Here is a 68884-nt window from a genome sequence, read left to right on the forward strand (position 1 = left end):
ATATGTATATATATATATATATATATATATATATATATATATATATCACATATAAATACCACATATCTGATACAGCCTTCAAGTCTCCATTGAAAATGGAGATAATACCCCCAAACACAGCAGCTCAATGCAGGAAAGGCCAAGATGTTAAGGCTTCCAACCTACGAAGTCCACACACCCATTCACTCCTCAAGCCCCCACCCCAGGCCATGCTTATGTCAGGACAGAATGACTCAGACCTGGCAGGGATCAGGATACAGCTATCTAGACTCTCAGCTCAGGGTTGTGTCCAGAAACCTCAACCAATCACGGGCCGGAGGTACGGGGGGAAGAGGACCTTGTCTGGATGAGGAAGCTGGGCTCTGGAGCTGGCCTGGCTGGGCTTCCCAGGGCTCCTCCATCCCCATCTCACTCATCATATAGGTCAGCTATCTGAAGCAGAAGGGACTGGGCAGGTCCATGGACTGGGCATGGACAACTTTGTTGACTCCTTCTGTAGCCTGGGCCAATACCCCCTCATCAAGACCCTGCAGCTGGAGCTAAGTGAGTAAGGGGCCAGGGACCAGAATTCAGGGAGAGGATATGAACCCTCTTCCCTCAACTGCAGGTACTGGCTCCTTCTGAGGAAGTGACTTTGCCCCATACTATGATTTCCCAAACTTCTTGCACCCCCACCCCCTCCATGAGCTGAGGAAGTGGTTAAAATGATTCTCTTTTCATGCTCTTCTTCTGTAGCAATGCCTGCTCAGGGTGTTGGTAACAAGGGCTTCCCTCCAGGGGCCCTCAGACTGGGAACAGCAACTTGCTTCTATCTCCTCAAGAAGCAAGCCTGCACTCATCCTATAGTGTGAGACTCCCACGGGCCCTATTATATGGTTGGGCTTTGCAGATGGTAGATGGTCCAGCTACTATAGCTCTGCACGATGGCTGTTCCAGCAAAGCTGCCCAAGGAGCCCGGTGTCCAGCTCCTCCTGTAAATACTGCATCTGGAGTTGAGTCCCCAAGGCCCCTTCAACCCTAGCCTCCATACCAGAGCCTGGGAGCCCTCCACAGCCCGTCTCCCCAGCTCTCCTTAGGGCCTGCAGTCTGGATCCTACAAGCCTCTCTGTGGTCTGTGCATATCCAAGCTCTCTGCTCTCAGACCTGAGCTCCTTTCTGTCTATTGCAGGCGTCCTCAAACTTTTTAAACAGGGTCCAGTTCATTGTCCCTCAGACCGTTGGAGGGCCGGACTATAGTTTAAAAAAACTATGAACAAATTCCTATGCACACTGCACATATCTTATTTTGAAGTAAAAAAACAAAACGGCAAAAACACCCGCATGTGGCCCGCGGGCCGTAGTTTGAGGATGCCTGGTCTATTGCGTCTAGGTTGCCTCTTCCACGCAAAATGGATCTTCAGTTTGCACGCCACTGCCCCCAGATGTGATTATTTACAGAGGCTTTCTAAGAACATTGCTAGTTCAAGAACTGTCCTTGCCCTAGCCGTAACCCTAACTCTAAACCTTATCCTAACCCCCTAATCTTCTAACCCTAAACCCCTAATCCTAACCCTAAAACCCTAAACCCGTGGTCGGCAAACTGTGGCTCGCAAGCCACATGCGGCTTTTTGGCCCCTTGAATGTGGCTCTTCCACAAAATACCATGGCCTGAGCGAGTCTATTTTGAAGAAGTGGCGTTAGAAGTTTAAGTTTAAAAAATTTGGCTCACAAAAGAAATTTCAATCGTTGTACTGTTGATATTGGGCTCTGTTGACTAATGAGTTTGCCGACCACTGCCCTAAACCATAGCCCAAACCCCAAACCCTAATCCTAACCCTAACCCTCTCACCCTTACCCTTATCCATTAACCCTTACCCTAACCCAGAACCCAGACCCTGGACTCAAACCCTAACCTCCAACCTTAACCCTAACTCCTAACACCCTATCCCCAAACCCTAAACCTCAAACCCTTAAACCCCTAAACTTCTAACATCCTAAACATAAAACATGTTACCATTTATAACATCATGATATTAAATGAAGTATAAGAGAAACTGATGCAATCAAGAGACAGTAAACACAGAATGTATGAGGTGTAACACAGCATACTGGGGTATTTTTGTTGTCGTTTTCTGTTTTGAATTTCCTCTTTATTACAAGACTACTTTTTAAATATATTTTATTAATTTTTTACAGAGAGGAAGGGAGAGGGATAGAGAGTTAGAAACATCGATGAGAGAGAAACATTGATCAGCTGCCTCCTGCACACCCCTACTGGGGATGTGCCCACAACCAAGGTATATGCCCTTGACCGGAATCGAACCTGGGATCCTTCAGTCTGCAGGCCGATGCTCTATCCACTGAGCCAAACCAGTTAGGGCTACAAGATTACTTTTTAAAAAATCAGCATATTACAAATTTAAATGCACTTATTATGTGTATTTCCCTTTACCCTAAATTACAGCTAAGGTAAAAAAAATTATTCTAGAAATATCTTTATTTCCTTTTTCAAATTTATCTTTATTGTTGAGAGTATTACAGATGTCCCCCATTTTCCCCTATTGCCCCCTCCATCCTAGGCCTTCACCACACTATTATCTGTGTCCATGGGGTGTGTATATATGCATATGTTATTTGTTTAACCTCTTCCCATCCCCCCACCCCTCTTCCCTCTGAGATATGTCAGTCTGTGCCATGCTTCCATGCCTCTGGATCTATTTTGTTCATTAGACTCCACATATCAGTGAGATCTGTGATACTAGTATTTCTCTGACTTGCTTATTTTGCTTAGCATAATAGTCTCCAGGTTTACAGGATGTATGAGGCATAACACAGCATACTGCTTTACAGCAAACTTTTTTCTTCATAAGTAGAAAGAGTACACTCTAAACTAATGATAAAATTATAGTATAGTAAATACATGAACCAGCAACATGATCATTTATTATTATCAAGAATTTTGTATTGTACATAATGTATCTGCTATACTTTTATATAACTGTCAACAACGTCGATATGTTTACACCAATATTACCACCAACACGTAATGCATTGTGCTACAACCAAGATGTCACTAGGTTTTCACTAGACAGCCATAATGTTACTAGGCAACAGAAATTGTTCAGTTCCATTATAATCTTACAAGAGGCCTGGTGCACGAAATTCATGCGTGGGGGGGGGGCGGGGGCTCAGCCCGGCCTGCAACAACGAAAGCGTTCCACGCCTGGCCTGGCCAGAGGCCCTCCGTGGCCAGGCACAGAATGCTTGCCTCGTTGACAGAGTGACAACACAAGCATTCCCCACCCCCCAGCCACTCCATGCCCGCTGCCCAGAGGCCCTCCGCGGCTGGGGTGGAACACTTGCCTCGTCACTGCAGCAACAAAGCAAGCATTCCGCCAGGCCGCTTATGCTGCCCGCTCTCAGTGGCCACCCCCCCTCCCCCCACTGGGACTGGGGCACTCCAGCGGGCTGAGAGGGCTGGGCGCCACCATCTTGTGGCTATGGGCGCCGCCATCTTTGTGATGGAGTGATGGTCAATTTGCATATTCCCTCTTTATTAGATAGGATGGGACCACCATATACATAATCTGTCATTGATCAAAATGTCATTATGTACTCTGTGACTATACATATAGGTGAATGGAATTGAACTGAGAGCCCAGAAGTAAACACCCATTTATAGTCATTTAATGTTGGACAAAGGCAGAAAACATTAAATTGGGTAAAGAAGGGTCTTTTCAATAAATGGTGCTAGGCAACTGACTTTTCACATACAAAGGAATGAAATTGGACCTTTACCTCAAACCACATATAAAAATTAACTCAAATAGCCGAAACTGGTTTGGCTCAGTGGATAGAGCGTTGGCCTGGGGACTGAAAGGTCCCAGGTTCAATTCCGGTCAAGGGCATGTACCTTGGTTGCGGGCACATCCCCGGTAGGGGGTGTGCAGGAGGCAGCTAGTCGATGTTTCTCTCTCATCGATGTTTCTAGCTCTCTGTCCCTCTCCCTTCCTCTCTGTGAAAACATCAATAAAATATATTTTTTTAAAAAAATAAATAAAAAATAAAAATTAACTCAAATAGATAAAAGGCTTAAATGTAGGAGGTTAAATTATAAACTATCAAAGAAAACCTGGGATGAATCTTCATGATCTTGGATTTAGCTATGGTTTCTTAGATCTGACACTAAAGCACAAGCAATGAAAGAAAAAATACATACATGAGCTTTCCTCTAGATTAAAAACTTTCATGCATCAAAAGACTATCCAGAAAATGAAAAGACAGCCTACAGAATGGAAAAAAATATTTGTCCATTATATATCTGATAAGTCTATTCTCCAGAATACAGAAAGAACTTTTACAACTCATTAACAAAAAGACAACTAAGTTTTTTTAATGGACTTTAAGATACCCTTCTCCAGAGAAAACATACAAATAGTCAATAGCACACAAAAATATATTAAACATCATTAATCATGATGCAAATACAAATTAAAACCACACACACTAGCCCTGACCACTGTTGCTCAATGGTTAGAGTGTAGGCCCTTGGGCCAAAGGATTGTAGGTCCGATCCCTGGCCCCTGTTGGGGTATGTGTGGAAGGCAACCAGTCAGTGTATCTCTCTCATATCAAAGTTTCTCTTTCTCTCTCTCTCCCGCCCTCCCTTCCACTCTCTCTAAAAATCAATGGAAAGGGGAGGATTAACAGAAAAAAAAAAACGCACACACACTGGAATGGTTATAATGGAGAAAACCCAGACTTCTGCTGAACTTCTGCCCATCCCCTTCATCAAGTCTCCCAGTGTTTCAATGACATTTCCAAGGTCTTAAGAGCAGAACACTACCCAAAGATTCATATCACAAAGAAGCAGCAATGTGATTTGCAAATATCTCTAATACATTACATCTAAGGTCAAAAGATATTTTGCAAATAAAGATGTTAAGATGTTTAAAATGGATGGAGGGAGGAGGAAGGGACGGAGGTGGACACAGATGGGGGTTGGACACAATTTTACATGTCTATGTCACAAGAACATCTTCCTGTCAGTGAATCACCTTATATTTGGTACTTGTACTGAACTTTCATTATCTTCCAAATAAAATCAAAGTAGAAAAGCAAGTAAATATCCCCTAAAGAAATTCTCTAAGGTTATAAAACATATTCCGAAGGTTAACTACTAAAGGGAACTTGGAGAAACAGTGTCATTGTCATGAGCAGCCACACACTGCCCTCTTATGGCCAAATGAGAAATGGTACCAGTGCTGTTCTCATGGTTCTATCCCTAATAGAAGTCAACACCAAACTGAGACATCTTCCCCAGGCTTGCTGTTAGATCAAAATAAATTTTGTTAAGATTTAATACCTGGGGGGAGGAGGGGGTGAATTCCAGTAGAAGTCATTATCTTGGCATTTCTCACTGTGAGAAAAAGTAGTCCAGTTCCCAAGTACAATATTTTCAGGGAGTAATTATGGAGCACCTGAGTCAGGCCCTGTTCCAGGACAGAAAATAGGAAAAGTATGGAAATAACTTGTCTACATCACAGCTCTGTATGTCTGATTTTTTTAAAAAAATAATAATTATATAGCCCTAGCTTGTTTGGCTCAGTGGATAGAGCGTCAGCCTGTGGACTGAAGGGTCCAGAGTTCAATCCCGGTCAAGGGCACATGCCCAGGTTGCAGGCTCAACCCCCAGTAGAGCACATACAGGAGGCAGCCAATGATTCTTCCTCATCATTGATGTTCCTATCTCTCTCTCACTCTCCCTTCCTCTCTGAAATCAATAAAAGATATTTTTAATTATAATTATAATTACTACTTCAACTTCATTAGTTGTTGGTCTGTTCAGGTTTTCTGATTCTTCCTGATTCAGTTTTGGAAGATTGCATGTTTCTAGGAATTTGTCTATTTTACCCAGTTGTCCTATTTGTTGGCATGTAGTTGTCTGTAATATTTTCTTACAATCCTTTGTATTGCTGTGGTGTCAGTTGTTACTTTACCTCTTTTGTTTCCTATTTTATTTATTTGGTCTTTCTTTGTTTCTTGATGAGGCTGGCTAGCAGTTCATCAATCTTATTTTATCTTTTCAAAGAACCAGTTAACAATATTGTATTGTATTCTTTAAGAAGAGGAAGAAGAAGAAAAAGGTAAAGATAAAAATTATAAACAACAAATACATATCTATCAACAAGTGAATCTAAAAATCAAGTGAATAAAAAATCTGATGAACAGAAAAAACTGGTGAATATAATAGAATCAGGGGCATAGAAAGGGAGTGGACTGACAATTCTTGGGGGGAAAGGGGTGTGGGGGTGTGGGAAGAGACTGGATAAAAATCGTACACCTATGGATGAGGACAGTGAGGGGAAGGTAAGGGCAGAGGGTGGGGGGAACCGGGTGGAGGGGATCTATAGGGGGAAAAAAGAGGAACAATTGTAATAATCTGAACAATACTTATTAAATAAGTAAATATCATGAATTGCCATTAAAATAAGTGAACATGGATGTTTATAGCAGCTTTATTCATAATTGTCAAAACTTGGAAGTAACTCCATTAGATGAGTGGATAAACTGTGGTTCATCCAGATAATGGAATATTATTCAGTGGTAAAAATAAATGAGCTATTTGGCCATGAAAAGACATGGAGGAACCTTAAATACATATTATTAAATGAAAGAAGTCACTTTGAAAAGTCTCTATATTGTATGTTTCCAACTATATAATATTCTGGAAAAGGCAATACTATAGAGACAGTAAAAAGATTGGTTATCAGGGGTTGTGGGAGGAGGGATGAATAGGCAGAACAGAGGATTTTTTAGGGCAGTAACACTACTCTGTATGATACTACAGAATGATGGACGCATTTCATTATGTATTTGTTTAAATCCATAGAATGTACAACATCAAGAGTGAACCCCAGTAAAATCTAAGCCATCTCACATAGCAATATGTTTATGGATATATCTCCTAGGGCAAAGGAAACTAAGGAGAAACTAAACAATGGGACTACATCAAAATAAAAAGCTTCCGCACAACAAAAGAAACCACAATCAGATTGAAAAGGGAACCCACCAGATGGGAGAACATATTTGCCAATGATATATTTGATAAGGAGTTAATAACCAAAATATATAAAATACTCATACAATTCAACAAAAAGAAGACAAACAATCCAATTTAAAAATGGGCAGAAGACCTGAATAGACATTTCTCCAAAAAGGACATACAAATAAATGGCCAAGAGATACATAAAAAAATGCTCAAAGTCACTAAACATCAGAGAAATGCAAATTAAGACCATGGATATCACCTCACACCTGTCAGAATGGCTATCATCAAAAAATCAACTGACAAGTGCTGGCAAGAATGTGGAGAAAAGGGAACACTATTTCACTGCTGGTGGGATGTAGACTAGTGCAGCCACTATGGAAAACAGTATAGAGTTTCCTAAAAAAATTAAAAATGGAACTTCTATTTGACCCAGCGATCCCACTTCTGGGAATATAACCTAAAAACCCCAAAACTCCAATCAGAAAGAACATATATGTTCATAACAGTGTTATTTACAACTAGAGGCCTGTTGCACGAAGATTCATGCAATAGGCCTTCCTTCCCCTGGCTGCTGGCACCAGTTTTCCTCCGGCACCCGGGACCCAGGCCTTCGCTCTGGCCACCGCCTTCCGTCTTCGCTCCAGCCAGAGCCTTCAGTCTTCACTCCAGCCGGAGCTTTCAGTCTTCTCCGCTCCAGAGCACTGCTCCTGTAGCTCCCTCCGCCCCCCGCCCTCCCCCTCATAGCAGGCGTCCCACCCCATGTGCCTGCGTATGCAAATTAACCCACCATCTTTGTTGGGTTAATTTGCATGCTCACTCCTGATTGGCTGGTGGGCGTCGCAGAGGTATGGTCAATTTGCATATTTCTCTTTTATTAGTGTAGATAGCTAAGATTTGTAAACAATCCAAGTGCCCATCAGTAGATGAGTGGATAAAAAAAGCCGTGTGACATTTACACTATGGAATACTATGCAGCTGTAAAAAAGAGGGATCTCTTACCCTTTGAGACAGCATGAAGGGACCTGGAAAATATTATGCTAAGTGAAATAATCCAAACAGAGAAAAACAAGTATTATATGATCTCACTTATTTGTGGAATCTAATGAACAAAAGGAATTGACCAACAAAATAAGACCCAAAGCAGGAAGGCATGGAACAGATCAAAATACCTCAATGTGGATTGGGGGAACAAGAAGAGATAAACCAAATAACTTATATACTTACATGCATAGCCCATGGATACAGGCAATAGGGTGGTAAATACTGGGGGTGGGTAGGGGCTTGGAGGAGGGGGGAAAGGAGAAGAAAATGGAAGATATCTGTAATACTAGCAACAATAAAAAAGTATATTTTTTTAGAAAAAAAAGAGAGAAAAAGTATATATTTTTTTTAAAGTGTGAACCCTAAATTGGGGGGCGGAGTGTAGAAAAAGGTAAAGGAGGGTAAGAGGTGACAGAAGTAGACTTGACTTTGGGTAGTGAACACACAATACAGATGATGTGTTATAGAATGGTACACTTGAAACCTATATAAATTTTATTAACCAATGTCACCCCAATAAATTAAAAAAAATGTTTAAAAAGTGTGACATTGAGTGCTCGCTTCAGCAGCACATACACTAAAATTGGAATGATACAGAGAAGATTAGCATGGCCCCTGAGCAAGGATGACACACAAATTTGTGAAGCATTCCATATTTTTTAAAAAAATAAATTTAAATTAAATTTTAAAATGTGACATTGGGTGATTATGATGCCTCAATGCAGGTTGACCAATTGTAACAATGTACCACTCCAGTAGGGAATGTGATAATATGGAAGGCTATAAATGTGATATTATAGGAAATAGGTGTACTTTTCTCTCAATCTTGCTTGGAGGTAAAACTGCTCTAATAAAATAAAAAGTTTTTTTAATTTTTTCCAGTTTTATTGAGATATAATTGGCATACATCACTGTGTAAGTTTAAGGCATATGCATAATGGTTTAACTTACATAGATTGTAAAATGATTACTACATGTTTTTAGCCTCCATCATCTCATATAGATACAATAAAAAAGTGAAAGCAAAAAAGAAAATGTCCTTGTGATGAGAACTCAGAATTTACTCTCTTAATAAGTGTCATATGTATCATACAACAATCCTATCTAATAAAAGAGTAATATGCAAATTAACCATCACTCTGCTACATCCACAAGCCATGCCTACAAGCCACGCCCACAAGCCAATCAGGAGCAAATATGCAAATAAACCAACCAAGATGGCTACGGCCGCAGAGAGCAGGAGGGAGGCTTGGGTTTCCCCGGCAATGGAGGAAGCCAAGCTTTCCGCCTGCCCTTGCTGGCCTAGGCCTCCACTCAAGGCTACAAAGTTTCAATGATAGAAGATACATAAATACAAACAGAAATGGCAGCAGCCATGGAGCTGGAAAGAGCAGGAGGCTAGGGTTGCCCCCCGGCAATGGAGGAAGCCAAGCTTTCCACACACCCTGGCTGGCCCAGGCCTCCGCTTAAGGCTACAAAGTTCCAATTATAGAAGATACATAAATCCCAACAGAAATGGCTGCTGCCAGCCATGGAGCAAGCAGAAGGCTTGGCTCCGCTCCAGGCTACAAAGTTTCAATAGTAGAAGATAAATAAACCCCAGATACCAGGGCCTCCACTTGGGTTGCCAGGGGACGTGGCTGGCCTGCAAACCACCACAGGCCCCTCGCCCAGGCCGCCCCACACCCCAAGGGAACCCCCACCCTGATCCGGGATATCCTTCAGGGCAAACCAGCCAGCCCTCACCCATGCATTAGGCCTCTATCCTATCTAATAAAAGAGTAATATGCAGATTGACCATCACTCCAACACACAAGATGGCTGCTCCCATGTGGTCAAAGATCCTGCCCCCATGTGGACACAAGATGGCCACCATAAGATGGCCAGCAGGGGAGGGCAGTTGGGAGAGACCAGGCCTGCAAGGGAGGGCAGTTGGGTGTGACCAAGCCGGCAGAGAAGGGAAGTTGGGGGCAAACAGGCCTGCAGGGAAGGGCAGTTGGGAGGGACCCAGGGCTGCAGGGAAGAGCAGTTGGGGGAACCAGGCCTGCAGGGGAGGGCAGTTAGGGGCAAACAGGCTGGCAGGGGAACAGTTAGGCATCAATCAGGCTGATAGGGGAGTGGTTAGGGGGTGATCAGGCTGGCAGGCAAAGCGGTTAGAAGCAATCAGGAAGGAAGGCAGGCGAGCAGTTGGGAGCCAGCAGTCCTGGAGCAGCCAGACAGCCCTCGAGGGGTCCCAGATTGGAGAGGGTGCAGGATGGGCTGAGGGACACTCCCCTCCCCCCCCCCCCCCGTGCACAAATTTCATGCACTGGGCCTCTAGTGTTAACTATAATCATGCTATTAGATGCCTAGTACTTATTAACCTTGTAACTGGTTGTTTGTACCTCTTGACCACCTTTCTCCAATTCCCTCTACCCCTATCATCCCCAAGGATGTCGTTTTTTAAGTTAAGCTGCCATAAAATGATATTTTTTAAGTATAAGAGAAGAAAAATGTGCTTCTGTAATTTGGAACTGCATTGAAGATTAGAATGGAGAAAATAATTACAGTAAAGCAGAAATTTACATGTCGTTTCTCCAAAATTCTTTGATGATCTTTGAAGAGGCCACAAGGAGCCCAGACAAGGAAGAACTGACTGAGGCTAAGTTGTTCGGTGTTCATATAGAAAAAGAAAAAGAGACTCGTTTTTAAAATAAGACTGCTTCAGAATTCAAAATGTCATCAGAAAAGGTCAGTCGAATTAAATAGGACATTCTCAATTTCTCTCCTAAATATGTAACTAGTTGGATTCCAATTTTGATTTCACAACTTCAAATTGCCTCTATGCTTTAAAACCATTCTTCCGAGGTTTCCTTTATGGGACAGAAATAAACGTCATCGTTATTTTATTAAATATAGAATATTATCTGTCTTTATTGCATTTAAGTTCTCCTTTTACACAGTCTTACATTTATGTATCTTAAGAATATGCCACCACGTAGCCTAGAGATTTAAATATCCAACAAAAACCCTGACCGGTTTGACTCAGTGGATAGAGCATCAGCCTGCAGACTGAAGGGTCCCAGGTTCGATTCCGGTCAAGGGCATGTACCTTGGTTGCAGGCACATCCCCAGTGGGGGGTGTGCAGGAGGCAGCTGATCGATGTTTCTCTCTCATCAATGTTTCTAACTCTCTATCCCTCTCCCTTCCTCTGTAAAAAATCAATAAAAATATATTTTAAAAATATATATATATCCAACAAAAAGTTTAAAAAGTAGGTCAAATAAATTGCTGGATCAGAGGACACAAAGAAACACTCTAAAAATAATTCTACTTTTTTCTCCCATGTATTGTTTAATTAATCCTACTATAATTACTAATTGTCACTGTTAAGTAGTTCTATTGTGGTTTTGTTCAAATGATAGCGAGAAAGTAAATAAACACCAATTTTTCATATTTTTAAAGTAGTAACTTTGTGTGTGTGTGTGTGTTATTACATGACGGCTCCTGTCCAGCGTGGCGGTGTCCTGCGCTAGCTCTCCAACCCGCCCCCACAGCCCTGCCAGCACCCCAATAGACAAACCTCCCGGCCCCAGGTGACCTACCTAGGCCCCACCCCTCACAAGCCCCGCCCTCATAACAAACCCCGCCTCCCCGGCGCGTCCAGGACCCGGGGAGATCCCTGGCGGCCCCGCCTCCGCAATATCCAGGCTTCTCCCGGGCTGGTTACCCAGCCTGCCCGCTATCGGTGCAGTCTCCGGGGAGGGCCGGCCGCTTCCACTTTCGGTGGTCCCGTTGGCGCCAGCCCTCCCAGCCTCGTCTTTTCCGGTCTCAGTCAGGCGTGGCAGGGCCGGCAGGCGCCCCAGCCCTTTCCTATCCTCTCTGTCATGGCGGCGCCCTGCCTCTCCTTCCGGCCAAGCCTGTCATGGCGGCACCCCGAATTAGCCACTTCTGGGCCTAGCCCCTTCGGTTGTTCTGGCTCTTAGTACTTCCGGCTGCCATGGCGGCGCCCAGGGTTCACCGGAAGTAAAACTTCGAAAGCGAGGCGGGCCTCTGCCCGGAAGCGAGCGCGGCGCTAGGGAAGATGGCGGCGGCGGCGGGCAACGCGCTGCCTAGTGGGGCCCGGTCTTGCGTGGCTCGGCCCGGCGGACAGCCCAGGCCCATGCCGCAGCCGCGCACGCTCCTTGCCGCCGGGCCAGCGCTCATAGCGAGCGGCGACGAACTGGTCGCCGCCGTATGGCCGTACCGGCGGCTGGCGCTCCCGCGGCGCCTCACGGTGCTGCCGTTCGCCGGGCTGCTGTACCCGGCCTGGCTGGGCGCCGCGGCCGCCGGCTGCTGGGGCTGGGGCAGCAGCTGGGCGCAGATCCCCGAGGCCGCGCTGCTCGTACTTGCTGCTATCTGCCTCGCGCACGCGCTCACTGTCCTCTCGGGGCATTGGTCCGTGCACGCTCACTGCGCGCTCACCTGCACCCCGGTAAGTGCGCGGGCAGGAGCCCGACCTCCACCATGGCGGGTCGCAGCCGGCGTTCATGCCGATCCCCCTCCGGCCCGGGCCTCCCATCTGCTGGGCCTGGGTCCCCAGCGGCGCCCTAGACTCCTTCGCACTGGCATAATTTGGGGGGCCGTTACTGATTTGCTGTGCGACCCTAGCACAGGTACTTCCTTTCTTTGGAATTCCTCCCCGGTGTTGTCATTTAGATTCCATAAGGTAGTACCTGGAAAAAGCATAGCGCAGGGCCCAACATAGGTCGCTGTTTGATAGTTCCCATCCTAGCGAGTACTCGGTTGTTTCTCCCGGAAACAGTCCTATCTTCCTCCCACCGTGGTTTTGTTGTCAAAATGTGAGACGAGACCTGCCAGGTGGGTTCTTCTGTGTGTGAGGCTTGGTTTGGAAACTGAACATCAGCCCTGCTGTCCAGTGCCCAGAGGCCTCCGGTACTGCCACCAAAACCAGCTTGAAATACAGTTAATAGCAGCGCTTAAAAGAGCTATTGGTGACCAAGTGACTTCAACTGTTTGGGGTCCCTTTCCGTCCGTCTGCAAGGTGAGGGTGTGACCCGTAGCCCCAATATGGGGATGAGGGAGAGCTGCCCTGGGCCAGCAGTTGATGTCCCCGGGCCTGCCTCGGATGACCCCCCCGGGTTTGGAGCAATGGGTGAGTGAAGAGGTCGGCCTCCAGCCAGCCTCCACTCTGACCACAGGCGTGTGTCTGCTGAAAGAAGAGGGGAAGGGAGCTGCAGAAAGAGGCAGGAGCCCCATCTTTGACTTGGAATGTGAGCTGAATCCTCTTTCTCCTCTGAGAGTGGCACCTCCCTTACCCCACAAGCCTTATACCAGGGGAGGGGCTCGAGCTTTGGGGCTTGGTAGAGTTGAGTCAGTACCATGGAAGACCCCAGCAAGGGACAGAAAAATGGAGGGGGGGTTACCGGGAGTTTGACACACACATCCGAACTTCCAGCTGCCTTTTGGCCTGTGGCTTAAAAGTGTGACAGCCTCCTTTGGAGAACAGGGCGGAGCTAAACAGCTATGGGATTAGGACAGTAAGATCTGGGTTTGCATCAGAGATCACAGACACCAGTGCTTCTGCTCTCTGGGTTTCAGTTTCCCCTTCTGTAAAGTGAGAACCGTAACACCTCCCTCGGGATGCCATGGTGAGAAGCATGGTGTCTGCAAAGCCCCTGGTGTGGGGCCTGCGCGCGTGGCACTTGGTACTTTTCTTCCATGGCGTTACCAGGGTGCAGAGATGATGTGTTGTTCTTGTCTGCCTGCTTCCATTGCCCAGGAGCTCTCTGAGGGGAGGGCTTGTTTTTCACAGTCACTGCTGTGACACCCTCCCTCCCTCACCCACGGGCACAGCAGCAGTGGGATGGATGCAGCTCATGCTGAAGGAGTGCTAACTGAGCTCCATTTGGTGCTTCCCTGTCTTCAGTGCTGAGGAAACAGCAGTGAACAAAACCCATTGCCTTCATAGGGTTCGTGGGGGAGACTTGTACTCAGCAGTCAGTGCCCAAGAGGGAAAATAGAAATGAGATAGGAACATAGTGATAGAACTTCACATGGGCACCCAAGTGTGGCCTCCTGAGAAGATAACGTGTGAGCAAAGGTCTGAAAGCTGTGTGACCACGTGTCCTGGACAGAGAACAGCACACACCAGCAAGCTCCTTGGTTGAATCAAGGACGAGCCTCCAATCTCATTGCTCCTCCTTGCTGGAGGACACAGCAAGAATCGTGATGGGGCCCTAGCCGGTTTGGCTCAGTAGATAGAGCGTCAGCCTGTGGACCGAAGGGTCCCCAGTTCGATTCTGATCAAGGGCACGTACATAGGTTGCAGGCTCCTCCCCAGCTCGGGCCCTGGTTGGGGTGTGTGTAGGAGGCAACCAATCGATGTGTTTCTCTCACATCGACATTTCTCTCCGTCTTTCCTTCTGTCTTCCACTCTTTCTAAAAATTAATGGGAAAATACCGTCCAGTGAGGATTTAAAAAAAGAATAGTAATGGAGCCCAGCCAGTGTTGCTCAGCGGTTGAGTGTTGACTTATGAACCAGGAGTTCATGGTACAATTCACGGTCAGGACACATGCCCAGGTTGCAGGCTCGATCCCCAGTGGGGGGCATGCAGGAGGCAGCCAGATCAATGACTCTCATCATTGATGTTTCTGTCTCGCTCTCTCCATTCCTTTCTGAAATCAATTTAAAGGGTTGTTTGTTTTTTTTAAAGAATATTAATGGGGTGGAGGGCGGAAGCCAAGCAACATTAGAACGGTGAGCTGTGACAGGGCTTGGTTCACATGGATTGAGGGTGCACCTCTTGCCGGACAGTATTCTCCCCACAGTGGTTGAGAAGGACTCAGCAGCATCACTTTGCCTCTCACAGGAGTACGATCCCAGCAAAGCGACCTTCGTGAAGGTGGTCCCGACCCCCAACAATGGCTCCACTGAGCTCGTGGCCCTGCACCGAGATGAGGTAGGGACCACCTGCCAACCTGCTCAGTGCAGGTCTTGGGTGAGGTTCCCAGGCACTGGCATCCCGGGTCAGGGGCCTCTGCCACAGACCGCCTTCTCCCACAGGGTGAAGACGGGCAGGAGGTGCTGTCCTTCGAATTCCAGAAGATCAAGTATTCCTATGACGCCCAGGAGAAGAAGCGCTTCCTGCCCGTGGCCTTCCCTGTGGGAAACTCCTTCTCTTACTACCAGAGCAGCAGAGGGTTTCAGGAGGACTCAGACATCCGCGCAGCGGAGAAGAAGTTTGGGAGTAACAAGTGAGTCCTGACATCCCCATGTGTCCCTCCTGCTGACAGGACTGGGCCTCTGCCTGTGGTCATGGGCCTTGCCCCGCCCCAGCTGGTGGCCTGTTTCTGCCCCTTTGAAGTCCTGGGGTGGGGTGCCTGGGATGTAGGAGTCCACCTTTTCAACAAAGCATCCCAGGTGAAAGCGGCCCCCTCTGAGAAACGTGCTCTGTTCTAAGTCTCCCCTGAACTTGTTTGCTGACAGGAACCTCCTGGTGGGTTCTCGGGGAAGAGCCCTCCTGGGGAGCCTGGCCTTGGGATATAAGAGTTGGCTATTCATCCTTGTCTTGTTTTTATAATTCCCCAATTCATTTTAAATTCTTTCTTTTAAAAAGATGGGAGAGAGAAATATAAACATTGATGATGAGAGAAAATCCTTGATCGGCTGCCTCCTACACACCACCTACTGGGGATCGAGCCTGCAACCTGGGCATGTGCCCTGACCAGGAATTGAACCTTGACTTCCTGGTTCATAAGTCGATGCACAATCACTGAGCCACACCTGCTGGGCTTAAATTCTTTCTTTAAATGTATTTTCTTGCCTGTCTCCTCAGGTCCTGGCACTTAAAGAATGGTGGTAAAAAAGAAGTCAGTGATCAGGATAGCTCTTACTTGTTCCAGGTAGACTAGCGGGTGCTCTGTACACACTTTAATCTTCACCAAAACTGCCAGTGCTGACCCATTCCTGGGAGAGGGCAAAGCTGAACTTCAGAGCCCCTCAGAACCTCTCGGGAATTCTTTCTGGGCTGATTGTTTACCACAGCTATCAGTCCAATAGGAAGATTTATAAGAAATATTTGCCGAAACCGGTTTGGCTCAGTGGATAGAGCGTCGGCCTGCGGACTGAAGGGTCCCAGGTTCGGTTCCGGTCAAGGGCATGTATCTTGGTTGCGGGCACATCCCCAGTGGGGGGTGTGCAGGAGGCAGCTGGTCGATGTTTCTCTCTCATCGATGTTTCTAACTCTCTCTCCCTTTCTGTAAAAAATCAATAAAATGTATTTAAAATATATATATATATATTTACTTGTCCTCACTCCCCACCCCCCAGGTCCAAGCTCCCTTAAAGGCAGCAGATACAATACAGAGTGATTTTTAGTTTATTTCTATCACTGTGGGGCCACTGTGGTCTCTTATCATATTCCACATTCAGGAGCCCACTACATACCATGCTGCACACCCTTAGCGCCCCCCTTTGTCACATTTCTGAGGCTTTTATTCAGGGAGTTTTGGGGAAATCTGGCTCCAGACCTCCTCTCTCCACAGTGGGACGAGCTCAGGCCCCAGGGGCTCAGAGGCATCTGGCTGCCAGGCCTCCTCTGTGCACCTTCAGCTTCAGGGCTCCTGTCCCAGTCAGAGGTTCCTTCTCCACTTTGTCTGCCGCCCAGATGGTGGGTTCTCATCTCACCAGCCCCCACTCGGATGGGGGTGCTGCATGAAGAGCTTGTTGCCAATTCAGAAGCTTCGTCTGAGCTCTGCAGAGCAGCGGGCTGGGGTTGTCAGCATGCTGCCCCGGTGAGGGAGGAGAGCCATCGTTGAATGGAGAGTCCTATCGGCTAGAAGGTTGCCCGGGCTTCTCATTTCCTGAGGAGGCCTGCAGTGCCTCCGGGTAGAGGTGTCAGGGAGGGGCCTCCGAGGCCTCCCACCGTGAACAGGGCCTGGGGTCTGTTTTCTTGCAGGGCTGAGATGGTGGTGCCTGACTTCTCAGAGCTGTTCAAGGAGAGAGCCACAGCACCTTTCTTTGTGTTCCAGGTAAAACAGCAGCTCCAGCGCGCCTTCCTACCCCATCCTTCAGGGCTTACCCAGCCAGCATGACCTGTGTCCAGTTCAAACCCGAAAACTCCCTTGTCCTAATGGGTCAGAGTCCAGGGGTGGAATGGCCCTCGGGGTGGGTCCAGTCCTCAGCAGGCATCCTCATTACGTTTCTGGGCAGGTGTTCTGCGTGGGGCTCTGGTGCCTGGATGAGTACTGGTACTACAGCGTCTTCACGCTCTCCATGCTGGTGGCCTTCGAGGCCTCCCTGGTGCAGCAGCAGATGCGCAACATGTCCGAGATCCGGAAGATGGGCAACAAGCCCCACACAATCCAGGTGTGGCCAGCAGGGTCCCAGAGGTCTTGGCGGGCCCAGTGCAGGTGTGTTCCCAGAGCTGACCGTGCCCCACCCCACTCAGGTCTACCGAAGCCGCAAGTGGAGGCCCATTGCCAGCGACGACATTGTTCCCGGGGACATTGTCTCCATTGGTGAGGCCCAGTTCTGCTCTTTCCTGGTGGCTTCTTAGCCGTGGCTTCTGCCTGACCCTCTGGTGCTGCCCCACAGGTCGCTCGCCACAGGATAACCTGGTGCCGTGTGATGTGCTGCTGCTTCGGGGCCGCTGCATCGTGGACGAGGCCATGCTCACAGGGGAGTCAGTGCCACAGATGAAGGTGTGGGGAAGGGGAGACCTCAGTCCACTCAGGTGCACTGTGGGCCATTCTTGAAGGGGCCACCATCCAGGAGAGGGCCAGGATCTTGTCCAGGCGCCCACGGAGGAGGGATGGAAACCTGGCCAGGAGGCTGGAGGAGGCAGAGTGGGTGCGGCATCTGGGCAGAGCTGCTAATCTCAGTGCCCTGGACAAAGGGAAATGGGGTGGCGGTGGAGAGAGGAGATGAGAGTCCCAGAGCGTTGGGACATCTAGGTGCCCTGAGATAGCAGACCGAGGTGGACTGAGAAGTGGGGAGTGTGTGATTTCTGGGAGAGGCCAGGTGCAGGGTCACAGGGAGTCGACGAACGTGCAGCTGGAGAAAAGGTGAGATTTGCTGGGCCAGGTGGGGAGCAGGTGGGCTCCGCCAGCCCCAGGGCTCAGCTCTCCAGAGACGGGGTGGAGAGGGAGGCCGAGGTGGGACTGACCACTGGCTTCACTGTCCTCCCTCTTCCCCAGGAGCCCATTGAAGACCTCAGCCCCGACCGGGTGCTGGACCTGCAGGCCGACTCCCGGCTCCACGTCATCTTCGGGGGCACCAAGGTGGTGCAGCACATCCCCCCACAGAAGGCCACAACAGGCCTGAAGCGTAGGTGCCTTGGGGGTTTTGGGGGTGTCCTGGCCCCCCCTCCCTACCCCCTCCATGTCTGCTTGGCTGTGAGGGAGTCCAGACAAAGAGACTCAGTGACCCTGCCTCTGCTTGTTTCCCAGCGGTCGACAGTGGGTGCGTGGCCTTCGTCCTAAGGACTGGATTTAACACGTCTCAGGTGGGGCATCTTGCCTGACGGGCGGGTGGGCTCCATGGCCGATGAACACTCAAGATGGCAGTCCTTTTAGACCCCAGGACATGCACCCCACAGGCCCACTCTGCCAGCGGGTCCTAGGCCAGAGGCCATGCGGAGCAAGCCCAAGATCAGGCTCGCTCTCCCCTGCCGAGGGCCTGGTGGGAAATAGCAGACTGGCTGTTGCCACATGTTTTGGGGTCATGAACACTTGAGCCCATAAACTCATTAAAACAGCAAGAAGACTGCCTGATAGAGATAATGGCCAGACCTCCTTCCAGTAACTCCTGCGCTGTCTAGACCACTTTCTTCCCCCCACCTTCAGGCCTTGGTCACTGGTCTCCTTAGCTCTTAGCCAAGTTACAGCTGCCCATGTAGCCATGTGGTCCCTAGACCGTCTGTGTGGTGGGTTGCAGGACTCACTGGTGGGCCTGGGGCTGCTGCTCTCTGTCAGCTAAGGGAGGATCTGACCCTGATGCCCTCAAGCAGGGAGGCTACCACCCCCACCCCCCAGAAAGGCCTCTGACTCCGTTCTTCCAGGGCAAGCTGCTGCGCACGATCCTCTTTGGGGTCAAGAGAGTGACTGCGAACAACCTGGAGACCTTCGTCTTCATCCTCTTTCTCCTTGTCTTTGCCATCGCAGCAGCCTCCTATGTGTGGATTGAAGGTAAGCACCACGTTCCCCACCTGTCTGCTGGGTCCCATGCCCACCACCACAGGCTGGCAGGCCCTGTCTCCATAGGCACCAAGGATCCCACCCGGAACCGCTACAAGCTGTTTCTGGAATGCACATTGATCCTCACATCAGTAGTGCCCCCTGAGTTGCCCATTGAGCTGTCTCTGGCTGTCAACACCTCCCTCATCGCCCTGGCCAAGCTCTGTGAGTACCTGAAGCAGGGCTGGGGTACCAAGGGGCTGGGGCCTGGCAGGACCCCTGACCCTGGCTCCACCTTTCAGACATGTACTGTACGGAGCCCTTCCGCATTCCCTTCGCTGGCAAGGTGGAGGTGTGCTGCTTCGACAAGACAGGGACCTTGACCAGCGACAGCCTGGTAGTGCGCGGAGTGGCTGGGCTCAGGTGAGCGTGGAGACCTGGGCCAAGAGGTACCCAGCCAGCAGCAGAGGGCTTTCTGAGAGCTCATGGGCCTGAGTGCTGCCCACCCAAGCCCCAAAGTAGGGCCTGTCAGGTCTATTCCAGGGGGCTTCCTATGCAGTCTCAGTATGACAGCGGCACAGGAATCATCTTAGGCTCCAAGCAGCCACATGACCTGTGGGAGCATCCGTGATACAAGTACAGGTGTCACAAGGACCAAACCGACACCCGCTACTGCCCCTGAAGTGACTGGCACAGATATGGGGGCCCATCCCTCTTCCTGGCTGGCAATTCCCAGAGGGTCCCTCCACCCTATAACCAACTATTCCCCTTCCTTGCAGAGATGGAAAGGAGGTGACCCCCGTGTCCAACATCCCTGTAGAAACACACCGAGCCCTGGCCTCATGCCACTCCCTAATGCAGCTGGATGATGGTACCTTGGTGGGTGACCCCCTGGAGAAGGCCATGCTGACAGCCGTGGACTGGACACTGACCAAAGGTGAGGGGCTGGAGTCTCAGGCCCAGTGCAGACTCACCACCAGCTCTCACGCTCCCGGGAAGGCAAGCCAGACCCCTCAGGCTGGCGGGTGGGCATGCACACACGTGGTTGTCCTCCTGGGTTGGAACCCATCCCACCCAAAGCTACAGGGCAGGGTCCTCCAAGCCCAAGTCTCCCAGCTCTTATCCCCAGGAGGCAGGAGCCCACAGACCCCGGATCTGGGGGTGGAGGGAGGAAGGAGGGGCAGGCGGGGGCCTGGCTTCCTCTTTGGAGCTAAGGCCCTCAGGACTCGTACTTATTTGTTTCCAGATGAGAAAGTATTCCCCCGAAGTATTAAAACTCAGGGGCTGAAAATTCACCAGCGCTTTCATTTTGCCAGTGCCCTAAAGCGAATGTCCGTGCTCGCCTCCTACGAGAAGCTGGGCTCCACCGACCTCTGCTACATCGCGGCTGTGAAGGGGGCCCCTGAAACCCTGCATTCCATGGTGAGTGGAGCACGGCCCTGGGGTTCAGGGGGGAGGTCAGTGTGAGGTAGTTGATGACATTCCTCTGCGTTTCCTGCAGTTCTCCCAGTGCCCAGCCAACTATCACCACATCCACACGGAGATTTCCCGGGAAGGAGCCCGCGTCCTGGCTCTGGGGTACAAGGAGCTGGGGCACCTCACCCACCAGCAGGTAATGGCCCAGGCTCCCCATCTGCCAGCCTCTCCCCCACCCCTCACCCATGTTCCCACACCTTGTGTCCTCACAATGCCCCTGTGAGCAGGCACGATTTCATCTTCCTCCTCCCCGGACTCTACCGTTGGAGACTCCAGGTGGCACTCAGTCCACAGTGCCCTGCCTCCATGGGACCCAGGCCCATCCTGGAACCTAGGGCTGCCTCCACCCAGCTTCCTGCCCCCACCCAAGGGTCCTCATGTACCTTCAGTAGGCATCAGAATACATCTTTTTTTTAAATATATTTTTATTGATTTCAGAGAGGAAGAGAAGGCAGGGAGAGAGAGAGAGAAACATCAGTGATGAGATGAAATCATTGATCGGCTGCCTCCTACACGCCCCCTACTCGGGATCCAGTCTGCAACCTGGGCTTGCGTCCTAACCAGGAATTGACCCATGACCTCCTGGTTTATAGGTCAACGCTCAACCACTGAGCGTGCCGACTGGCCCAGAAGACAATTTAGATTACCATCTCTAGTCTAGTTCTGACCCAGCCCAGCTCAGTCACCTACTTACTGCATGGTTTGAGGACATCCCCAGCTCTCAGTCATACCCCATGTCCCATCAGCTCTTCTCCCACCTCCACTACCAACACTCCTTTACCTCCTTCCACCTTGGCCTTCATCCAGGCTGGTTTGCACCCAGTGGCCAAGAGAGCCTTCCAGAATGCATTCCTGATCACACCCCTCCAGAGCCCCTCCTGCTTAATGCCACCCCTCTCGCAATTCAGGACCCCTCAGGGGATGTCGGAGGCCCGGTGCATGGATTCGGCCCGATTCCCACAGGCGAGGCCAAGGGGCCCCACCAGTGCATGAATCCATGCACCAGGCCTCTAGTATGCATTTAAGATCTTTGGTTAATCTCTTCCCTTCCTTTCCCCCTTCCCTCTGAGATTCATCTGTCTGTTCCATGTTTCCATGCCTGTACGTTGAGCACCTGCTCCCTGGTGGTCAGTGCACGTCATAACTACCGGTCGAACAGTCACTTGGGCTTTTATATTTATAGATGCCTTCCCCAGTAGAAGACAAACTTCATGAGGGTGGGCATTTTTGGTTTCTGGGATGAGGTAGAGGGTAAGTGCATGCTGGGTTGTGAACAAGGAACAGGTGACAGAAGCCAAGACACAAGGCCTCTGTGAGGACATGCCATGCCCACACCAGGGAGTAGAGGCATTAGGGGCAGGGACCACCCAGCCATTGCCAAGCCCGTGTGCCACAGGGAGGACAAGCCCTTCTCTGACCTCTCCACTCAGCACATTGTTGGAGCTTGGGGAATTGCAGGGGTGGGGGACATCATGATCGTAAGAGCGCCCCATGTTTGTCCACAGGCCCGGGAGGTCAAGCGGGAAGCGTTGGAGAGTAACCTCAAATTTGTCGGCTTCATCGTGGTCTCCTGCCCGCTCAAGGCTGATTCCAAGGCTGTGATCCGGGAGATCCAGAATGCCTCCCACCGGGTATGGCTCCTGGACACCACACCAGGCCCCTCAGGCAGATGGGCGGGTGGGCCATGGCTCCTTACAGAGAGGAGGATGTGACAGCAGAGGACACTTCCACCCCCAGTGGGGCAAGTGGCTGCTTCCTGGGGCCCTCAGCATCCCTGGGAGGCTGAGGCTGGGTAGAGGGTGTGGGAGCAATACCCAGACGGGTCATGTCTGTCTCAGTGGCTTCAGTCTGTTCGTCCTGGTGTTTCTGTTGTCTAATTTGGGACTCAGGATGCAGTTTAAAGTGGGAGCTAAGTGAGCAGTCTCAGAGGATGGTAGCAGGATCGGTCCCTACCTGGCACCCATGTGGTTCCCACCCACCCCACACACAACTTCCTGGGAAGCTATCAAGCCAAAAGGGTCTACGAAAAAACTGGTTCATGATTTAACATGAAAGGTATGGGTGTTCTCAGAAAGACAAACATACAGGTATTATTTTTAAAAACATCCCCGGGGTGGACAGATTACGAAGCCCAGTCCTCGGGAGGGGCCAGGACCTCCCTCGGTAGCCTTCCGTAGAGGGGACTCAGGCACAGTTCTCCAGGCTGGAGCTCTGCCCCTCTGAGCCTTCGCCTCTCCCCAGGTGGTCATGATCACTGGTGACAACCCACTCACTGCCTGCCACGTGGCCCAGGAGCTACACTTCATTGAGAAGGCGCACACGCTGATCCTGCAGCCTCCCACAGAGAAAGGTGAGACCCTGAGTGAGCACGCCAGTTACTGAGCACCTGTGATGGTGGCAGCAGTGTGCCGGGCCTATGGATCACAGCCCTGCTCCTCGGGCCATCTGGCTAAAGAGTTCCACTCGTGTCTAGCAGCATGAGGGCAGTCACTGGCTCCGGGATCAGTGATGACTTATAACCTCAAGGCAATCGATTATAGTCACACCATCTCATGTCTCCTATCATCACACCCACCTCGGGCCTGACGGCTGCCTGTGCACTGCATGTATACCCCGTTCCCACGTTCAGGGACTGCTGGTGCTGGTGCTTGGCATAGCCAGACCCTGGGCAGCGGGCTTGGTATGTGTTACCACATTGTCCCTTCACCCTACACAGGAGGGCCGCCGTCCCCCTGCCACATAGGAGGAAGCATCTGGGTCAGCTGTTGTGACCCAGCTTTATAGACAATGAAATAGAAGTGATCCCACCCACCAGGTTTCTTGGTGTCGTTGTGACTAAGCATTTGAACCTGGATGGCCTGACTCCAGCAGCTGACCACTGAGTTGGCGGCAAGTGGTACCCCCAGAATCAGACCATTCGAGGAGCCGTTCCAGCCACAGCACTTTCTGTCTGGTGGGGTGGGGTCTGTCAGATGCTGAAGGATGGTGCCCAGTGCAGCACCTGGCTAGGGGGTGTTTGGCAAGGCCACAGGCCAGGGGAGGGTATTGGTGAGGCCCAGGCAGGTCAGCTTCTGGCACTTCCTGGCCTCTCTCCCAGTCTGCACTGCTGGTCCCAGAGCTCCGTCCAGCTCCAGGCACCGGGCTCCTGAACGCCCGGGATTATGGGCAGGCAGCCCGGAGAGGTGGCTGTCAGGGCTGTTGATTGGCAAGTGAAGGGCAACAACAAAAACCAGGTGGAGGTTAGTTTCCTGCCCAGCCGAGACTGTCCAGGTGAGCCATCAGTGCCAGGAGGGCTAGTAGGCCGGCCCGCTGGAAAGAGGAAGTGGATAGCAAGTGTCTGGCCAGAGGAAGTGACTCCAGTGCCCCAGCCCCAGGAGAATGGGGTTTCAGGCAGGCCACAAGGGTGGGGCTAATTAAGTAATAGGTTTGGGGTATGCCTGAGTTGGAATTTGGCCACTTCACGTGGTCTTAGGCCCTGGGTTCTGGGAGTCCTCATTTATATTGGAGGGTTCTGAACAATCTCTATTGGATGGTCACCGGTCCAAGGCACAAGTAGGTGTGGATGCGGCTTAGAGGAGGGGTAAGGAAGGGTAGGGGTCAAAATGGTGCTCCAGAGAGGAGAGACTAGGACCAGGCATGTTGAGTCCAAGTCAGGGGTCTTCCTGGGTGACAGCCCTGTCCCTGACTCGGCACTGGCCCTGCAGGTCGACCCTGCGAGTGGTGCTCCATCGACGGCAGTGTCGTGCTACCCCTGGTCCAAGGCTCCCCGAAGGCGCTGGCCCTGGAGCATGCCCTGTGCCTCACGGGCGATGGCTTGGCCCACCTGCAGGCCAAGGACCCCCAGCTGCTGCTGCACCTCATCCCCCATGTGCAAGTGTTTGCCCGTGTGGCCCCCAAACAGAAGGTGAGCACAGAGGTGACAGGTGGGCGAGGCCCTAAAGTGGCACACAGCCCTCACCTGGTCCTTTACCCATGTAGGAGTTTGTTATCACCAGCCTGAAGGAGCTGGGCTACGTGACCCTCATGTGTGGGGACGGCACCAATGACGTGGGTGCCCTGAAGCACGCCGACGTAGGTGAGCCGCCGCCCCCCCTCCCCCCTCCTTCCTCCCGTCCCCTGGCAAAGTCTGTTCCTTCCTTACTGTACAGCCAGCCAGGGCTCAGCATAAAGGCTACCTCCCCGAGCACGAGGAGGCAGTGAAGGGATAGGGTCAGGGATCCAAGGCAGAAGGACACAGGAGTCTAAGGAACAGTGTGGCTGAAGCCACCAGAGCCATGGGGAAAGTTTGGGGAGGCAGGGAAGCTCTGTGAGAGAACCCGGGACCCTTTAGTCTGCAGGCTGACGCTCTGTCCACTGAGCCAAACTGGCTAGGGCTTGTTTTTATTTTTTCAGTAGTTATAGAAAGTAAGATAAAATGCTCCCTGCGGGTACTCTTTGGGGAGGTCCAGTGAAATGGGGAGGTTTGGCTCTGAGGCCCATGGCTCCATCTAGGCATTGAGCTGACACCCACTCTGGCTTGGGGCCAGTGGGCTCCCCTCAATCCTAACACACACATTCTTCCCTCTCCCCCGCCCCCAGGTGTGGCACTCCTGGCCAATGCCCCAGAGCGGGTTGTCGAGCGGAAGCGGCGGCCCCGCGACAGCCCTGTCCTGAGCAACAGCGGTGTCAGGGCCACATCCAGGGCATCCAAGCAGAGGTTGGGGCTCCCACCCCCAGAGGAGCAGTCCACCTCCCAGAGGGTGAGTCTTGGAAGGGGGGCCCCGGCACCCCCTTGTGTCCAGGTCTCACCCACCGCCACTCACCCCACAGGACCGCCTGAGCCAGGTGCTGCGGGACCTTGAGGATGAGAGCACGCCCATCGTGAAGCTGGGGGATGCCAGCATCGCGGCGCCCTTCACCTCCAAGCTCTCATCCATTCAGTGCAGTGAGTCCTGCCACCTGCCCTGTCCCCCTGCCAACCCTGCCTGGCATCCGTGCCCATGCTCACACCTACCTCCCCCAATCCATGTAGTCTGCCACGTGATCAAGCAGGGCCGATGCACACTCGTGACCACGCTACAGATGTTCAAGATTCTGGCACTCAATGCCCTCATCCTGGCCTACAGTCAGAGTGTCCTCTACCTGGAGGGCGTCAAGTTCAGCGACTTCCAGGCCACACTACAGGGGCTGCTGCTGGCTGGCTGCTTCCTCTTCATCTCCCGCTCCAAGGTGGGCTGAGACCCCAGGCAAAGCAATGGCTCCTGCCCCACCCAGAGGCTCCTCTGCCTCTGAACCACAGTGCCCGCCCTGGAGGTGCTCAGAGGCTTCATTGATTCATGACAAGGGACACTTGGGCCTGCTAGAGGTGCTTCCGGATGTCATCTTTTTCTTCCTCACAGCAGCCCTCGGGAAAGCTGTCATCCCCGTGTTACAGATGGGGCGTGGGAGGGAGGGGGCGAGCCCACTGAGCTCTTCCCAGTAGCACAGCTCGGGCCCCAGCACTGTTCATAGGCAAGCAGGGCTCTGGAGGCTAGTGCCAACCCGTGGCCCCAGGATGTGGGACTGCTCTCTGCACCAGGCCTGCAGGAGGCATGGTGGGTGGGTGGCCCAGGGCACTCTGGGCCTTAACACTCACCCATGTATTCAACCCCCAATACTGCAGCCCCTCAAGACCCTGTCCCGGGAGCGGCCCCTGCCCAACATCTTCAACCTGTACACCATCCTCACGGTCCTGCTCCAGTTCTGCGTGCACTTCCTAAGTCTTATCTACCTGTACAGCGAGGCCCAGGCCCGAAGCCCTGAGAAGTGAGTGCCGCCCTGGTAGTGGGTGCACAGGGCATCCAAAGGAGGCGGCATCCCTGTGGGGGGAGGTGGAAGGAGGGTCAGATGCAGGTGCCGACGTTGGCCTGGGGCAACCAGGGCCAAGCAGAGAGCCCTGGCTATGTGCAGGGGCAGTGGGAGCCACACAACGGCCCTCACCCCCATGCATCCTGCAGGCAGGAACAGTTTGTGGACCTGTATAAGGAGTTTGAGCCAACCCTGGTCAACAGCACTGTGTACATCATGGCCATGGCCATGCAGATGGCCACCTTTGCCATCAACTACAAGGTGAGCTCCAGCCCTAGCCCAGGCATGCCCTGCCCGCCCGCCCCCCACAACACAAACTGTTCATCTCTCTGTCCCCACAGGGCCCGCCCTTCATGGAGAGCCTGCCTGAGAACAAGCCTCTGGTGTGGAGCCTGGTTGTGTCACTCCTAGCTATTGTGGGCTTGCTCCTCGGTTCCTCGCCTGACTTCAACAGCCAGTTTGGGCTTGTGGACATCCCCGTGGAGGTGAGTATCCCTGTGGATGTGGCCCCAGGACTTGACCTGGGCCCATCGGCAGGCATCCAGCTCATCATCGCTCCCTACCCTGCAGTTCAAGCTGGTCATCGCCCAGGTCCTGATCCTTGACTTCTGCCTGGCACTCCTGGCCGACCGCGTCCTGCAGTTCTTCCTGGGGACCCCGAAGCTGAAAGTGCCTTCCTGAGACAGCAGTGCCAGCACCCACTGCCCACCCTGCTACCACCGGGCAGGGACCCCATGTGGGCCCCAGGAGGGAACACTGCCCCCCACGGCAAGGCCAGCGCAGCCTTGCCCACTAAGACTGAGTTGGGGCCTTTCCCCTCACCCTCCCCCCCCCACATGGCTGTCCTAGGGCCTGGCTGGCAGAACCAGCCCCCAGCCAGCACCTTTGGTAAATAAAGCAGCATCCACAATTTTAAGAAGCCCTGTTTTCACCTCTTCCTGTACCACACAAGGGGTCGCTGGGAGGCTGGGTGTTCTCTGAGGAAGGTCCTGGCACCCTTGCAGAGGGCTGTGTGAGGTTAAGGGCACCCTCTGCAACAGTTAGGGCTTGCACGGGCTGAGCTTCCAGCTCAGAGAGCTCTGCATACTTCCTGGTTTAATAAGTACCCCCATATGTCAGCTTCATATTTTCACATCTCAGGCACTGCGGGAGGCTTAGGGTCTATGGCTTTTTCCCCTTTTTAGTAATATGCAAAATGGCAGCATGGCGTCTCATATGTGAGGAAGTTCAATGCTCACCATTACAATACTGGCTCAGGCTAGGGTCCTGGGGTCGTGAGGCATTTAGGTGCTGTTGCCATTTCAGTCACAGCCAGGCGGGCCCAGCAGCCTGGCTCTGCCCTCACACTGACTGTCCTTCCTCTCAGAGGGCACTCGCTCAATGCAGTCGGGAACGTCAGCAGGCAGCACAAGAGCTGAGAAGCAGCCAGTTGGAGATAACGGCGAAAAACTTGAGGAAGCAAAGTTATAATACATGAAGTCTTTCATTACAGCCAGAAATACCACCGAGTGAAGAGTGGGTACATTTTTGTAACTGAGAAGCTGCTTGTGACCACCTCAGGCCAGGGCACCCAGACTCAGACTTCTGGGCCACCTCCCCACCAATGCTCAATCCCTTCCTGCCCTCCTGGTCACCCTCAGTAGCCCACTGTCTGGCTTCCCCAGTGAGTGCAGTGCAGCCTGCAGGCCTTGGGAAGCAGCAGGGCCCAGCCATGGATACCTGTGAGCATCGTGAGCACTGGCTGGCCAAGGTCCCAGGGGGTAGTGGCCCCAGACGGCAGCCTGCAGAGGGGTTGCTGTGGTCATGGGGAATGGAGAGGGAGGCCAAATCCCTGAGACAGACAACGTGAGGCGACAGAGGAGAGCAGTCTGGAATTGGGTTTGCCAGGGATGATTGTTTGGGAGCTCAGGGGAGGGTCTCTGTGCCGCCCTCACCACTATCCCACTCCACCCCAGGCCTGAAAAGAACTGAGGGCTACCTTGTAATTGGGCCTAGAGAGCCTGATTTAGCTTTGAGGGTCACTGCGAGTCCCCCAGGCCAGGAGTTTCTGGCCACAAAGTGTTAGGTGACTTCTGATTCGGCTGTAATTGGGCAGGACTGCTGGCCTCCACAAAGGGGCTCCACGTCTCTAGTCGGCTGGGCTGGATGGGTTCAGGGGTCAAGGGAGCCCTGAGCGGAACTGTCGCTGGGTGTGTGGAAGGGTGGAAAACAGGTGGACTCTGGGGTCACTCCTGGGGGAGTGTGCTGGCGCTTTGGGACCGTGCAAAGATCTGGAAAGGAGAACCCTGGCCAGGATGGAGTCCTGGTGTGTCCAGGTCTGGGGTGGTCGCCCAGGAGGCACTGGCTTTAGAGCATCTCTGCCCTTGAGCAGGGGGCTCCTTCCGCGCTTCTGAGCCTGGGGGCGTGGCCTCCGGCAAGGGCGTGTTCGGAGTGATAAAGTGGGGGCGTGGCCTGCCGTGGGGCGGGGAGACGCGGAAGCCGGTGGTAGCCGAAGCAGAAAATCTGGGCTAGGCCCAGCCGGCGATTCCATCCTCTCAGTCCCTGTCCCCACCGAGCAACCCTAGGCCATGGACGCAGCGGAGCCGGGTAGGCGGTCCGGGATACGGGATCCAAGAGGGGCATGAGCCATACCCGCTTCCTAAATTGAGGGCCTATGGTTGTCCCTCTCTGTCCATAGAGCAGGGACAGGAGTTCCTGAATGGGGAGGACGCCGGGGATCCTCCATTGTGGGCACCGGCCCCGCAAGCCGAGAGGGGCCCGGGACACCAGTCCCTGACCCCCTCCCCCTTTGGAGTCTTCACCCCGGATGCCTGGTTGAAGGGGCCCAGGAAGGGGAAGTGGCTGCTTCTGCTTTTGATATTTGTGATGGGGGCAGGGTGCAACAACCGCGGGTGGAGAGGGAAAGGGCGACCGCGCAGCAGGATTCCCCACCCGCTGCTCCGTAGCCCGGGGAGGAGCCGTGCTGATGGCCCCCAGAAGAAGGGCGGGAGAAGCTGTCGCAGAAATGGAGCAAGTTCCCGCTTGTTTGGGGGGCTGTCGTTTGTGTCTCTCTGTGCATGCTGTCAGTCATTCACTCTTTATGGCCCTGATGGTTCCGTCTGCCAGGGTTTCTGCCTCAGCTCTCTGCCTGTCTGTCCCACGTGGATTTCCATCTGTCTGGCCTGAGTTCCATGTGGCTCCATTGCCAAGCTGGCTCTCGCCCCTGGGGACAGTGTGACTGCATCTGGGGCATCTGTGTTGTCTCGTTGCCTCAGAGCCCGTGTGTTTGTGGCTGTCTCTGCTCTCTGTGTTGGGTTGTGCCTGAGTCCATCTGCCTGGCCATTCAGCCCCACCCACCCAAGCCCACCCTCCCTCCATTCCAACTCAGACACCCACCTCATCCCACACTCCCCACAGAACCAGCACTTTCCTTCTGTCTTGCTCCTCTTTCTTTCTCTCTCCCCACCCTCCAAACAGCCAGCCGAGGTGCTGTGGACTAGGAAGGCTTCGTGTACCCATATATGACACCCACCCCACCCCCCCTTTTAGGGCTTCCCCCGGCTCCCGAGAGCAGGAAGAGGTACAGTGATATCTTTCGGAGCCTGGACAACCTTGAAATTTCACTGGGGAACGCGTGAGTCTGAGCCTGGGTCGCCCCCAAATCCTGCCAAGATCTCCAAAACACCCAAAATTCACCCTCCCCAAATCCACTGGAAATCCCTATAGTGGTCCTAGAACCCCCACATATCCTTCTGGTGACCCCTTACAACATTTGAGACCCCTATAATCCCACTCTCTGAATCCCAAAGTTACCTGTAAACCGTCAAACTCTGTCTCAAGTCTCATAAAAAGCTCACCTGGCTGTCCCCCAAAATCCCATCCCTTAGACCTCCCAGATACAAGAGATGTCACTGAGGTGGTATTCAGGACCATCAGCCAAAATTCCCTGGGATCCTCAGCACCCCTGAGCAGGACAGCCTGGGTGGAGGGTGGTATCCTGATACCCTTACCTCCCAGGACCCTTGAGATGCTGGCTGGAGACCCTATACTTACAGGAGATCCAGAGCCTGACAAGACCCCCACAGCCACTGTGGTGAGAGATGGAGCCAAGGGGGGCAGGGAGGAGGGGCCTCCAGGAGGAGGGACTCTAAGGAGGGGGGCCCCTGCCCTGCATGTTCCTGAATGCTGTCTCCCTCCCCCTCAGACCAGTGAAACCAGCCATTGGAGTGGCCCCTCCCCAGAGGGTCCTGCACCCCTTACAGGTAGGGGGTTTTGAGGCCAGGAGGTGGGGGCAGAAAGAAGTTCTTCCCTTAAGTCATCACCGACTGCCTGTCCTGTGCACCTGGGACACTGCAGTGCACAGAGCAGATGTGAGCCCCTGCCCTCAGGGAGCCCCAGTCTGGGTGGAAAATCAGTGTAAAATTGCAAGTCATTGTAAAGGGTATTTTGGGGAGTCATAGGGTAGAATAAAGGTCACTGGTCAGGTCTTGAGGCTCAAGTGAGGTCAGGATTTCAAGGGAGTTTAGGATTCAGAGGTCAGAGGTCCACCTGTCTGCCCAGGGGAGGAACTGGACTTGCGGCTCGTTCGGACCAAGGGTGGTGTGGACGCAGCCCTGGAGTATGCCAAGACCTGGAGCCGCTATGCGAAGGAGCTGCTGGCCTGGACCGAGAAGAGAGCCAGCCTTGGTGAGGGTCCTTCCACCGGCCCCAGGCTCCAGGCAGCTCCCACTCCCTGCCCAGCTCAGACCTTTGCTGTCTCCCCCCAGAGCTAGATTTTACCAAAAGCATTATGAAGATCGCCGAGGCTGGCAAGGTGTCAATCCACCAGCAGGTAACCATGACCAGCCCCCCTTCCCCCCTGCCCCCAGCCCAAACCCTTCAGAAAGAACCCCAGCCCAACCCCACCCCTAGATCCTCAGCATCTTCCAACACCCCCACCCCAGAGCCACATGCCACTGCAATACATCTACACCCTGTTTCTGGAGCACGACCTCAGCCTGGGAGCCCTGGCCATGGAGACAGTGGCCCAGCAGAAAAGAGACTACTACCAGGTGAGGGATCCATGCTGCCCACGCACCATTCCATTCACTCCCCTCCGCGGAGGGCGCCGGCACCATCAGTGCTATTTTGCTGATGAGGAAGCTAAGGCCCATGGATGCTGAGGAACTTGCCCAAGGTTACCCAGCAGAGATTCAAACCAGGCTTCTTGTGCAATTGCAAAACTGCATTTGTTTGTGGGTGGGGCGCAAGGTGAGGTGCTGAGTGTTCCCAGGAAGAGTCTCTTGGCCTCTCTGGATCAAGGCAGAAAGGATGAGGTGACCACTAAGTCTTCTTGGGACACAGAGTGGGGGTGAGCAAGTCTGGGTGAGAAGACCCTCTGGAAGCCTGCAGACCCTGAAAAGGGTCCAGAGGGTGAAAGGCACCTGGCCTCGGGGAATGGAAGGACCAGTGGCCCTGAGGCAGCATCCCCGTCCCCCATCATTGCCAGCCCCTGGCCGCCAAACGGACTGAGATTGAGAAGTGGCGGAAGGAGTTCAAGGAGCAGTGGATGAAAGAGCAGAAGCGGATGGTGAGGCCCGGGTGGGTGAGGGTGGGTGAGGGTGAGGGTGGGTGAGGGTGGGTGAGGGTGAGCTAGGGGAGGAGCGGAAGGGCCCTGACTGTGCCCCTGCCCTTCCCCCAGAACGAAGCGGTGCAGGCACTGCGGAGAGCCCAGCTCCAGTACGTGCAGCGCAGCGAGGACCTGCGGGTGCGCTCCCAGGCATCCTCGGAGGACCCAGCCCCCCAGGCCTCACTGGCACCCAGCAAACAGCAAGAGCGGCGGCGGCGCTCCCGAGAGGAGGCCCAGGCCAAGGTGGTGACCCTGCCCCCTAGGCCCCTCGTGCTTCAGTGCTCCCCCCGACGCTGTCCCCCACCTGTACCCCCGGCCTTGCTTTCCCCAGGCGCAGGAGGCAGAGGCATTGTACCAGGCCTGCGTCCGGGAGGCCAATGCGCGGCAGCAGGACTTAGAGGCCACCAAGCAGCGAATCGTGTCACACGTACGCAAGCTGGTGCTGCAGGGGGACGAAGTGATGAGGCGGGTGAGACCCGACCCCAAGCTGAGCGCCCCTCCCCCCTGCTCTCCCTAAACTGCCTCCAGGATACCAGGACTCACTCCATCTCCCTGGATAGCCAGTCCCTGCCTCAGACCCTGAATGCACCTCTGCCTAGGTCCCACTCCTGTGGGGTCCTGCCCCCAGGATGACCCTGACCAGCCACCCCCCCTCCCCTCAGTGACACCCTCATCCCTAGGCTGCCTCCCACTGTCTAACTCCACGCCCCCTCTCTCATATGTGGTCTCCGTGGTCTCCACCTGCCAGGTGACCCTGGGACTGTTCCGGCTTCGAGGGGCGCAAGCAGAGCGTGGTCCCCGCGCCTTTGCCGCCCTGGCCGAGTGCTGCGCGCCCTTCGAGCCTGGCCAGCGCTACCAGGAGTTCGTGCGGACGCTGCGGCCAGAGGCCCCGCCACCCCCGCCACCTGCCTTCTCCTTCCAGGAGTTTGTTCCCACCCCGCACAGGTGGGCCCCTAGGAGCAGAGTCAGGAAGGAGCCCAGACATGGTGCCCGCTGTTGGCATCATGGGCTGAGAACTCGGGGTCAAAGAACTCAAAGCCTCAGTACTCGGATTTAGTACCCAAGGCTCTCATCTGGGCAGCGGGGGCTGCCCCAGGCCTGGGAGGGTCAGGACTTTAAGACTGCTGCACTGGCCACAATGCGCATACACCTCGGGGCTTGCAGACCCAAGGACTTGGAGTTGGATCCAAGATGCGGGGCCTGGGTGCTGTCACCCTGGCCAGTGTCCTCGTTCTCAGAGCCCTCAAACCTGTCCTCCCAGCTCCCCTCTGGACACAAAGAAGAAGCTCTCCGGTCCCCCACCTCCACGGTTGGATGAGAGTGCCGCTGAGCCAGGTCCTTGGGAGGACACAGGCGTCGGCTGGCAGGGTGAGTGCAGGGAGGAGTGGGGAGGAGTGGTGCTGGGGAGGGTCGTCCTCATTGACCTCTCCCCTCCTAGGGACTCCGGGCCCCACTCCAGGCAGCGACGTGGACAGCGTGGGCGGTGGCAGCGAGTCTCGATCCCTGGACTCTCCCACTTCCAGCCCAGGTGGGGCCAGGACCTGGCCCTGACCCACTCCTAACTCTGACCCTCCTCCAGCCCTGGCCAGGCTCTGACCTTTCTTCTCTAACCTACCCTTCGATCTTTAACCTACCCACACTCCTGACCTATTTCTTCAGCCTCTGACCTATCTGACCCCCCACATACACACCTTCAACCCTTTCCCCAAGGATAGCTGTGGGTGGTTCTGAAAGGCCTGAAAACTAGGAAAGCCTGCTTAGCTTTGGAACTTCTCCGTGACCCCTATGACCCCAACCTCTGGGACCCTCTGACTCCAGGCCCTGGTACAAGGCGGCTGGTGAAGGTCTCATCCACAGGCACTGAGTCTTCAGATGACTTTGAGGAGCGAGACCCTGGTAAGGCTGGAAGCGGGTGGGCAGGACGGGGGCAGGGGTGGACCAGGCCCCCCTAACCCTGTTTTCCCACAGACCTGGGAGATGGGCTGGAGAATGGGTCCGGCAGCCCCTTCAGGAAGTGGACGCTCTCCAACGCAGCCCAGACTCACCGGCTGCGGCGGCTGAGGGGCCCAGCCAAGTGCCGAGAGTGTGAGGCCTTCATGGTCAGCGGGACCGAATGTGAGGAGGTGTGGCCCGGGCCAATGACCGGCTCTCTGCTGACCCCACTGACCTCCCTGAGCCCCAGGCACCTCCTGACCTGATATTCCTGTGCCCTTCCCGCCCCGGGGACCAGCCCTGATCTCATGATTGCCCGTGAGCTTCCCGTTCCCTAAGGATCCTTACAACCTTCACTTCCGCTGACCCCCAGGGACCTCCCTATCTTTTTTTTGGAAACTGTTCTTTATTTATGCAAAACATTTTCTAAATTAATTTTTATTTGCTACCAATGAATTTGCTCCCCACCCCCAACCCCCAGTGCTTTCTGACCTGCCACAAGCGCTGCCTTGAGACTCTGCTGATCCTCTGTGGACACAGGCGGCTCCCAGCCCGGACATCCCTCTTCGGGGTCGACTTCCTGCAGCTGCCCAGGGACTTCCCGGAGGAGGTGCCCTTTGTAGTCACCAGGTGCACGGCTGAGATAGAACAGCGCGCTCTGGGTGTGCAGGTGCGACCTTGACCCTTGACCTTTGACCATCCCCAGCAATGGCCTGGCCCTCTCCAGGGCTGGATTACTACCCAGGAGTTTCTTTCCCACACTACCCTACAGGGCATTTATCGGGTCAGCGGGTCCCGGGTCCGCGTAGAACGGCTGTGTCAGGCTTTCGAGAATGGCCGAGCGTTGGTGGACCTGTCTGGGAACTCACCTCATGATGTCTCAACTGTGCTCAAGCGATTCCTCCAGGAGGTGGGTGCTCAGGGGACAGGGCAGGGCCAGCTGGGCAGGCTGAGGCTAAGGACCCTCTGCAGCCTACCCACACCCATGTTCCCCCTGCCATTCCACCCCCAGCTCACTGACCCCGTGGTCCCCTTCCACTTCTACGATGCCTTCATCTCTCTGGCTAAAACCCTGCATGCAAACCCCGGGCACGACTCTGGGACCCCAAGTCCCAGTCCTGAGGTTATTCGCTTGCTGAAGACCCTGTTGGTGCAGCTGCCTGACTCTAACTACAACACCCTGCGGCATCTGGTGGCTCATCTGTTCAGGTGTGCACTGCCCCTGACCTTGAAATGGATGTGACTACTGGACATGTGACTGCTGACCCCTGACACTGACCTCTGACCTTTGCATGTGTTTTCTGAGCTCTGAACCTTAATACATGACTTCTGACTTTCGGTGCCTACTCCCGCTCCCCATGGCTGGGCATAGAGCTGCTGGGCTCAAACTCCCGTGACTTGGGCAAGTAACCACTAGTCTGGCGTTCAGGTCCTACCCGGTAAGTGACGACTGGGCACTCTGTGCCTTTCCCTTCTCCTCGCCCCAGGGTGGCTGCACAGTTTGAGGAAAACAAGATGTCGGCCAACAACTTGGGCATTGTGTTTGGACCCACGCTGCTGCGGCCACCGGACGATCCTGCGGCAGCTGCCACCGGCTCTGTTACCTGCCTCCTGGACTTCGGGCACCAGGCCCAGCTTGTCGAGTTCCTCATAGTGCACTATGAGCAGATCTTTGGGATGGACGAGCTCCCCCTGGCCACTGAGCTCCCACCTCAAGACCCCAACCCAGCCCCTGGGCTCCTCACAACCAGCCCCCAGCCAGCACCCCCATACCTTGCCCCAGATCCCCTGCCCCCAACCTTACCCTCAGATTCAGATCCAGACCCTGAGCCCCACAGTGCCCTGGAGAAGCATCCCGAGGTCATGCCCTCCGAGGTAGGAACCAGCTGGGCCCACAGACGTGGGGAGGGTCCTTTCTCCATTTAATCTTCTCATTCACTCTCTCTCCTCCCTTCCTTGCCCTTTAAATTTTTCTTTTTCACTCCTTCCTTATGTACCCTGTGCTCATTCTAGAAGGAAAAGTGAGGAATGGAATTGGGGAGTGGAGGGAGTGTTAATAATGGAGTGACAACAGGATACAGCCCTGCAGAGGGTGATCATTCACACCTGCAACAGAATACTTATTTAACACCTATTATGCGCCAAGCATTGCTTTAGGCATTACATACACATCAGTGAGCAGAATATTCAAAGACCCTATTCTCTTGGTGCCTGCATTCTCATGGGAAAGAAACCAGCAATAAACAAGAAATATGATACAGAGTTAGTTATAGAGGATGTTACATGGTGACAAGTGCTATAGAGAAAAGAAAGTAGCATAAGGTAAGGGATATCAGGGACACAGAGGTGAGAGGTGATGGACAGCCTGTAGCAGTAAGTAGGATGGTGTGGGCAGGTCTCCTGGAGAAGGTGGATTTGAACAAAGACTGGGAGGATGTGAAGGAGAAATAAGCCAGGGAAGGTCAGGGTAAGTGTGTCCCAGGCAAAGGCCCTGAGGTGGGAGCATGCCTGGTGTGTTCAAGCCACAGCTCCGTGGTGTAATGAATGAAGGGAAGAGGAGGCCACAGAGGTCACCTACTATACGTGAGCACTTTGCAGGCTTCCTGTCATTCTCGCCACAGCCCTGAGTGGTAGATACTGTTGGTGAGTTAGTTACAGAGTGAAAACCATTTACAGATGAGACTCCTAGGGAGGTTTCGTGGTCCCTCAGGTTCTGCTACACCTGCCGTCCCTGAGCGCGCAGACCTCCTCCACTGCAGTCCCAAGCTGCGGAAGGGCTGCTGGTGAGCTGTGGGACTCTGAACTGGAATGACTCCTAGAAAGAACTCCGGCTGCTATTAGCATTCAGCTAAAGGCAGAATAGTGAGACTATGCAGCTAACCGGGCGTGGGTTGCAGAGAATAGAGCAGGAAGGAGCGTCACCTCATCCTAGCGTGGAGAGGGGTAAGTCACAGCCTGGCCTGGCCTCTGCTGGACAAGGGCGTTCCCGCCCTCAGAGCCCACAGTGGACACCAATAGCACTGCTCTGCACAGCAGGACAAGCAGGACACTGTTAGGGGCACCACATCTTCCCAGACACCAGAACTGCAAAGGAACTTGCATGTCCAGGAACAAACTCTCGGTTCTCCAAGAGTCTCAAAGAGCTGGGATTTTATTGTTGGGGTCTTGGTCTTGGGTTTCTCCCTACAGATTCTAACTCCACAGAGTGACCAGAGAGAGGAAGTGGCCCAAGACACCAAAGATGAGAGAGGGGAAGGTGAGTGTGCTGGGAGTAAACCAGGAGTTCTGGGGGTACCCTGCCCATGGTAGCTTGGCGGAGAGGTGACTCCCGGGAGGGATATCCAGAGGACTTAGTGATGCTCAGCAGTGACCACCCCATTCCACAGTGTCCAGCCAAGGCCCCGAGGACTCCCTCCTGGGGACGCAGTCCCGTGGCTACTTCAGCCGCCAGCCAGTGAAGTATCCCCGGGGGGGCGTGCGGCCTGTCACCCACCAGCTGTCCAGCTTGGCCCTGGTGGCTTTCAAACTGTGCGAGGAGACTCCTGTCACATCAGGGCCTCAAGGGAGCTTGCGGGGGAGGGGACCTGCTGCTGCCTCCCCTGAGGGCCACCCCCTGCGCCGCACCCCGCTGCCCAAGCATTTTGAGATCACCCAGGAGACAGCCCGGCTGCTCTCCAAGCTGCACAGAGAGGAGGCGCCCAAGGCCTCGGGCTGCCCGGACCCTCCGCCTGAGGATGAGGAAGTGGAGGAGCATCTCTGACCAAGGGGCCCAGGACTGAGGACAAAGACTCACTTCTCCCCAGGAGTTCACTGTTGGGGGATCTGGAGAGTTCCTATAAGGAAGAACTACACGGCCTGTGGGAAGACTCAAACCCTTTTGGGGACAGTGTACCAGGATCCCCCACTAGACACGGGATACTGCCAAGCATCAGGGCCACTCAGGTTCAGAGGTCACTCAGGGTCAAGTCTCAGGTTCAATACAGGTCACAGGATCCTTGGGGTCCACCCTAGTCTCTGACCCCTGGGACAGGGGTACCTTTGGCTACTCTGGTCGTGGCCACTTCCCCACCTCAGCCCTCTTCCTTAGCTGACCCCAAGTGACCTGCTTTTGGAGTGGGGGAGTGACGGCCAGATACATCCCGGTCGTGCCTGGGGTCTGAGGGCCTCGGAATAAACTGTGTCCTTACGCCCTTCAGTGTCTTTCTTTGCCAGGTGAGGGCAGCAGCATTCGGCCCATTTTACCCATCGGGGAAACCAAGGCCTCCTTCCTTCGCGCACCTATAGGCAGTCAGGCTGGACGGGCACCGAGCTGAGTCATGCCACCGGCCCTCGGGGAGCTCCGGATCCCGTCCTGCATAATCAAATATAACAAAGTGAAGATAACCGGGACAATGGGGCTGTGTGCTCTGGCCGGGCTGCGGGAGCCCAGGGCCCAGGCAGGCCTGGGCCGGGCAGGGGGCAGCGCCGCCAGGGCGGGGAGGCGCGGGGGCGGGATTTCCAGAAACCTGAGTGCGGCGGGACCGCCAGCCGAGGAGGTCCGCAAAGTGCGGGGGGTCGGGGGGCCGCGGTGCCGCGCATCTCCCGCGGTGGGGCGGGGGTCCGGGCGGTGGGGCCTGGTCGGATCAGGGCGGGGCCTGGAGCTCGGCGGCGGATTGGACGCGAGGGAGCGGGGTTGGCCCGGGACGGGGGTGCGGACCCTGGGACCACCCGGAGCTGAGCCCGGGCGGCGCGAGGTCACGGCGGGAATTCTCCAGCCGTGAGTGACTCAGCCGCCCCCAAAGCCCGAAACTGCGGGCGCGCGAGGTGTGCGGGGACGGGGCGGGGGTCCCGCGCCGGAAGTGGAGAGGGGCCGCGAGGCGGGAGGAAATGGGGGACTGCGGTTCCGGGCGACCCTGTGCTCGCCGGGCTGCGGAGGCGGGGCGCCCCCAGGTGGCGGGGGCAGGGCGGGGCGCCCCCAGGGGCGGGGGCGGGGCGCCGGGGCTGGGCCGGGACCGGCTGGGACAGGACCGTGAGGGCGGGACCCCGCCTCCCGCGCTCTGTGCCGCCGGCTGAGCGCACTCAAACTCTGCGCTCCCTGCGCGGTCGCTGGGCCATGGGTCCCCGATCCGGCCCTCCCCCCTGCGAGGCCGCCCGGTCTGCGGCGTGAGGGACCGCCTAGGTGAGGCCGGCACGGACGGGGCGGGGGGCCCGGGTCCCTGGGAGGGTGTGGCGCCTGCCCGCGGGCCCCAGGTGCCGCCCCCTTCTCCCCGCACCCTCCTCCTAAGCCCGGGCGCCCCGGAAAGCCCCGCCAGCTGCGCGCTTCTCCGCGGAGGCCACCGGAGCCCCGCGTCCCCCCGAACGGCCTGATGCCCCGCCCGCTCCGGTGGTGCTCTCGTCCAAAGCCCGTCGCCCAGCGCCCGGGCTGTCCCCTCGGGCCTCCCGTCACCTCCAGGCCCCAGCACCACCGCCTGCAGGGCCCCGGCCGAGGCCCCACCCCGCGCACATGCCCCTGGGCTCTGCTCTCTGAAGTGACCCCGACCCTGAACTTACCCTCCCTCCCTCCCTACCTTCACAGCTCACCCCTTTGTCCTGCCCTAACCCAGCCTCCCCAGCCAGAACAGATTGGACCCAGATTGGTGGATCGGAGGCCGATGGATTTTGTTTTGTTCCTTTAGATTACAAAACAAAACCAACTCCGGGGGGGAAAACACACAAATAAACCCAGCCAGTTGTTTGATTTGGGAGGTAACTTTTGTAAGTCTTTTTCTTTCTTTTTTTTCTCTTCTTTTTTATTTATTTTATTTTTTGGTTTTTTGTTAACTCTCACCCGAGGACATTTTCGAGAGAGTGTAAGGGAGGGGGAGAGACACAGAGAGAGAAACATTGATGTGAGAGAGACACATCAGTTGGTTGCCTCTGGCTCACACTCTGACCCGGGATCGAGCCTGCACCCTAGGTGAGGACCCTTGACCAGAATCAAACCCGGGACCCTTCAGTCCACAGGCCGGCGCTCTATCCAGTGAGCTAAGCCCGATAAGGCTGTCAGAGTCTTACTTGTAAATAAGCAACAACTCTCCCACCAGCACCCCACAACCCACGGAGCTTGCTTTTCTAGGTCACTCTGGTCCCCAAAACACCACTTGGCCCGGAGGCCTTTGGGTTTGAGAGCTCTGGCCTTGTCCCGACCCTCCCCTCTGTGTGCGGCTCCTTTCTGTGTCCTCCCAACAAGTGCCCCCGCAGTGACCTTCTCCTCTGCCCCCAGATGGTCACCATGGGCCAGTGCTACTACAACGAGACCATCGGCTTCTTCTACAACAACAGCGGCAAGGAGCTGAGCTCCCACTGGCGGCCTAAGGACGTGGTGGTGGTGGCCCTGGGCCTGACGGTCAGTGTGCTGGTGCTGCTGACCAACCTGCTGATCATCGCGGCCATCGCCTCGAACCGTCGCTTCCACCAGCCCATTTACTACCTGCTCGGCAACCTGGCCGCGGCTGACCTCTTTGCCGGCGTGGCCTACCTCTTCCTCATGTTTCACACGGGCCCGCGCACAGCCCGGCTCTCGCTCCAGGGCTGGTTCGTGCGGCAGGGTCTGCTGGACACGAGCCTCACGGCATCGGTGGCCACGCTGCTGGCCATCGCCGTGGAGCGGCACCGCAGCGTGATGGCCGTGCAGCTGCACAGCCGCCTGCCGCGTGGCCGCGTGGTCATGCTCATTGTGGGAGTGTGGGCAGCCGCGCTGGGCCTGGGGCTGCTGCCCGCCCACTCCTGGCACTGCCTCTGCGCCCTGGACAGCTGCTCACGCATGGCCCCCCTGCTCAGCCGCTCCTACCTGGCGGTCTGGGCCCTGTCCAGCCTGCTCGTCTTCCTGCTCATGGTGGCTGTCTACACCCGCATATTCTTCTACGTTCGTCGGCGGGTGCAGCGCATGGCGGAGCATGTCAGCTGCCACCCCCGTTACCGGGAGACCACGCTCAGCCTGGTCAAGACTGTTGTCATCATCCTGGGTGAGTGGGACCCCACTTTCCCCCAGCTCCTTCAAGACCTGATGGAGGAGTGTGATGGGAGGAGATGACTTGGGTGGGGAAGGTTCTCCAAGGAGGTGATACCTGAGCAGAGATCTCATGGCTAGAGAAGGGAACAGAGTTCAGGCAGAAGGAACAGAGAGCCCCAGGCAGGACCAGGCAGCAATTCCAGAGAGGAGAGCAGGTCCGCACAGCCTCCGAGGGCAGAGGTCGGAGTCAGATTTTGTTCTGAATTCCTTAAGAGGGTTTAGCAGGGAGTAACGTGGTCACTGGCTGTTGCAATGTAGGATGTCTGGGTGGGGGAGGCAGCAAGAGGCGTTCCCATGAGGATACACCCCCCCACACACACACAGACACACAAACACAGGAGAACAAGGAGTGAGTCTTCCAATGATCTCCTCCCCCCACGGAGTAACTGGCCTGTCCCACAGTGATCTCTTTTCCCCACCGAACAGATCTCCATGTAGAAATGTCCAGAGCTCTGGCCACAGTGCACCAATTAAGAAAGGTGTCCCTTCTGGCAGATAAGTCAGATAAAGAGACCCTTCTTAGCAATTCTGCCCCATCGCTCTGCCGGGCCAGCAAGACAGGCCTCCCTTGCCCTGCACGCCACAGCTGTTGTCCAAGCTCTGGACACCCCTCCAGCCCTGAGCTTGGAGCTGTGGGTCACCTTGGGCTCCATCCCGCAGGGGCGTTCGTGGTTTGTTGGACGCCGGGCCAGGTGGTGCTGCTCCTAGACGGTCTGGACTGCAAGTCTTGCAACGTCCTAGCTGTGGAGAAGTATTTCCTGCTCTTGGCCGAGGCCAACTCCCTGGTCAACGCTGTGGTGTACTCCTGCCGCGATGCTGAGATGCGCCGCACCTTCCGCCGCCTCCTCTGCTGTCTGTGCCTCCGCCGGTCCACCCATGAGTCTGCCCACTACACCTCCTCCGCCCGAACAGGCGCCAGCACTCGCATCATGCTTCCTGAGAATGGCCACCCCCTGATGGATTCCACCCTTTAGCCAACCTTGGACTTCAGTGGGATGCAGCCAGTGCCAGATCGCACCCCTGACCGCTTGTGGATGTGCCTGGTTCGACTCAATTTGAAGGACAGAATTAAAGGCAGACCCTCGGTCTGGATGCCAGACCTCCGCAGACACACACAACTCCAGGGCCTGGGGGTATGTGGTCATCTCCAGGTGCCCAGGAGAGTGTCAGATGGGGTACCGGAACTGGCTCTTCAATCATCTCAGGTTGTGGGCTTTTTAACAGACATGTTCCTGTTTTACTGCACATCCCTGGTAAACCCTGTGGATTGCTTCCTTGTCCGTGGTGGTGTGTGTTCAAGGTCGGCGAGATGAGGACTCTCGGGCCCTGATTCCCAAAAGTAATAAGGACGGATCATGGATGCACCATCCGCCTGAGGCTGATTCTTCGGGGGCACAGAGTTTGTGGCCCCGTGAAGCCTCCGGGCTTGCCCGTCCCCATTAGACTTGAGGGTATCCACAAGGAGGACATATTAAGGAGTAAACTTTTATTTTTCCTCGGAGGTCTCCAACGCACTTTGTGTCATCAGCTCAGTCTGTCACTTTGTCCCAGAATTGTCCATCTCAGCTGCAGCCTGGCAGGCATCCTTCAGCAGGGCCTCTCCGCAGCCCTGTTCTCACTGCCCTTCAGACTCTGGCTGGCTGTTCCTCCATCTCTCTTGGAGACTTAGATCTGTTCCCTCTTGTCTGTCTTCTCCACTTGTTCCCTTGCCTCCACCTTGCCAACTGCCTGTCTTCATCCTCTGGAGCCGAGTAGTTCATGGGCCATGTGAGTCCTCTCTTTCCCGCCTGCCCTTTCGTCCCAGTCCAGGTTCACAGTCATGTGTGTCCATTGCACATACACACCCACAGGCCAGGGTAGTGGGATCCGTGGAGCAGGGTGAAAGATCTGAGTGTTGCCATTTCGCAAGCTCCCCTGATGTCTGGCACACGGGGAAGCACTTGAGGTGCATTATTGAACCATCACCTGCAGGTATTACACTTATTTTCATGGGAGGACCGTGGTTTGAGAGGTTGAGATCTGGCCCGTGGTTCCACAGCTTTGAAAGGACACCGAGATGCATGCAGGGACTAGAGAGGCCCCCGGGGAAGGAGCTTCTGATTCCCACAAAGTGTGGAATTGGTCACAAGCTCAGCCTGGCCTTTCCCACCTCACCCCACAGCCCCCAGCGGCTTCAGACATACCAGACTCCTGATGATGAGCCCCATCTCAGATGTTCATAGTGTAGACCAGGATCTGGATGCTCTGCTTGCACCTAAGGAGGAGATAGGGTTATGTCCCTACTTCAGGTTCACACACACAATAACAGCCGCTTTGGAAAGCAGGCCTCCCACCAGAGGCCCAGTTCTTAAGCTACTAATGTACACATTGCCAAAGAACCAAAAACATCTAGGTCCTTCTACATTATATGGGGCTGGGCTTCCCTTTGGGGAAACTCCCAGCCCTAAGGCAGCTTTGTGAGGAGGCAAGAATGAACTGGGGTGCTGGGTACTTCTCCAGGGTCCAAAGTGGGCAGCATAGGGCCTGGGGCCTGCAACTCCAGAGGTGATGCCCACGAAAGATGCCGTCTTTGCCTCCACGGAGCTCTGGGCTTGTTGGGTAGACGTGTCATTTTGGGGGCCGAGGCAGCCAACCAATTCCTAGGACCTCCAGACAGCTCTGTGCTTCACCAGCTGAGCATCCTCCGGGTTCTCACTCAAAATCCTCGAGTCTCCTTTGGGATTTCGTCCCCCCAGTTTTTCCCTCTCTTGCAGGTCTCTGTTCTCTACTGGGTGACTTCCAAGATTTTGTCTCTGCTGGCCTTTGAAGCTTTCAAACACCCATCCCCTCACCCCATTCTCTGAGGGATGCCAAAGTTGCCCACTATTTTCAGGCCGCCTGTGCAAGAGCTGTGCTAACCGCTGACCTTCCTGTGCAGGGCTTTCGCTCTCGACGGCGCCCACGGCCTAGTACTTCCTGTTCGTTATTGGGGCCAAGTGTCAGCTCTCATCAGGAAGCTTTCGAGGTTGTTCTTACCCTGGCCCACATCACTCATTTCCATTCCCTGCTGTCTCTTTCAGGGGTTCCAATCACACCAGGTGGTTACTGCATTTCCTCTCCAGCAGCAATGGGAACCCTGCCCCAGGAGTTGGCAGCCAGGCTGAGCCTGCGTCTAGGGTCTGCCCTCAGCGCAAACAGGCCCCAGGCAGTCCATGACGTTGGATAAGTAATTCTTGTCCAGTCTGTTCCTTTTCTCTCGCATGAGGAGCTGCTGTCTTGGGGTGCACCACAGGGTAGGTCTTCTGGAAGTATCCACTCGTTAACCATGTGGTAGCGTTTTCTAGACCTGGAATGCTGCAGAGCAAGAGAATGAATAAACAAGAGAGTGGTCACGCTCAAGCCAGACCTTGAAAGGTGAACAGAACCAACTTCTACAGCTGAGAAAACCACTCGGTTCTAACCTCCCAGCACCCTCACCGCGCCCCTCCCGGGAAGGCGAATGGAGCTTTGAGGGCCAAGGGAAATCCTGAGGGGGAGGGGGTGCTGGGAGGGACAGTGGGTTGCTCAGATGTGTGCGACCCTGAGGAGTAAGAGGCTCAGAGAGGAGGGCCTCTGAGGAGGAGCAAGGTCTCTGCAGAGGAGGTGCGAGAGGCGGAGATGTGGGGTAAGGGCCACCGGAGCGGGGCGGGGCCGGCATCGCCCTCTGGAGGAGGGTGGGGGAAGCGCCTTTGCAACCCCTGCGCTCTCCCGGCGTGGCGCGGGCTGCTAGGAGGGTCCGTGGGCGGCGTGTGTGTGTGGGGGGGGGGGGGGGCCAGGCGCGGCTCACGTGCAGCAGCTCTTGGCTGCGGGCCCACGCGGCTGCTCCGGGCTCGGCGGCTCCTCCTCGCGCCCTCCGGCCCGCCGCCAGGGCCCCCGCCGGCCCAGCTCGGGAGACTCCTGCGGCAGATCACGGCCTCACCGACCGACCGACCCGAGCCTGGAGGAGGCGCAGGCCAGGTGCTGCGCGGCTCCGCTGGGGCCGGAGCCACCCCGAGTCCGGGCCAGGAAGGGGCGGGCCCAGCGGCCGGGTGGCTGGGGGTGAAACAGAGGGAGGGCCGGGGCGACAGCACGGGGTGCGTGTCTAAGCAGGGAGGGCAGGTGTGGGGGCTGCAGGAGGATGAAAAAGGGGTTTATGGGTTAAAATGTAGCGGATTGAAAAGCTTATGGGGCTAAGCAGGGCGGGGGGGGAGGGGGGTAGGAGATCTTCCAGGGGCGAGAAGGATGGGTTTAAGGGGAGCTCATGGATGGGGAGGCTTGCGGTGAAAGGGGGTTTATGGAATTGTGAAGGGGTAAGAGGAATGTTGGGGTGTAAATAGATGGGTTAGTGGGATTCATGAAGTGGGGAGTTTGGAGTGCAAGTAATGGAGAGTTGTGGAGAATGGGACTTGGGAATAAAGAGATGGGTGACTGACTAGGTGTGGGAACCATCAGGAAAAATGGTTACTCGGGGAGCTGGGTGGAAGCAAAGGACCTCCCGCTTTCTTATTAATTTGGCAAATATTTATTAGATACTTTGTGCAGGGATACTGGCTTCTGGCAAAGTCCCAGTTCTCAAGCTCATGGTTTGAGAGAGAAAATAAATGCAAACAACCTAGGATAGTCCAGCCGGTGTTGAGCGCCGATGCATTCACCAAGAGGTCACCTGTTCAGTTCCCAGCTGGGCACATGCCCAGGTTGTGGGCGCCATACCCAGTGGGGGGGGGGGGGGAGGTGCAAGAGGTGGCCAATCATCAATGTTTCTATCCTTCTCCCTTCCTCTCTCAAATCAATAAAAACATTTTTTAAAAACCAGTGTACATTGTGAGAAAAGCTCTGAGGAAAGGGCTGGCATGCTGAGGGAAGCCAGGGGGAGCGAGCACAGCACCTTCAGAGGCCCCGAGGTGGGGACAGCGGGCAGAAAGCAGAGTGAGGGACTGGAGTCCCCAGCGGAGTTTGGAGGGAGGCTGGAACTGGATTGCACTAAGCCTGCAAGTCTCAAAGAGTTTGGGTTTTGTTTCAGCTGCAAGGGGAAAATCACAGCAATTATAAGACCACTGTCCCACTTACCCCCACCCACCACTGTCAGCCAGCCAGGACTGGCAAAGTCTCCTTCACAAGGCAGCCATTGTGTTTGGGTTCTGCCCAAATCATTAGAGATGGGAAAGGACTGGAGTCCTTTTGGAGGATGAGGTCTTCTTAAACAGAGAGCCTGTTTGGGGGAGAAGGAGGGGCCCCGGGGTGGAACCAAGGTCTGGTGGGTGGACGGACCACAGTCAGTCCCGGGAGCCTTCTGCTGAAGAGGGTTTACAAAGCCCTCTGAGCGGTAGCCCTGGGCAGCCTCACCACCTCTACCTGGAGAGTTAGGGGTGTCACCCACCACCACTCCCACCACCACCACGTTTATTCGACTCGTTGAAGCATTGTGCTGGGCGCTAGAGAAGCCAAGGTAGCTAAGGTGGTCCCTGCCCTCCTGGCGCTCTCTGGAAAGTAGAGTGTGGGGGAGACTAAGTTATAAATAGTTTTCATATCCGCGATATGCTGAGGAGACGTAATTCCTGGCGCGAAAGACTGGGCTGGGAGAGGGCGCCTTTGTGTGACGCCATATTTGCTAGCCTAGTCTGAGAGCAGGGACCGTGTTGTACTTTCCTTTGTATCCCAGGGCCTGGCACCTAGCATGCATAACATTTTGTGGCTCTTAGATTCTGGAAGGATGAGCAGGAGCGGGGGGAGGGGGGATGGCTCTTCACAGGCAGGAACCACAGAGGCAGTGCTCTGCGTGTTTGTGGAGCTACCTGTGTTCCTTTTTTTTTTTTTTAATATATTTTATTGATTTTTTACAGAGAGGAAGGGAGAGGGATAGAGAGCCAGAAACATCGATGAGAGAGAAACATCGACCAGCTGCCTCCTGCACACCCCCCCCACCAGGGATGTGCCCGCATCCAATGCACATGCCCTTGACCGGAATCGAACCTGGGACCCTTTCAGTCCACAGACCGACGCTGTATCCACTGAGCCAAACCGGTTTCGGCGCTACCTGTGTTCCTTTGCTTCTAGGTGGACAGTTGCGTGAGGAGTGAGCTCTGCCCAGCTGTGGCCGTCCTCACAAACCGTCACCCGCCTCGGCCCTGGGCTGCTGGCTTCTCTCTTGTAGCAATCTCTTGAGACTCCCCCAGATAGGCTTCAGAATACAATAAAATGTATCAGTCACCTCTCCTTGCTCTTCTTGAAGACAGCTCTTTCTCTCTTAAGGCTAAGAAAATGAAGAGTGGGATGTTATGCATGCTTGACAACATGACTGGCTCCTGGTTCCTTTCTGTGGTAGAAAGACACCTGGGCTTTCATTTCGAGGCTTAGAAGCTTCAAGTCTGTCCTTCTTCGTTGGAGATAGCCTTTAGGTGAACTCAAGGCCCTAAAAGTCACCCAAGTCCAGACAATAACCTTTCATCCTCAGGTGAGCCACGTACTCCACTCTCGAGAAAACAGCTGAGAGGGTCTTCTCCTCCAAGTAACTCTGCAGCCTGCTGGGTTGGGTCTCTCCTGGTCAGCTGACTGGGTAAGTGACACTTTGCAAGTCTTTCTGACCCTGCCCTCTCACAGGGTGCCTGCTGATCCCTTCATAGTCCCTGGAGTCAGTTTAGCTCAACTGGTTAGCAAGAAAGAATTTCTTTTTTTTCTTTTTTTTTAAAAATATATTTCTTTATTGATTTCAGAGAGGAAGGGAGAGGGAGAGAGAGATAGAAACATCAATGATGAGAGAGATTCATTGATCGGCTGCCTTCTGCACGACCCCTATTGGGGGTCGAGCCCACAACCCTGGCATGTGCCCTTGGCCGGAATCGAACCTGGGACCCTTCAGTCCGCAGGCCGACGCTCTATCCACTGAGCCAAACCGGCTAGGCCAAGAAAGAATTTCTCATCTCAGCTGTGAGGCCCTCTCAACCTGTTTTGTCACCATAAATGTGTTTTAAAAAGGAAAGCAGAAAAACTATACTATTTCTGTCTTCCGGTCAAGATGGCGACGTAGGTAAATGCAGCATTGGCATCCTCCCACAACCACATCAAAATTACATCTAAACCACAAAACAACCATCGTTCAGACCTGCCTGAAATCTGGCTGCGTGGACGTCCTACAACTAGAGAATTAAAGAAGAAGCCAAACTGAGACTAGTAGGAAGGGCGGAGGTGAGGAACAGGCTGTTCCAATACCCACATGTGGCTTTTTTTTTTTTTTAATTGGGAGGGATATCTTGGCTGCGGAGGTCTATGTGAGGAGCAAGGGTCCCAGCCCCACACCAGACCCCTCTGTCCAGGGTTCCTGTGGCAGGAAGAGAAGTCCCCATAACTTCAGGGTGTAAACACCAGTGGGGATTGTGGTTGAGTGACATGTAGGCTTCTGGAGTCCCAGGTGTTCCTCTTCAAGGGCTAGCGCACGAATTACTCAGACTCACTCCCTCTGAGCTCCAGTGCTGGGGCAGTAGCTTGAAAGGATCCAGGGACATACAGGAGGAACTAAATTGTCTGGCATCAAGGCAAGAACTGGGGGCAGCTTTCTCCCAGACAAAAGTGCTGGCAAAGGTCGTTGTTCCTAGGCTGAGACCTTCTCTGCCACAGAGCCAACTGGCAGTTGCCATATCTGAGTTTCCATCAACATGATTCACACTGTTCACCTGACCCTGGTGATTCCCCCAGACCTCACCCCACCTAATTTGCAGCCCCACCCAAGCTGTTTGCATATGAATAGCCTGTCCTGGCTTAGGCTTCCGTCTTTTCTAAAATCTCTCAAACAAGCAGCAGCTGACCTCAGCGTGCCCTATATCTCTTAATAAGAGGCCCCAGGCTCAGTACTAGCAGCAGTCTGCTTTGGTTCACAGCTTGGCCTCTCCGGGGCACCTCCAAGCAGTCATCACCAGATCACTCTGTAGCTCATTATAGCTAAACTAGTGTCCTGGTGCACGGATTCATGCACATTGAAAGGAAATTAATTAAAAGAAATATTTTAATATATCTATTCATCCTTTCTCTATAATAGAAATGTCAACCAAATTCACGATTGACAATGACAGATTGAAACACACGTGTGCAATTGGCACCAGTGAGAGCTTTATATGTATCGCGCATGTGTGAGTCACCTTAGCCTTTTATATATATAGAATAAACTTGCTTAATTAGACCTGCTTTCTGATTTAGCTAAACTTTTTCCAGCCCAGTGAAGCAGCCCAACTCTTTCAGGTAATTGTCCACAACACAGCAGTAAATATCAACACGAAGCAGATTATTATTGATCGTGTAGAGAAAACAAAGGATAAATTATTTAACTGTAGCAGTGTTTGACTATATTCTGCACAGTGAGAAAACCTGAAGTCATTTTCAAGGTCCACCATTTCTTACTTCTTTTCAGTCAGGTCAAGTTTCTAAGCTTCCTAAATCTCTGGATAATGAAAATAGGATTCTACCGAGTCTCCTCTCTACTCCAGGACTTCTGTGAGGATCAAATGAGATGAGGCACAGAAAATGCTTCACAGACATTTGGTTAAAGTGTGAAATGTTTCCACCTGGCTATAAAGCAAGTCGTGTTCCTGGGCTGAAGAAATCTCCAAGGAGGTTAGTCATGGCTAGGGAGAGGAAGCCGGGCGTTGCTACGTGATGTCATTACCCAGAGCCCACAGCAACCGTTTACGGATAATATTTTATCCTTGGTTTTCCCTACACGATCAATAATAATCTGGCTCTGGGCCACATTTTGCACCATGGGGTCTTGGCTGTATTGGTGCGATTTGGTGGGGTGCGATTTGGTGGGGTTCTGCAGTGGTGGCAGGGCCTGTGTCCCACTTGGGGGAAGCTGAGTGTTGGTTTGTCAGCGCCAGGTCCATGGTGCCGTTTATTTTTAAATGGCCAGTGTGCGTCATAGAAGCTCCTGTGTTGAGCGTCTGCCCCCTGGTGGTCAGTGCGCATCATAGCTACCGGTCAGACGGATGGACACTTAGCCTTTTATATATATAGATAGTCTCAGGATAGTGAACTGTGTGTTGTTCTTGCTTTTGAATACACAGATAGTGGAAGGACATTGGGAACTTTGGGATGCACCATCTTAGTTTAGATTCAGCCCAAGTCAGCTGGAAACTTCCTGTGTGAGAGGTGATTAGTCTCCTTGAATGATCGTCTGACCTTCTCAGGCCAGACCCTGAGCTCTTCCTGGAAAAGGGATAGTTCCACATCTTCTGATTTGAACCTTTCACAGATCATGTTCTTATTCATTTCTTGTATGGGACCAGTAAAGCAGAAATTTTAATCTCATTTGCCAAGGATTGTCTGAATATTTTGCTCTTATATGCACAGACTTTTAAAAATTATTGATTGATTGATTTGAGAGAGAGATTTGTTGTTCCACTTATTTATGCACTCATTGGTTGGTTCTTATATGTGTCCTGATGGGAGATTGAACCTGCAACCTTGGCATATCAGGACAATGCTCCAACCAACGGAGCTACCCAGCCTGGGCACCTTAGTTTTTTATAATAATAAATTTTACAACCTTTTACAGTTTACATAGCCATTGCATTTGCTTCTCCCAGCTACCTTGATGAGGGGCATATGAGGGTTATCAGGCTAGGACTGAGAGCTCCTCTGTTAGGACTGTCAAACTCCAAAGTTCTTCCCTCCCCTCAGGGTCCTTGGCCAATGTTTGAGTCATGGGCCCTTTTTTGTCTGTTTGTCAATCACCATCTGAAATTATTTTTCCATTGATTTTTAGAGAGAGTGGAAGGAAGGGGGAGAGACAGAAAGAGAGAACATCAATGTGAGAGGAGACACAATCAATTGGTTGCCTCCCGCATGCGCCCTGACGAGGGCCAGGGCCCGCAACCGAGGTATGTGCCCTTGCCTGGAATCGAACCCACAACCCTTCAGTCATCGGGCTGATGCTCTATCCACTGAGCCAAACCAGCTAGGGCAAGTCATGGACCCTTTTGAAAATGTGTAGCAAGCTGCCCCCCCCCCCCATTCCCTCAGCAGCCTGCCAGTTTACTACACTCTCGGGGAGCCTCAAGCCTGGCCTCCTTTTTGTCTAGTAGTGAGATTCCTAAGGAGTCGGTATGAAAACTCTAAAGTTAGGAATGGCTGAGGGGTGAGTTTTGGAAACCAGCTCAATCAAGGAAGCAGAGCCCTAGCTGGGTTAGCTCAGTGGATAGAGTGTCGGCCTGCGGACTGAAGGATCCCAGGTTTGATTCCGGTGACAGGCTTGTACCTTGGTTACAGGCTCCATCCCCGGCCCCATTCAGGGCAGGTGTGGGAGGCAACCAATCGACATCGATGTTTCTGTCTCTCCCCCTCCCTTCCACTCTCTCCCTCTAAAAAAACAAAAAACAAACAAACAAACAAGGAAGCAGAATGGTCAGCAGTGTCATTTTGAAGACCCAGGCTCCATACGGATGTCCTGGTAGGAGCAGCTGAAGAGGACTGAGCCTTCTTCAAGTCGTTCTGCACGGTAGCAGGACAGGTGGGCTGTGCTGCTGGGTTGGTAGATCTGGCTGGAGTGGTGACTTCTTGACCCTTTGCCTGCAGGTGCACACAGATACACTAGAGCAGTGGTCGGCAAACCGCGGCTCGCGAGCCACATGCGGCTCTTTGGCCCCTTGAGTGTGGCTCTTCCACAAAATACCATGTGCAGGGACGCACGTACAGTGCGATTGAAACTTCGTGGCCCATGCGCAGAAGTCGGTTTTCGGCCTGGGCAGGTCTATTTTGAAGAAGTGGCGTTAGAAGAAGTGGGGGTGTCGGTCGCATGTGGCTCGCGAGCTGCGGTTTGCCGACCACTGCACTCGAGTTGCACTGTTTAATGTGGTAGCCGCTCACCATGTATCTTTTTAAATGAAAATGAATCAAAATGAAATATATTAAACATTCGGTTCCTCAATTGCACAGTTCCATTTCAGGTGCTCCGTAGCCATGCGTGGCTAGTGGCTACCGTATTACCTCAGATGGAGGACATTTCCATCTTCGCAGAAAAGGCTCCTGGACGGTGAGTGGCATTCGAGAACACAGCTGCTGAGGGAATCTTACTGCAGCCTCTGTGGGAATCTTACTGCGGTGCAGGTTGTGCCACAGCAGGTCTTTGGGGGCGAGAGGCCACATTCCTAACAAGCCCCCAGGGGTACCACCCGGCTGATCCCAGACCACACTTGGAGGTCAGGCTCTCAAGAGTGGAGATGGGCAAGTCCCATTTATTTCAGTTTCCATAAATTGGTTTACCTGGTAGATGGTTAATCTGACAAAAGGGAAATTATTTCTGAGCCTGAGTTTGATTTGTAGACATCATGGATTTTAAATTAATCACAAGGGTCACCTAGTAGCATTGTTTTGCCTACTTACTCAGAAAATAGTTTTGTGGCATATTTTCCTCTAAAGGAAACACTTGGCCTGGGGCCATGGGGCCCTATGGTTTTGGGGTCTGTTTACATTTTTCCACCTAAGAAAATCAGGTTTTAAAGGTTCCAGGTTAAAAAAAAAAAAAAAAGTTCCAGGTTGTGTCAACTCAAATTTGTGTTCATTTGTAGAACTTTAGTATAATAGAAAACGACCTTTGGGGAATGGTATTAAGGATTTGGGGGCAAAAAAAAAATCTTTACATATAATGAATAAAAGTATGATAGAGAAGAGTCACTGTCTTACATGTTTTAGGAGTAATATGGTATATGGGGTGGGGTGCCTGAAACTAATAATATTATATTTAGAAATTGGCTTTTAGACAATATAATAGGTATTACAATTATGGCCTTCATAGCATTTCTGAGGAAGAAAACTCGCTGAAGTTTTTTGGTTTTTTTACACATACTTCTTAAGTGTCTTCTACCGGTAGAAATTTGCGTGACTTTTTTTTCCTTTTTTTTTCCAAATGATAAGAGAAAGTTTGGTTAGAAAGTTACAGAGGTAGAAGTGAGCCAACTGAGCTGGGCTGTGTGGGCTCAGGAAGTAAGTTACAGAAGCAGAAGAAGGTCCCTGGCAGCTTAGGAGAGAGAAAGGCAAAGGTGAGGGGCCTGGGAGGGGAGCGGGGGAGGGAAGGGGCCAGTGTGCTGGGAGAGGGAGCGTGCTGGGTGCTTCCTCCTAAAGGTTTTAAAGACTGGGCGTCCAGGCGAGGCCCGGGGGAGGCTCTCAATAGAATATTCACCAGCTTGATGCTGATGTGCCAAAATGACAGTGATTCCCCTGACTTCATCCGCATGACTTTCTTGATTTGTCCAGTATTTCTGCAGATTGACTTTGCTTATAACATGGATTAAATTCTAACAGTTATTAAAGGGAGATGATGTAATGTGTACTATCCTTACAACGTACCCAAAAGGCAAGGCATAAACTGTCCACCTACCCATGTGCCCCTGCTCTCGATACTTCCGGAATCCTGCATCAGGGGCCGTAGACCTTCAGAAGTATGCACATTCATGCATGTCAGCCTCTGCTTTCAGCACGTCCATTCAAGGAATCCACGGGGTCAGAGGAGGAATGTATGGTGTGGAATTCCCCAAAGCCAGATAGCGTTAGCATGAGAGACTCTGTTAGCCCAAACATGGGAAGTAGACTGCCAGTGGTGAAATTTTCTGTTTCATCATTCTTTTTTTTTTTAATTTCTTTATTGATTATGGTATCACATAATTGTCCTCATCCCCCTATTCCCATCCCAAACCCCTCCCCACGTATGCCCCCACCCCCCTGTTGTCCATGACCACCGGCCAGGCTTATATGCATGCACACAAGTCCTTTGGTTGATCTCTCCCCCTTTCCCCCACCCTCCCCTGCCTTCCCTCCGAGGCTCGACAGTCCGAGCAATGCTTCCCGTCACCGGGTCTGTTCTTGTTCCTCAGTCTATGTTGTTCATTATTTCCCCTAGATACGTGAGATCATGTGATACAAGAAATACACTTATAAGAACCGAAAATGAGACAAGCCATAATGGTTATTCTGAGAGGCAAATGAATCAGTCTGTAGTGAGTTTCCTTCTGGGCCAACAGTTCTTTTGAGTCCCAGTTTCAATGTCGAACAGTTCCTTAGGTGTACATGTCGGCAATGGTATTTCAGTTCTGGGTGGTGGACAAATGGTGGTGATGCAGGTCCGACCGCCTCTGGTTGTTTCATCATTCTTAAGAGCTGCCTTAGACACTCGTCAACTCAGTGCCTGCCGTCTTTGCTCCTGGCCTGCTGGCAGGTTTCAGCTGGACTCTTAGGTTAACATGCTTATCTTGGCTTGGCCTAGTGCCAAAGGAGTCTTGATGTCCTAGAGGCCTTGGAGTTTAATGTTTGTGGTTTTAAAACAGCTTCCTGAAACTATCTGAAATCTAGAATCGCAGTAAAACCCTTTGTGACGTGGCTTCGTAGAATGTTTCAGAAAAGTTTCACCAGTGAGCAGGTACCACTGATTCATTTCAGTGACCGTTACTCAGTGCCTCCGTCTGAACACAAACCTCCCCAAAATCCTCGGAAGTGAGTGGTTTCTCAGGGAGCCTCTTCCTGAGGAACTGGTCCTGAGTGAGTAAGAACTTGCCTGAGGTCAGACAGTTCGAGGGTGGTTGGGTGGAGAGTTGGCTTTATTCTCTTAAACTCTGCTACTGCCCTGCAGCCTCCTCTCTCCTCTGGGAGCTCACGGGAATATGGCATCACTTCCTGCTTCACAAGCTCGCGTACTGTTGGCCTGCGTCTCCGGAGGAGCAGCGAGAGGGCGATGAGGCATTAACTAGGGCGGTGGTGGGCAAACTCATTAGTCAGCAGCGCCAAATATCAACAGTATAACGATGGAAATTTCTTTTGAGAGCCACATTTTTTAAACTTAAACTTCTTCTAACGCCACTTCTTCAAAATAGACTCGCCCAGGCCGTGGTATTTTGTGGAAGAGCCACATTCAAGGGGCCAAAGAGCCGCATGTGGCTCGCGAGCCGCAGTTTGCCGACCACTGGACTAGGGCAAGGAAGGCCACCTGTCCGCAAGACGAGAGCCTGCGGAGCGTGAACGATGAAACGACCCTGGAATCCCGCTGAAGCCAGGCTGGCGCTCAGGAGCATGCCCCTCGGAGGTGACCGTGATCTGGATGTGAGCCTTTCTGCAGCAGAGAAAGGAGGCTGGGGGCGAGCACGCGTGCGGGGAAGGCGGAGCGAGAAAGCACGCAGTGTGGTTCCATCTGGCCTGAGGGGAGGGCACGACCTCCGAAGGGGGACTCACCCGGGCAGGGTGACTGCCTTCGCTGCGCTCAGTCAAGCATGGCCTTGAACTCCTTGCCAAAGCGAGGAGTGAGCATGCCGTTTGTTGTGCTCCTTGTTCCTTCTCAAAGCACTCTGACCTTTCTAAGGCATTTGTCTTGGATCAGAAGAAACAGTCGTCACATCTGTTTCTCTAACCACCGCTGGGAGAGCTTGTGAGCTTTTTAAGGCCGAGAGCAGGATTAGATTCGGGTCCATTTGCATAACTCAAGGTGACTTCCCATCTCAAGACCCTTCGCCTTAGTCACCTCTGCCTTGCTTTCCCTTTAAGAGAGATTATTCCTATTTCCGAGGAGAGCACCCCGACACCTTCGGAGGCCATTCTCCTGCCAAACACAGTTCCCACTGCAGGCGAACAAGAGCCAAAGTCCACCCCGCTTGTTTCTCTGACTTTGCCGCCTGGCTCTCTCACTCACCTCTTCCCTCACAGCATCCTGGTTTCTTAAAGAGCCACGTGTGCTCTCACTCGGGGCCTTTACACTGGCTGTCCCCTCTGCCTAAATTATTCCTCTCTCCAGCCCTTTTCCTGCCTGACTTCTCCTTGTCATTCCAGTCCTGGCTTTGGTGTCACCTCAGAGAGATATAAATTCCAATAAACTTCTCGTCATCACTCTGGTTGGTGGTCACAAAGCACCAGCCATGGCTGATGGTTTTCTTGTTGGCGTGTGTACTCCGTGTGTCTCACTCCCTCCATCTTAACTGCCACCTGGGTCGGAAACTTGTCTGTCTGTGCCTTTGTGACACTAGAGTGGTGTGTGGCACATAGTAGGTGCTCAGTAAACAACTGCTAAGTTACCGCCTGGCACCGGGGTCAGATGGCTGGGGTTTCTGCTCAGGCATCAGAGTGCTACTGCAGGGCCATGGTGAGAGCACAGCTTTCAAATCACTGCACCTTGAAATGGATAGTTCTTGATGAGTCGTCGCATTATCTGTATTGTTTAAAATTCTGCATGTAAAGGGAAATGTTTTGTATATTTCTATATTGCTCTATTTACACTTTGTACAAATTGAGTTCATATGAAATGCTGGTGCTGTGCCTTGCTAAGGGGTTTTCCACAGAACTAGGCCACTCGGTATGGAGGATCTCAACTCTGGCAGACAGGATGACACGCTCTTTCCCACACACTTCTCTGTCCCTTCTCTTTCAGAAAGCGTGCCCTTAACGTAACAGGGACTCTCTCTAAGGGATGGCTGCTCTCCTAGGCCTCCTAAGGGGTCAGGGCTTTTGGGAACATGAAAGGCAGGGCAGCAGGTCATGAGCCCCACAATTGGAAACTAAAGTTGTAGGAAGCGTTTTCCGTCCCGGGCTACGGAGGTAAGGCTGGCTAAGTCCGGAGGCAGGCAAGCAGGGATGCCTCTCTTGGGATTGGTTCCATAGAGTGGAGTCCATTTGTCTGAGCGGAGTAAGTCCATGGTTCCAGTGCCTCGCCGTCTCCACAACCGTTGGTTCGTCTGCTCTCAGGATATGGGGTATGACTCTCCGCCAGGTGGCACCTGGGTGCCAGGAGATCCCTGTGGACTGGAGCCCACCTGACTGAGCAGAGGGAGTCCACCCTCCCTGTGACTGGCCATCATAGGGATTTTGCTAAGTCTACCTCAAGGTAGACCAGGTGGATGGTAGTAGACAAGGCCAACCTCCATGCCCCAGGTATTTCCCAGGTGGAAAGGGACCTGTGCTCCCGTGGTGCTCAGACCACAGGGTGATGGCCCAGGACAGCCAGAGGCTAGCTGGGACGCCGCTGCCTTCCAGCTGGGAATTTGTATCTGTCTCTCCTTAGATGGGGGACAAGCCCACAGTCCTGGAGATATGCCTTTGGGTGAAATTTGGCCCTGAATCCCTCAAGCTTCTTTAGCAACATAGCCTGGCCCCACTATAAAGTGGACAATGGAGAGGTTTGGTCAGTTGATGGCACCTTTAGGTTTCATACTATCCTGCAGTTAAACCAGTCTTCCCATTCTCAGGGAAGTGAATGGAGAATGAGGCCTCCTTAGATCAATGTGTCTTTTCCATACATACAGCCGCTAGGACTCGCAGAAATGACCCTCAGCTATATGCTACCTATAAACTCTATCATTGCTACAAAGTCTGAGAAAAAAATATACACACGTGGAAAGAAACATCCCAAAAATGGATAAGTAAATTTGTCTTTTGCCAACATTTGCCAATCCTTGAGGTATTAAAAATGACTGTCCTTGTTTTACAAATAAAGTCTTTACAGGGAAAAAAAGAAAGAAAGGAAGGAAGGAAGGAAGGAAGGAAGGAAGGAAGGAAGGAAGGAAGGAAGGAAGGAAGGAAGGAGAAAGAAAGAAAGAAAGAAAGAAAGAAAGAAAGAAAGAAAGAAAGAAAGAAAGAAAGAAAGAAGAAAGAAAAGAGAGAGAGAGAGAGAGAGAGAGAGAGAGAGAGAGAGAGAGAGAAAGAAAGCCCTTAATTGCCATCTGATGAAACCTGCGTTCCTCATGTGCTTTGTGAAATCCAGGAGAAGGCAGGTAGGCCATTGAGAAGACACCTCCTGTGTGGATCCAGGACCACAGCAGCCCTGTCTCTGGTGTTGCCCCCCCCCCCCGCCCCTCCCGTGTGCATCGTGGGCCTTCTTGCCCGTCACACCTCTCTCTGGCAGTGGATGGTTCATTTCTGTCTTGTCAGAGCCCTGCTTTCTGGTGGAGCGCATCCATTTACTTGACCCTTTACAGCTGGAGCAAGACTGTTGCCAGTGAGTAATGAGCAGCTGCATGTCTTAAGCAAGACCTAAGAGGCACGGTGGCATTCAGTTGTTTTCGGAAAGGGAAGATAGAATTTAAAAAGTAGAATAATAACAAGTTTGTTTTGTTTGTTTTTTTCTTTTCTTTTACATTTATTTTTTATTATTGACAGTATTACAGATGTCTCCCATTTTTCCTCCCTTTGGCCTCCTCCACCCAGCCCCCACCCCACCCCAGGCCTTCACCATACTATTTCCTGTTCATGGGCTATGCATATAAGTTCTTTGGTTAACCTCTTCCCACCCACCCGCCCACCCACCCCCGCAATTTGTACTTTTTAATCCCTTCACCTTTTTCACCATTCTCCCCAACACCCCTCCCACCTGGCAACTTTCAAAATGTTCTCTGTATCTATGAGTCTGTTTCTGTCCTGCTTTATTTTGTTTTTTAGATTCAATTGTTGATAGATATGTATTTATTGCCATTTTATTGTACATACTTTTATGATTATTAAAATTTTTTTACAAAAGTTTATTCTTTCTTTTTTTAATATAGTTTTTATTGATTTCAGAGAAGAAGGGAGCGGGAGCGAGAGATAGAAACATCTTTGATCAGCTGCCTCCTACTGGCCCCCACTGGGGATCGAGCCTGCAACCTGGGCATGTGCTCTGACTGGGAATCAAACCATTACTTCTTGATCATATGTCGATGCTCAACCACTGAGCCACGCTGTCTGAGCCAAAAGTTTATTCTTAAATGTACAACAGGCTCCAAGACAACACTTCATTCTAGCTATAGGTGGCAAGACATGTTATGACAGGGAATCCAGATGTTGAAAAAGAAATGGAATGAAGGATCACCATTGCCCCAGGCACAGGAACAGCTAGCTCACTTTTTGCCAGATTTCTTAATCCCACCTGTGGCCAGGGGGCCCCTCCCCACGGCATTTAACTCAAGTTTCTTCAGCTCCTCTTTTTGCTTCTGCTTGAATGCCTTATCTTCCTTCTCCATCTCCTTGGCCTGCTTCTTGGGCTGCTTCAGGGACTTCTTGCCACCTTTGTGGCCAGACATGGCGCCTCTATTGTTCATATTTTTTATGCTTTTTTCTTCTTTTTAAAGAAAACCCCAACATTTTATGTAATACTAATTTGGTGGTGATGAACTCCTTTAGCTTTTTCTTCGCTGGAAAGCTCTATTTATCTGTCCTTCCATTCTAAATGACAGCTTTGCTGGGTAGAGTAATCTTGGTTGTAAGTGATTGCTTTTCATCACTTTGGATATTTCTTGCCATTCCCTTCTGGCCTGCAAAGTTCCTGTTGAAAAATCAGCTGATGGTCTTATGGGAGCTCTCTATAGGTAACTAACTGCTTTTCTCTCGCTGCTTTTAAGAGTCTCTTTGCCTTGGCTGGTGTGGCTCAGTTGGTTATGCATCATCCTGTGCACCAAAAGGTCACTGGTTTGAACCTTGGTCAGGGTGCGTATGGGAGGCAACCAATCAATGTTTCTCTTGCATCATTGCTTCTTTCTCTCTTTCCCTCTCCCTTCCTCTCTCTCTCTTAAATCAACAAAACATTTTTAAAAATATATTTTTATTGGTTTCAGAGAGGAAGGGAGAGGGAGAGATAGAAATATCAATGATGACAGAGAAACTCTGATCATCTGCTTCCTGCACACCCCACACTGGAGATCGAGCCTGCAACTCCCGCACATGCCCTGACCAGGGATCAAAACTTGACCTCTTGGTCCACAGGTCGACACTCAACTACTGAGCCACACTGGCTGGGCAAAACTTTTTTTTTTTAAAAAAAAGAGTCTCTCTTTTTCTTTAACCTTTTGCATTTTAATTATGATGTGTCTTGTTAAGGGCCTCTTTTGGTTCACCTTGTTTTGGACTTTCTGCTTTTCCTGGACTTGTATGTCTATTTCCTTCCCTAGGTTAAGGAAGTTTCCTGTCATTATTTTTTCAAACAGGTTTTCAATTTCTCCCTTCTCTCATACCCCTAGGATGCGAACGTTGGAATGCTTGAAGCTGACTCAGAGACTTCTTACGTTATCTTCATTTTTTAAAAATGTATTTTTGTTGATTTCAGAGAGGAAGGGAGAGGGAGAGAGAGAGAAACACCAATCGGCTGCCTCCTGCTGCCCCCTGTTGGGGATAAGCCCGCATGTGCCCTGGCTGGGAATCGAACCGGCAACCTCTTGGTGCATGGGTCAATGCTGAACCACTGGCCACACTGGCCAGGCTGCTCTAATTCTCTTCCCTTCTAGTGCACTTTGTAACCCAGAATGTTATCTTCCTTTTGGCTTACAAAGTCATTGCAGCTTGAGTCCACATTTGTTCTCATAGGGTTTGTTTGTGTATATTTAACTTTTTCTTTTTATTTTTTTTAACTTTTTATTTTGAAGTAATCACAGATTTACAGAAATGCTCATTAAATTTTCCATGTACACATCAGTATAGATTCACGGAGTCTTATTTTATCCTGGTCACTTACTATCATCATTCATTTTGATGCTCAAATTGTCCCAGATTTGGATAGAAGGAATCTCTTTAAAATAGCCTTGAGCTGAGACCGGCTTGGCTCAGTGGATAGAGTGTCGGCCTGCGGACTGAAGGGTCCCGGGTTCGATTCCGGTCAAGGGCATGTACCTTGGTTGCGGGCACATCCCCAGTGGGGGGTGTGCAGGAGGCAGCTGATCGATGTTTCTCTCCCATCGATGTTTCTAACTCTCTATCTCTCTCCCTTCCTCTCTGTAAAAAATCAATAAAATATATTTAAAAGAAAAAAAAAATAGCCTTGAGTCCTGGCATGGCGCCGTCATCTTTTGAGTTCTTCCTTACTTGTTGCTAAAAGGTTCCATACCCAATTTCCAATGTGTTGGCCGTAGGTTCCCCCACACCAGCACGTAATTCTTGGACGCCAGCTGGGTGTCCTACAAGTCAACTCAATTCTGAAATTACCTATATAAGTAATCATCAGATGCTACCGGTTAAGGGCTCGGTCTCCTAAGACTGCACACTCCCGCCTCCCATGTCAGATACCCAGGTTATCCATCACCTATGCTTCTGACACTGGCCATAGATTGGAGGTTCCAATGGCCCCTCTTTGGGTTGGATTAACTTGCTAGAATGACTCAGAGAACTCGGAAACATTTCCCTTACTGGATTACTGGTTCATTATAAAAGGATGTAACTCAGGTACACCCAGATGAAAAATGCAGAAGGCCAGGTGTGGGGAAGGGAACAGAGCTTCCCTGTGCTCTCTGAGCCCACACTCGGCCCCGCCTCCAGTCGTCCAACAACCCGGAGCTCTCTGACCACTCCCCTTTTGGGTTTTTTTTTGGAGGCTTCATTACATAGGCACCATTGATTATATCACCGGCCATTGTTGAACCTGTTCAACCCCAGCTCCTCTCTGCTCCCTGGGGGTCTGGAGATTGGGGTGGGTCCCCTGGCAACCCGCTTCCACCCTTAGGTGCTGTTCCAAAGTCACCTCATTTACAAACGAAAGACACCTTCTCCAAGAGTTTTAGGGGTTCTATGCCAGAAACAGGGACAAGACCAAATACTGTACGTATTTCTTATTGTAAATCACAGAATCACAGCCACCATAACATGTTCATATTCTACTCTCTTTGCTCCAGCCAGAACCAGCCATTTCTCCAAGAAACCCTGGCTCCATCTGGAGTCGATCTTGGCCCTGGGTGTGCTTTTTGCTATTGAGGTGTCACTGCTCTGGCCACTCTCAGGAAACAGCTAAAGAATACTTGCGATGATACCTGAGTGTGTGCGCACACACATTCACGTCTAGTTTCTCTATGTCTGTATGTATGGAAAACCACGAGTTCATCCCAATATATTTATTTCTAGTTCAGCACCACAGGGTTCCTTCTGCTTTTCCTCTTTACGGATCTGTAACTCCTTTTTCTGATAGGAAGAACCCTGCTCCGACTCGCCTCAGTGCTTTCCCGTAACCAGTCGTTCCCTCCTACTGTGTATCCGCCGTCCTCCCCCCCCACGCTCCTCTCCCCTCCCTGGGCTCCTGACCCACTGCTGGCCGCCCCCACAGGATGCCCTCCTCACCTTTCCTGGGCTCCACCACCCAAGGCTACGCCGCCTCCTCCAGAGACACTGCCTCACTCTGCAGGGCTGTGCGGACACACGCTGCGCCCTCCGCTCAGGTGCCTCACAGGCGTTTGAACGTCTAATGGTCTGTTCCCCTCTGTTCCTTATTTAGATTATGGGGAGCAGATATTATGGCTTCCAGTGAATGGAAGCACAAAGCTCGGCTTTTGTGAGGGTTAAACAAGTTTGCCCTCAACTCCTGGCAGCATTCCAGCGTTTTGGGTGAACTGGGTAAGCAGCATTCCTGCACCCGGGACCTGCGGGCTGAGAGAAACCTGAGAGAAACCGACCCCAGGAGACACCGCAGCCTCCAGCCCCTGAGCCGCTGGCTCCTTAGTGCCGTTGAGTTGTGTGATGTTGATCACCCTAACGGGGACGCCCTTCAGCCTGGGAGTGGGTCATCCTCACCTCCCAGGCGCCTGAGGACAGAGCCCCACAGAGGCCTCTTGAAGCAGGCAGGGTCTCCAGTGAGTCTGAGTGTGCAGTTTGGGGAGATGCCTGTTACCAGATCCGGTTAAGGAGGGTTCTCTCTGTTCCTGGTTTGTAAGCGTTTTTTATCATTAATATTTTACTTGGTTTCATTTATTTTTGCATCTTTTAAATATATATATATTTTTTATTGACTTCAGGGAAGAAGGGAGAGGGAGAGAGAGAAAAATGAGGTTGAGTTGCCGTGCCCCCTGGTGTCAGGATTTTTAACTACGTTCTGTAAACAAATTACTTCACTCTGAGGTGATTGTTTTTTTAATCCTCACTCTAGGATTTTTCCATTGATTTTTAGAGAGAGTGCAAGGGAGGGGGCGGGGAGAGGGAGAGAAACATCAATGTGGGAGAGACACATGCATTGGTTGCCTCCTGCACGCGCCCGATGGAACCTGCAACCCAGGTGAGTCAAATCCGAGACCCTTCAGGCCACAGGCTGACGCTAACCACTGAGCGCCAGGCAGGGCTCTGAGGTGACTTTTATCAGGATGTAGAAATCACCGGCACCGTGTCCTGTGATCATTGGTCTTTCGTGTTGGAACTGTGTAGGTCGCACACACGATCCAATGCCCCATGGTGTGTGCCTTCGTGAGAGATTTTGGGAACGCTCTTCCTGTGTTTCCTTAGTTACTGATCACGGTGGGTAAGCACCCCCACCCCTCCTCAGTCCCTTCCCCAGCCAAGGGCTACGGGTGACAGGGTGGGAAAGCGGCTGATTGGAGGGGCCAGTCAGGGCATCTGACATCACTGGTGGCTTAGACTTCCTCCTGGGCCGTCGGGGGTCCTGAGTGGCTCCCCCCACCCCCCACCCTGGCACGGGAAGAGCTGGAGCACCCCTGAGTGGGGAGGTGGCAGTGTGGGGGGAGTCAGGGCGGAGAAGGCTTTCCCTCTGAGTCTTCCTCCCCCTTCACCCCCCCCCCACCGCCCCCAAATAGCCACGCCCTCGAAGGTACCATGAGTAGAGAAAAAAACAAACACACGACTTGGGGTCATGTTCCTTCCTGTCTTGGTCTGCTCAGGCCGCCATAGCAAAATACCACAGACTGGGCGGCTCAGACACAGACGTTTATTTCCTCACCGCTGTGGGGGCTGCGAGTGCTCCATCAAGGAGGTGCGGGTGGGGGAGAGGGCTCACTTGTTAGAAGGCCTCGGTCCTGCCATTCAGAGCCCCCCTTACGACCTCATTTGACCTTGATCACCTCCTCGCAGGCCCTGTCTCCACCCACAGTCATGCTGGGGGTTAGGGCTTCCACGTGTGACAGTCATGCTGGGGGGGACACAATTCAGTCCATAGCAGCGCTGTATTGTTTCTTACAAAAAAGCATCATGGATCGATAGTCACACTTTTATCTTACTTCATTGTTGCTTTACTGGGAGTTTTTATCACCCTGGGGAAGTTGGGAACAGAAGAAATCTGGCAGTTTGGGGTGGGTGCCTTTGTTTCAGTCCCCACCTCTTCTGAGTGCTCCAGCGGATGGTGGCCCTGAGCTGAGCGCCTGTCCCCAAGGCCTCCTGCCTGCCAGTCGGGGCCCCGGGGGGCTGAGGAGCAGGTCTGAGACGTCTGGGCAGCACTGGAAGTGAACCAGTAATGGACGCAACGAGGGCCTAATGACCGTAATTAGGCCAGCGACGTGCACTGGGGACAAACGCGCCCTGCTGAGGGACAGGCAGGCCTGCACGGGAGGGGCTGATGGAGGGAGAGGCACTTTGCAAGCAGGAAAAGCGAAGCCCAAACACATGTGCCTGGTGTGGCCTCATCCACAGCTGTGACTGGCAGTGGTGACCGAGGCACCAGTAACATTTTCGGTAAGCTAGGCTTTCTCTCGTGCATGCTGCAAAAAGGTACAGCTTTGCCCTAGCCGGTTTGGCTCACTGGATGGAGCGCCGGCCTGTGGATTGAAGGGTCCCAGGTTCGATTCCTGGTCAGGGGCACATGCCCAGGTTGCGGGCTCATCCCCACTAGGGGGCGTGCAGGAGGCAGCCAATCAGTGATTCTCTCTCATCATTGATGTTTCTGTCTCTCTCTCCCCCTCCCTTCCTCTCTGAAATCAATAAAAATATATTTAAAAAAAAAAAAAAGGTACAGCCTTAAAGTAATAAAGCTGGCCCTGCCAGTGTGGCTCAGTTGGTTGGGCGTCGTCCCACGCACCAAAAGGTTGCCAGTTCAATTCCCTGTCAGGGCACATGTCCAGGTTGTGGGCTCCATTCCCAGTGGAGGTGCGTAAGGGAGGCAACCAATTGATGTTTCTTTCTCTCTCCCTCTCCCTTCCTCTCTAAAACAATCAATAAGAACACATCCTATATAATAAAACCCTAATATGCAAATAGACCAAACAGTGGAATGACCAGTCGCTATGATGTGCATTGACCACCAGGGGGCAGATGCTCAATGCAGGAGCTGCCCCCTGGTGGTCAGTGCACTCCCACAGGGGGAGCGCCGCTCAGCCAGAAGTCAGGCTCACTGTTGGTGAGCGAAGTGGTGGTGGTGAGAGCCTCTCCCACCTCCGCGGCAGTACCAAGGAGCAGCGAGCCAAGCAGTAATTAGCAGCGAGCAGGCGGGCAGTAAGGAGTAAGGGGTCCTGGACTGTGAGAGGGTTGTCCACCTGCTGGCTTAGGCCCAATCCCCCCGAGGGGTTCAGGACTGCGAGGGGACATCTCCTGAGGTGTCCTGGACTGTGAGAGGGAACAGGGAACCCCCACCTGCAAGTGCATGAATTTCATGCACTGGGCCTCTAGTTTAAAGATAAATAAGTAAGGCTGGTAGCGTGATTGTCTGTCATCACAGCACCTCAAGACATATGCCTGGTTAACACCGGAAGGCGTGGTAGGCGCATTGTCTCCTTATTCATAGACGTCTGGGCGGTTTCCATTTTTCACAATTATAAGCAGTGGGGTCATGTGCATCCTGTACACGCAGCATTCACAGGGGTCAGTCTTCCTCTGAGATAAATTCTCAGTTTGGAGGCCAAAGGACATACACCTTTTCAATATCGATTAGCATTGATTAGCATTTCAGAACCGTCCTCCCAAAAAGGCTGCCCCAGTGCACGTACCCTGGGAAGAGGAATAAGAAAAGCCTTGGGCCTAGCCGGTATGGCTCAGTGGGTAGAGCGTCGACCTGCAGACTCAATGGTCCCAGGTTCGATTCCGGTCAAGGGCACATGCCCAGGTTGCGGGCTCAATCCCCAGTGGGGAGCGTGCAGGAGGCAGCTAATCAATGGTTCTCTCTCATCATTGATGTTTCTATCTCTCTCTCCGTCTTCCTTCCTCCCTGAAATTAATAAATATATATATATTGTTTAAAAGCCTTGGGTATTGTCTTCATTATTTAGAGTTTTCATTTTGAGAACAGTAAATTCCTTGGTGTGTTTTTGGGGTGTGTGTGTGTGTGTGTGTGTGTGTGGTTCCTGGCTGTGGTGGGGTCTCAGATGCTTGCTGTTGCATAAATAAAAGAATGAAAGACAGACTGCCACGCCCCACAGCAGCCCAGCATCACCGGTGCACACCCCACACCCTTCACTAAGCTGCATGTTCCCATCTGAACCTCTCCTTTCTCCAGTTCACTTGGAGCTGGGTGTCAGGGCATGCTGGGCCTATGGGGAGGGGCTAGACCCCTGTATCCCTGGCCTCTGGGAGGAGCTACGGAATCCACCGGGCCCAGGAGCAGAGTCATGTGCCGTGGGAGAGCCAGCAGGGCCCAGCGGAGGAAAGTCTGTTGATTTGTTTGCCCGACACCGTCCTCTGAGGCACAAGCACCGTGGCAGCTCCTTTGAACTCGGGGGAGGAAATAGCTGAGGCCAGGGGGTCTTGGAGGGTTGGATGGGCAGAGGGCCAGCAGGAGGCTCAGCCTGTAAAGGGAAGGGCAAGAGAGGAGGGTGAAGAGGCTCATGCTGCTCTGTCCGATGGCGGCGGCCATGCTTGCAGACAGGACTCACCCAGGGTGGACCGCCTGAGAAGAGCCATTTTCAGGGTGTTTTCTACTGGGGGGGTGGGGGGGGTTCTGTGGACAAACAACCCGTCCCTGCACTGCAGACAGAGCCCAGAGCGCCCAGCCAGATGTCTGCGCCTCTTCCGCTCACTGCATCTCCCCGGGATGTTCTGGGGACCATCATCAGCTCCAGGCCTCACTGGGTCTCCCTCATGCTTGGCGTGTGTAGAAACCCCAGCTGTACCCAGATGGATGCCGGTCCCCCAGAGCCCCAGGGAGGCCAGTTTTCTGCTGGGGAAGCACCTCCATGGCACGGGTCAGGCATCGAGGCCCAGGACTGACCCCTCCATATCCCTGTCTCCTCTGCTTGGGGGCAAGACCAGCCATCAGGCCCTAACCGGTTTGGCTCAGTGGATAGAGCGTTGGTCTGCAGACTCAAGGGTCCCAGGTTCGATTCCGGTCAAGGGCATGTACCTTGGTTGTGGGCACATACCCAGTGGGGGGGGTGCGTGCAGGAGGCAGCTGATTGATGTTTCTAACTCTCTCTTCCTCTCTGTAAAAAATCAATAAAATATATTTTTTTTTTAAAAAAAAGACCAGCCACCAGTCTCGGGGCTGCCCCTCTGACACTCTGTTGCTATCTTTCCAGGCCAGGGGCAGCTGGCGGGGCCCCCTACCCCCAGTGTCGACTGCTTCGCCTGCTGGGGACCCCAGCGTTGTCAACTCAGGTGCATCTAAGTTTTGGGGACAGCAGAAAAGAAGACAGTGTGGCCGCATGGAGTGCCGGCGTGGTGACTTCACTGCGGGTGCAGCTGATGACTCAGGAAACCCAGAACCGGCGACAGGCGGTTCTCCCTGCGCCACTGCCGGGACTCTGCTCCCACTCGTGCTTGTGAGCTGGGATTTAAAACGGGCCAAGGGGCTGCTCATTTCCCCAACTCTTTTTACTAGTAAGACTCTGAGTTGTCTCTTCTAGGACTGGTCACAAGTTCTCGCATTACAATTGTTTGCTCTAGCCAAAACCGATTTGGCTCAGTGGATAGAGCATCAGTCTGTGGGCTGAAAGGTCCCAGGTTCGATTCCGGTCTAGGGCATGTATCTTGGTTGCGGGCACATCCCCGGTGGGGGGTGTGCAAGAGGCAGCTGGTCAATGTTTCTCTCTTATCGATGTTTCTAGCTCTCTGTCCCTCTCCTTTCCTCTCTGTAAAAAATCAATAAAATATATTAAAAACAATTGTTTGCTCTAATTGTTCACCACCAGATTCCTTCTGGTGGAGACTGACAGTGGGGGCACAGCATCGTAGCTGTGCAGTTGGGCAAGTTGTGATTCGGTCCACACGTTTGTCCATTGAGTGCCAACTCACCCAGACACTGCCTGCCCTTGTATCATTTCATACAGTTTTGGTTCAAGTCTGTCATGGGCTCAGAATTTTACTGGGGATTGGTTTTGCACACACACACACACACACACACACACACACACACACACACACCGTTAGTACAAGTTCTACCATTTTTAGCTGAAATGTCATTAAAGACGGGTGTTCTCAAAGGACCGTGGTGGCTTCGCCTTTGGCCCACACGCGCCCTCTTGTGGCCATGGTGTGAATGCAGGTTGTGGTTCGATTAGCTACTGACTTCATTCAAACTGGGTTTCTTGGAGTGTTTTAATTTGAGGAAACGCCCCTGGGTCAAATTCTGCACATAAAGTCGCATTTTACTAACATTTCATATTGCATTATTCAAAAATGCCTGAAATGTGGCCCCGCGACAGTAACCAAGCTGTCAAGATTACAGGAGCACAAAGGAGTCACCCCATCAGCCCCTGAGCCTGCCCTGCCAGCATGGAGCCTCCATGCAACAGGTGGGTCTGCTGGGGTTCCGAGGCTTCCTGGCCTGCACCCGGCCCCCAGATAGGAGGCACTGGCAGAGCCAGGGTGCGAGCCTGAAGGCAGTGCTAGTGGACTGACTGCTCATCGGTACAGCTGCTCATGACAGCAGTTTTCTAGAATCTATTCATATTAAAAATGCATACCTTTTCCCTCACCAATATCCCCTCCTGGGATTTTTCTACAAATACTTGGATATGAGTGCAAAATGATGCATTTCTTGCCACATTTTTGCAAATTGAAAATGCCTGTCAGTCGGGGGCTGTCTAAAGTGTAGACTCTAAACCAGGGTAGCTCAGCCTTGCAGTGGAATACTGCATAACAGCTGAAAAGGCTGCTGGGGCGTTTCTCTACAACATTAATGTTAAGAATAGGGAGCTGACACCTTGTGTGCATTTTTTAAATTGGAGGGAGGGACTTTCACCAGATATATCTGGGAG

The 68884-nt window shown here is 52.8% G+C and overlaps 4 protein-coding genes across 5 annotated transcripts; 3 read left to right on the forward strand and 1 right to left on the reverse strand.

The window, feature by feature from the left end:
- Positions 1-12114: 12114 nt before the first annotated feature.
- On the forward strand, positions 12115-27460 carry ATP13A1 (ATPase 13A1). Its single transcript, XM_079772151.1, has 26 exons — positions 12115-12525; positions 14925-15014; positions 15119-15309; positions 17013-17085; positions 17267-17422; positions 17505-17574; positions 17651-17757; positions 18253-18382; positions 18505-18560; positions 19116-19242; positions 19318-19455; positions 19533-19653; positions 20010-20167; positions 20477-20652; positions 20732-20842; positions 22212-22337; positions 22948-23056; positions 24411-24610; positions 24685-24781; positions 25285-25445; positions 25516-25630; positions 25718-25914; positions 26348-26490; positions 26682-26793; positions 26874-27017; positions 27103-27460. The coding sequence occupies exons 1-26, from the start codon at positions 12136-12138 to the stop codon at positions 27211-27213; spliced, it is 3609 nt and encodes a 1202-aa protein (XP_079628277.1). The 5' UTR covers positions 12115-12135; the 3' UTR covers positions 27214-27460.
- Positions 27461-28975: 1515 nt separating this feature from the next.
- On the forward strand, positions 28976-38270 carry GMIP (GEM interacting protein). Its single transcript, XM_079771582.1, has 21 exons — positions 28976-29118; positions 30061-30145; positions 30529-30604; positions 30716-30773; positions 31072-31197; positions 31278-31342; positions 31455-31562; positions 32000-32080; positions 32192-32362; positions 32451-32588; positions 32868-33064; positions 33381-33487; positions 33558-33647; positions 33938-34015; positions 34088-34242; positions 34533-34721; positions 34824-34961; positions 35064-35260; positions 35539-35926; positions 37241-37307; positions 37438-38270. Exons 1-21 carry the CDS (start codon positions 29100-29102, stop codon positions 37809-37811), a joined length of 2907 nt encoding a protein of 968 aa, XP_079627708.1. The 5' UTR covers positions 28976-29099; the 3' UTR covers positions 37812-38270.
- Positions 38271-38751: 481 nt separating this feature from the next.
- LPAR2 (lysophosphatidic acid receptor 2) lies at positions 38752-44806 on the forward strand. Of its 2 annotated transcripts, none has more exons than XM_079771584.1 (3): positions 38752-38854; positions 40293-41034; positions 41742-44806. In XM_079771584.1, exons 2-3 carry the CDS (start codon positions 40293-40295, stop codon positions 42053-42055), a joined length of 1056 nt encoding a protein of 351 aa, XP_079627710.1. In that variant the 5' UTR covers positions 38752-38854; the 3' UTR covers positions 42056-44806. The 2 variants fall into 2 exon arrangements, with proteins under 2 accessions (XP_079627710.1, XP_079627709.1); XM_079771583.1 differs by lacking the exon at positions 38752-38854 and adding an exon at positions 39032-39209 and having other exon boundaries at positions 41742-44803.
- Positions 44807-58660: 13854 nt separating this feature from the next.
- Positions 58661-59139, reverse strand: LOC307100642 (translation machinery-associated protein 7B-like). Its single transcript, XM_079773130.1, has one exon. The coding sequence runs from the start codon at positions 59105-59107 to the stop codon at positions 58907-58909; it is 201 nt and encodes a 66-aa protein (XP_079629256.1). The 5' UTR covers positions 59108-59139; the 3' UTR covers positions 58661-58906.
- Between the last annotated feature and the right edge of the window lie 9745 nt (positions 59140-68884).

This window comes from Cnephaeus nilssonii (assembly GCF_951640355.1).
Source record: "Cnephaeus nilssonii genome assembly, chromosome: 5".
NCBI classification, from domain to species: Eukaryota; Metazoa; Chordata; class Mammalia; order Chiroptera; family Vespertilionidae; genus Cnephaeus; species Cnephaeus nilssonii.

What these genes read in the sequence shown, in the direction of transcription:
- ATP13A1 (XM_079772151.1), top strand. Translation starts at nt 12,136, where the DNA reads ATGGCGGCGGCGGCGGGCAACGCGCTGCCTAGTGGGGCCCGGTCTTGC. An exon ending in GCAGCCTCCCACAGAGAAAG is followed by an intron (nt 23,057 to 24,410) that starts GTGAGACCCTGA and finishes CTGGCCCTGCAG; the next exon opens with GTCGACCCTGCGAGTGGTGC. An exon ending in AGCAGTCCACCTCCCAGAGG is followed by an intron (nt 25,446 to 25,515) that starts GTGAGTCTTGGA and finishes CTCACCCCACAG; the next exon opens with GACCGCCTGAGCCAGGTGCT.
- GMIP (XM_079771582.1), top strand. An exon ending in GAGAGGAGGCCCAGGCCAAG is followed by an intron (nt 32,363 to 32,450) that starts GTGGTGACCCTG and finishes TGCTTTCCCCAG; the next exon opens with GCGCAGGAGGCAGAGGCATT. An exon ending in CCGAGGTCATGCCCTCCGAG is followed by an intron (nt 35,927 to 37,240) that starts GTAGGAACCAGC and finishes TTCTCCCTACAG; the next exon opens with ATTCTAACTCCACAGAGTGA.
- LPAR2 (XM_079771584.1), top strand. Translation starts at nt 40,293, where the DNA reads ATGGTCACCATGGGCCAGTGCTACTACAACGAGACCATCGGCTTCTTC. An exon ending in GACTGTTGTCATCATCCTGG is followed by an intron (nt 41,035 to 41,741) that starts GTGAGTGGGACC and finishes TCCATCCCGCAG; the next exon opens with GGGCGTTCGTGGTTTGTTGG.
- LOC307100642 (XM_079773130.1), bottom strand. Translation starts at nt 59,107, where the DNA reads ATGAACAATAGAGGCGCCATGTCTGGCCACAAAGGTGGCAAGAAGTCC.